Source organism: Catharus ustulatus, chromosome 11 (genome assembly GCF_009819885.2).
Source record: "Catharus ustulatus isolate bCatUst1 chromosome 11, bCatUst1.pri.v2, whole genome shotgun sequence".
Classification (NCBI taxonomy): Eukaryota; Metazoa; Chordata; class Aves; order Passeriformes; family Turdidae; genus Catharus; species Catharus ustulatus.
Genome location: NC_046231.1, coordinates 12,225,936 through 12,286,099, shown reverse-complemented (window position 1 = coordinate 12,286,099; position 60,164 = coordinate 12,225,936). Strand labels below are relative to the sequence as shown.

Genomic DNA, 60,164 nt, shown 5'->3' with positions numbered 1-60,164 from the left:
AAGGATGCAAGAAAAATTAAATGGAGTCTTTAAAGATCATTTGAAGCCAAGTAATAGAAGGGAGGCATTGACAACAGAGAGCAGATGTCTTCCCTCAAAGAGTCAGTAGAGAAGCTCTGGGCCAGCCTGGTCCAAGCATAAATGAGGGAGCTTTGAACTTGACTTTTCTGTATTCTCAGTTTAGCTGAACGTGGCCTTTTCCCTTGGGCTGTTGTTTGTCATATTGTTAGCCAGTGTTGGAGCTGTAAGGAAACAGAAGTGGTTGTTAAATTAAATCATTGATTCAAATGATGCTAACAGATACATTTTTTTGACAAATCTAGAATTACAAAGAAATGTCAAAATAATGGATAGATTATCCAGATTATCCATCCAGTAACTAAATTTCGGTGTAGTCCAGTGTGCAGTGAGAAATACACTGAATTTAAAGGCTACTTAGTCAGATCTCAATTCAGTTTTAAAATTCAGAACTGCCAGACATATGGGAATAAAATATTTGTGTTTGTTTGGTTACAGTAGGCAGTGTTTTGTTTACAGCCTTAAACATTGTGAGCAAAACACTAGATATGCTTTAGCCCTAACAAAGCCATTCCTAGCTGTTCACTGAAGATGGCAGCAAATTAAAATGCTCTCATGTTTGGCATGGATTGAGGTAACTTTAGTAGTTTACTTCTGAAAACAGCATTTTCTAATTTATGTGAAATTAATTTGCTACCTATTTGTCATAGATTTGTGTTCAGAAGACCAGCACTGTGGAATGGCTGTTGGTAGCCCTTTCACACAGGAACATCTGCCTCTGGAAACACTGACTTACAGCAGGAACAGTAAATCATCTGACAACCGAGGGCAGGAACAGGAGAAAGAGAAGGCAGGAAGAGGTGCTGTGCTATTTCATATTCTTGGCACATCAAATAAATTGTGGTCATGAAACAGGAAGCCTATTTGTGCTTTCATTCTGCATCCCATAAATCTACACAGATTATTTCCTTCAAAAGCCAAAATTTACTTCAAACAATATCTTTCAGAATAAGCAAAAGCCAGATTTATTTTTTCAGTATCAACATGCAAACCACCACCATAAAATCTGGGTCACGTTTTGTGGAGGTGTGCCTAATTCTAGTTGCTTTCAACTTTGAAGACAGAAAGTGGTCCAGAATGAATGCTGATAAGTGTAACAAGCTTCACATTTGCATCCTTTTTATCTTCTACATAAAGGAGTTTATTTCAATAAGCTTATTTTATTTGCTAAAAGGAAAGCAGTATTTGGAAACCTATAGCATATTTTGCATGGCTTATGAAGTCTCCAGCAGTGTTTTCAATCAACTCCAGTCCTGTGGGGAAAGCCAATTCCACATAACCTGGTCCATCATATCATGACATTATAGGTAAGCCCTTAACTGGATATTTTTTTACTGTTTACTGTGTGTTGTGGGACATAACTGCAGTTTTGGAGACAGGACTTCAGGGTGCTGTGCAGTAATTCAGTGAGAGCCATGACCTCTGCAAATGCACATGATAGTTTGGAAATTCCTTTGTTCCTTGGTGAGATCTCACTGTATTCAAACACAACCTAAAATACCAGATTCAGGTGATCTGTAAAATTGAGAAAATTGCGAAAATCTGCCTCTCCTCAGTCACAGAAGGTAGGTCCCAAAAGCCTTCCAAAAGGGTTGATGCACTTGGTACTGATCCTCCTGAATCTTGTCATACTGGCAGAAATAAAGAACCACAGACCTGCAGAGGCATCCAGCATGAGGAGATTGGTGCAAACCTGGAGCTGCTGCTAAAGACAGGAGAGGGTTGGTATCAGGGGAAGAAGCATGTGAAAGGTGTACAAACCTTAAACTGCCTGACATTTCCTTGGGCCACGAGTTGGTGCTCATTTTCAGGTGTGATGCAGTAAGCTAGTCTCTAAACCAGACAGGAAGAAGAGGAAAAAGTCAGCCATGTGAAGTGGGATTATGTATGTAATCCCCAATCTATAGTGGGGAAGTAACATGAACTTTATTTAAAATGGTAACTTAAATCTTTAATATCACTGCATCATGTGCCTTTACTCAGTCACTGAGAGAATAAGCCTATTATAAGCCCTTGGGTGTTAGCCTTTAATATAAGAAGCAACAGTAGAAAGTTTATGCAAATACTAAATCCAAATATTTAGCAAGTGCATATAGAAAAGAAGATCGGGAACGAGTTGATATCACAGGCCTTAGATGCCCTAAATTCACATTTTTCTCTTAGTGCTGTAAGAGGGTTGGCCAGCCCCAGAGTGGAGAGGAAGGGGGTACTGGTATTTCCCAGCTCATCTCCCTTGCCTACCCTGTGCTGTGCCCTTTGAGATCACACGTAGATTTTGGTTTATTAGGAACTTTCAACCAATTTAAGGAGCTTCCTTTAGATTATGTTCATACCTTCTCTCATCCTTTTAAGTGCCTCAGTTTGGGGCATCATATCTTAGACTAGTTACTTGGATGTCATATATCAGCCTTTTGCCATGATGCTCATGGAAAAACTGGGGAGCTTTGCAGGGGCAGTGAAAGACAACCCAGAACTTGCTAACAATACAGATGAATGAGAGAATGTGGTTTTGGTCAAAAGCTTCTGCATCCCCATGTCAGTAAACCTAAGCAAGAGGGCAAAAGCCTGATGGGCCAGTAAAAATAATTATTTGAGACTTCAATGTTCCTAGAAAATGTGTTTGTAACCCACCCAGGATGGAACAAAACAAAAGGTTTAGAGAATTGCTGAAAATGAGAGCTAGAAATTGTGCACAACATTGAGATGTGGAAGCTGATGAGACAGGGCAGGTCCAACAGAGGATGAAACAGAGGAGGTCCAACTTTGGGGCACCTTTCTCAGGTTAACATTACATGAAATCACTGTAATGTTTCAGGTGTGAAATCAGTGGGTCTAGATAAGGTTATAAAATTATGATATGATAGCAAAAAAAAATGGTGCTGTATGATGGTGAGGAGGAGGCTTCTGAGCACCATTACAGGTTTTAAGACTAGAGATGATAGTGAGGGTATATAGACAGTGAAAGTAAAGTTAATATGATGGTAAAAATGATATGGGTTAGTGAACCTAAATCATGTGCCATTTTGAACTGATAAATAAAGAAAAGTACAGAACAGATTGAAGACCATACCTCATAGCTGAATATGAAGATGCCATAATTTGTACATTCTTCGTTAATAACAAAAATCTAATCTCATCAATTGGATCAATTACATGCATAAAAAATATTTTTTCACAATGATTATTGTGCTGTCTGAAAAGCTAATTTCTGTCTAGGAGCTCAAACACAATGCTGTAATCCCACCTCAAACCACTGATCCACCTGACAGATGGATTCAAAAGGTCACTCATAAGTAATAAGTTTTGGGAGAGAAATAAACTGCCAACTTATACCCAGCCATTTCATTTCACAGCAACATTTCATGACATTTGATTAGTGTTCCACTTACTTCTTTAAAGGTCCCACGCACATTCATAAATTTATAGATGATATAGGCAGGCACAAGGATCATGGAGGATAATGCTATTCCCCAGCCAATGCGGTTCGCCCACAGAGGGAAGGTGTAGTCATCATAGGTCAGAGGCTTGAAATTTATTATGCTGACTATCACAACAAACTAGAGAAGAAAGGAGAAAATGAACCACAGTTTTCAGATGAAGAACCTTACTGGGACTGACTCCAGGTGTTCTATTAGGCAGCCACCCCAAAGTATATTTGAAGCCAGCTTTATGATTTACCTTCAGCCAGTTTACTTTGTGCCTCTTACTGCTTATGCTGTTGAAGTTTACTAGTATTAACAGTTCATTTTAGCTACTCTGAACATAGACTATTTGAAAATTTGATGGGAAGATCTGCCTTATTTAAACTCGTTTTTCGGATGTAGAAAAGGGATTCTGTAGTCAAGAAAAAACTCTGCAAGATCTATTGTTTTTACATTCTTTGTTTTCCAGGAACATTAGACTTCCTTTAGAAGCTTTGTACACATTTTTCAATGAGAGGCATAATGCAAACTCCAGCCTGATACATACAGAGCAGCCTTATGGCCTGGAAAACAAAGTGGTTTTTTTTTTCCTGTGCTTCCCTGTCCAGTGCTAGATGCAAGAAGGAAAGAGTGGGGTACCACCCTGCTTCTGTCCTGTTGAACCCCTCTGGCTTGTATGACATGCAGATATCCTTGATTTGGTTCTCTGGGGCTATGTTCTGCTCCATATTTCAATTTCCAATTAAAATATTTTGAGCCTAGGGTTTCAAAGACTACACCAGGATAGTGTGGCTTAAAGGAAGATGATAGTGTGGAATCTAGTTAGAAAAATACTAATTCTGTTTTGTGATTTTTCTTGGGATTATGTACATAGCTGCAATCAGTATGGAGAAAGAGCTTCAAGAACTTCCAGATGGAAAAAAAGAAGTGTGCATTCTGTGGCTGAGAGATGCATTATTTACATTATTCTGACCCTTATGTTTTCAGGCTTTTCTGGGAAGGTATTGAGGCTCTTTCACCAAGACATCTTAAACTATCTGAAGGTTAAACTGATGGGCTCTCCACCTTTAGCTCGATTGTCAAAATGCTCATGACAAAATGTAAATTTTCAACTGTCTCCTTGTGTGCAAAACCTAAGGATGCTTGCTCCAGCATTTTCCCATTGTGCTTGAGTCAGCGCTCTGGAAGTGCTGCAGGATATGGTTCCATACAAGTTTCCTTATAGAACTGTGTTTAAAAGGATAATTAAAACAGGCTTGGTAGGTGCTTATGGATTAATTGGGGTCATAGTTTTAATATTTTAAAAAATGTGGACCTGTCCTGAAGCCTATCCAGCACATATTTGCAATACCAGTGCTGCTTTAAGACTGCACAGCTTTAATGCAAATAAGTGTCTCCTAAAATCATAGCAGGGTCAAATTTCTGTATTATTATCCTGACCTTTTGATTTACAAATATGCATAGGAAGAGATTCCAATATAAACTCCAGGTTAGTATTGAATCTAACCTTTACACAAAGCAACCAAATTCACCCTTAGGGATTTTTTTTCCCCTAATGCAATCTTGTTTTTTCCAACAGGCAGTTTGCAAGGTATATTTTATACAATTCTTCAGTGTTTCACACAGGTAATTACAGATGTAGTTTTATATTAATTTTTCTAAGGTGTCATTCCACAATTTGGGGATCTTGGTGTCTTCCAATCAAAAATACATTCTTGCTAACACAATCTCTTATCTCTGGCTAGCTGATTTTCCCAAGGGGATGGATGGTTTGTTTAATAGGTAGAGGTGCTGCAGGGACAGAGAGGACACTGCCTAAGTGTTCCCTAAGGAAAGCTGCCTTCATGAAATCATGCTAAAATGAGGGAACAGAAGAAGACCACAACACCATTAGCTTCTCTTTCACAACTGAAATGTATTATACAAAATATAACCAGCATATAATTTCAAGGAGAAAAAATAATTAAATTGGAGTGTCTTCTACTCATCCCAACAACATCTAGCACAGCAATAGTGTCTTGCTCTTGGTATCTATAGTATGTTCTGGGAAGCAATGCACTAGTATTCTTTCCATGAGGGACTAATTATCAACACTTACCAATAAAAATGCAGGACTAACAAATTTCCAGCACAGTCTCCAGTAGAGGCCTGGTTTGAAGCCCATCATTTTTTGGATGTCTTCACTGAATCTGTCCACACCTAGAATGGATGTGAGCATGAGACTGACTTCAGTCTAAACTGATGAGATGCTGGCATACCCAAAATACCTTTTTCAGAAACCAGAACAAATGGCTTCCAAATCAGAAGACATAAGAAATAACAACATTAATCACCTTTCAATGTCTAGATGTGTCTTTGGCATCACTGTATCTGACTTAAATGCCTGTGAGCACTTAAGGCCTGTTGCAGACAGCAGCATTACCACTGAAAAGAGGCATTTCCACAAATATCTAGAATTTAAGTTGTAAATAGGATGCAGTTTTTAAAATAGTTATGGATTACTGTATGCTAATTCCTCTATGTTATTATAAGTACACTGCAGGAAAGTGCAAACCCTTATTCACACAAACTGTTTGCTGATAATGAGGTAGATTCATATGATTCTTAATTTATCAAAGGAGAGTTCTTTGTTCCATCTAAAGGCATATTTACCTTTCAGTGTTTCATTGAACACCACAGAATGTTCTTTATATCTATTACAAATATAATTTCATATTTATGACTTTTCCAGAAAACTCAGGCAATTCTTCTGTTTATTCTAAATATGGACAAAACTACTTCACTTTAGAATGGGATGATGAACACTGGTATAAAGTGGGGGGAAAAGTATCCTTCTCTGTTTTCTGTAAAAAGAAAACAATCTCTGACTTTACACCTTAGAGACATTGGCTCTGTGCATCCTGTCATGTCAGACAATTTGTTTATAATTTATTTTGCTCTATGTGTTCAGGAAGTTTACTTTTAATCATGAACTCATTAGGTAACCAGCAGAAATGCAGCTGTTTACCATGAATATTTGTTTATTAGAGAGAATGTATAGTTTTCTGTAAAAATTATTTATCTTCATGCGGATCAGTTCAGTACAATTGATTTAATTGATTTAATGTAAATAATTGGGGCAGCTTGAGTTAGTCCATTTTACATAATAGGATGCAAAATATTTTCAGGGTGTGGACATTTCAGTGCAAATATCTCAAAAAAATTGCAACCCCCAATATTATGTCCAGGTGAAGAGAAACAGCCAAGAAGGATCTGCAAATGCTCTTTAAACCTAATCTGATTCTATTTGCAGTGCTTTCTGTGAACTTTAAAGTGACTGAATTTTACCTGCTATGAACACTGACTGAAATTTATCATTGTGTAGAAGGTCAAAGACAAGGTCTAGTTATATCAGAATTTTGTTCATATGTTTCCAGACAGATGCACTTGGAGCTCAGACAGTGCTTGGTGCTCAGTTTCTGCTGTAAATGGGGGATGACTAGGCCATGCTCTCAGACTGCACTTTTCCACAATGTGCTTTCTCAGTACTGCATCTCCTCAAATAATTGTTCTAAGAACCAACCTTTAGGTAAAACACAGCTATAGCTACAGATGATGGTACCTTAGGGCTTGGTTTCAGAGATACTTAAAATTTATTATCAAGACCTGGTTAGATACCCAAAAATAGAATATTCATCAGAAAGATGATATCAGGGTAGCACATGAGGAAAATTGGTAGCAACTTAGCAGTCATAACTAAGGTACATTGCACAGTAAAGCAAACTAGCTCTCCCTTCTCTTACATACACAGTTGGCCTTTGCAACAAAAAAACTTCACAGTAAATTGTCATAGGTATAATTTGAACTAAATTTCCATGCTTTTAGTCTGTGCCAAAATGTCAATGCTTGCCTTTAGGCTGGCTTAATATTCAGCTAGGTCATTAAGGCAAGAGGGGTCTATCAGAAAAAAGAGGCAGACAAGATCATGCCAGATTTAATAAGATTAAATAGCACCTGGGGCTGTAATAAGTTCTTTATAAAGCAACAGGTCATGCTGTGTCAGTAGAAACATCTGTCAGCTGCTCAAAAATGAATAGATATTTTCCCAGTTATGGGGAGGGGGGCTGCAGAAAGAAAGGAAAAAATCATAAAAGACAGAGGGTGTAAAATAAAATTTGACTAACTTTGGCCTGGTTTGTGAACCACACACAAAGCTTAGCTACCGTAAAGTTCAGTAAATCCTGTTTTAATAGTAGTAGAAAGTAACTTGCTCTTAGAAACTGAAGAAGCCTCTGCTTCCAAGCTAAGCTGTGATCACTCGTCCTCATTCAGCTCTTTTACAGGATTAAAGACAGGTGTCTGTGAAATAAAGTGCCTCCATTATTCTGGGAGACAGCAGCCTATGTGCTGCTTGGCCATGCTGATGTTGGGTGACAGAAGCAGTGCATTAAAGCTAGAGACTATTCCTTTGGTAGATTGAACAGCTTTATGCATGAATGCTGTTCTTTCACTACACTTGCTCTTCAACTTGCTCTTTTTTAACTGCAAGATAAAGTTTGATTAGATTTGGTAAGGCAGAATGGATGGATAAATAAGTGACTGAGGTAAATAGCAATAAGAATCATAATGTCTAAGAACCCTCTGAATCATACACTAACTATAAACACTAGGTCTGAATGAAAATGAAGATGGTTTTTAGGGGAAGAACAGGAAGAATGATATTATTGGGAATCAGGGCAAATAATTCAGTATGGACTTAAAGGGAAGAAGATTTGCAGGCTGCTATGTCATTGAAACCTGGTAATAGTGAAAAGAATTGAGATCAGCCAGGGTCTAAGGCATGAGAATCCAGAGCAGATTAGGAAGGAAGAGGACACATATTTTTAGGTGACTATAGCACATCACTACACTCTGATTGGCATAAAGTGATTCTAGCCTAGTGCTGGAATCAACTAAGTACTCCTAAACTTGCCATATTTGTGATAAAGTAAATCACTACTCCCTTTTTGTGGCATAAATTAGTATCAAATACTAGAAATAGAATTGCTGGTATCTAATATGTTGGGTATTTTATACCATTCTATGGAAAAAAGTAAACTGCTATTGTTTTACAATGAAGTAGAATATTGTCTCAAACAGAATGGATTAATGTAGGAATTATTATAACTCTCTAAACACTACCTTTATTTGTACTGTATGGGGAGTGCTTGAGACTGGCCCTGGGGGATCAATGAAAAGTGGGAACAGGTGAGTCTGTATTTAGGCTAATCCACCTGCTTTGAAAGTACCAAGTTTAAACCTGCTACTGCAAGTCATCAGCAACACTGAGAGCTGTAAAATACCAGCAAAAGTAGAAACTTTTCCATCCTATCACAGTCCCTTTCACAAGGCTGTTTGCTTTGGATTTGTGCAGGGTTTCAGAGCTTGGCCCAATGAATGTCTGCATTCCTGTCACTGCTCATAAATCAGGTGAAAATCACTCTATGAAACCTCACTTGTCATGGTTTCATGTATACAAGGCTACGCTGTTTTCCTTTAAAATGATGTGTAAGCTTATCATGAGCGCTTGGAATTTCAGAAAAGCTTGTGCATATGTAAAAGGAAGTGCTTACCATAAAACCAGGACACTCCAATTGCCTCCATTAGAACAGCAAACAATATTGAAGTCCCAGCTGCAAATGTGTCCAGTAGTGTGAGCACATAAATTCCACCCTGCAATAAAGAGTTAAAAGATGCAAGAAAGTAAAGTTACAAACAGAATCATCTCAGTAGTTTAGTACCCACTTAGCAAAAATCTGCTTTACTTGAAGCATTCTCTTAACCCAAGTATTTTAATATGGATCTGATGCTGCAGTCACAATTTCATGTTTGCATACAGAATATTGGAATCAGACTTGCAACTCCTCTTTTCACCCATGTCCTCACTTCACTGGGAAACAGGAACCTCAGCTTAGATTAATGACTTCTCTTGGCACTCCTGTTCAGTGGAAGTTTGGGGAAATGACCAGCAGCTTGTAGGGCAGGGCCTGTCTGCAGCAGTTAATGAAGAACTCCCTAAATTAATGTCAGGAATGGAGCACCCCAAGAGGTTCCACAGACCATTATCAGTTTGTTCCTCAGGCCACTTGTTCTGCAGGCCAGTGGATCTGCCCTGCACTGATTTCCCTTCTCCCTGACTGCCTGCAGCTCTTGCCCACTGTTCCTCCCAGGGCAGGATGATGTTAATTCTATCCCCAGCACAGCAAGAAGCTGCTGTGCCCTGTTCAGGCTCTGGGCTGTGGTATTTGCAAACCTTTGCTCAGTGCACACACCAAACCTTGTCTTCCATCCAACAGCGCATTTTGTGCTTAGTGGTTCATGAGTGAGAATTGGAAATGCATTTACTGAAGTCTTGTTTTACTGATTTTTTAAAAATTATTTTTTAATTTCTTTAGGTGCAATTTGACTGCTTTTTGCTGTGTTTTACAATGTGGTGTGTATTTGTGTAAATTACTGCTCATTTTACCGAGCTTGGACTAAAGAGGAATGGAAAACCATTAGATCCAGATTTGTTCCAAAATGAACCTGGATAAAGTGTGTCAGGAAACTCTTTGTCACACATAAACAACTGAAATGTTTGCAGTTGTAGTAGATTTTTGTTAAAATATCTTTTCACAACCAAACTTAATCTCATTATGCCTGTTCAGAAGGGGAGGAACAAAGGAATTATTTTCTGTGCTTTTACCAACAGTGGTTGAAAAAGCACTTGTATTGTTTAAATCTGTAGGTGATTTCATTCTCTGTAATCAGTTGCCTTTTTTTTTTTTTAAGATGTTTTTTCTGAAACAGCTGTGCCTATTTACAAAAATAGGAAAACCAGTACTTAGGCCTCGTGTAGGTTTTTTATTCTGTGGGGACTTGTCCGGAAATGAAATGAACTTTGGTTGTTGTTAGAAAATGTTGCTTATTGAATGACATTTGAGTTTGACCCCTTGTTTTTGCTCTACACCTGCTCCAAATGAATTTGCAATCAAATTTAGCAAAGTGAATTACTGACATGATTTTGTAAGAAACATGTTTGTTGCAGAAACAGCTACTTTTGAAAATACAGCCTTAAATTTCAGGGGGCAAAATCAAAAAATGATGTGATGATCTCACAAGCGTTTTCCTTTTTGTTTTTCATACATCAGAAATGTTGTTCTTTAGTTACATGAACCAATACATTTGGACTATTCTGGACAGTTTTGTGATTTCCAGCTAGAGGGGTGAGCTTAAGTCTAAACAGGTGCCATTATTTAAAGGCTACAGTTAGGTCTTATCTTGAATATTTAGCTCAGTAGGAGGCAGTGGAATTGCATCCACTGGCACCTGTTCAGGTTCTTAACACTAAGTTTCTTCTGATATTGTACTTCAGGAAATTTTATTCCAGTTGAAACTTTGACTAAAGAGGAGCATGTTCAGTTTTTAGGTAGCAATAGAAATAGTATGGTATTGAAAGGATAGTTATTTTAAATTATATATCTATTTTTAGAGTCTCAAATGTTTCTCAGTTTGAGGAAACTGGAGTGAAAATATTGAGGTATTTTAACGTAAAAAAACACCTTAGTTATTTATAAACTTATGCCATTTCAGTAATCTTAATAATAGATGTGGAAACCATTTCTGGGGATGGAGAGAGGCTCAGCACATCTGCTTTCATGGTGGTTTCCTGCAGTTTCAGTTGTTTTCTGACAGTTTTGGCATCTTTGTTAACAGCTCTCTCTGCTTTTTTTATGGTCAAAAAAGGGGAAAATTCTCTCTTGCCCAGAACACGGTGATTCTCATTCCTTAATTAGCTGTAAAAAGCCAGATGAGGCAAAACATTCAGTCTGATGGTAGTGATAAATACAGGTTACTAAATGTTCAGGATAAGTTTTCTGTGTGCTTTATATGGTCTGAAGAGTAAAAGATGTCAAGACCTAGGTACATGAAGGAGCAATAGGAAACAAGGTGAGGAGAGTAGATCATTGTTCTACACTCCTTCCAATAAGACAAGAATGTCTCTTACTTTCTTTGAGAACAGCCAGATGGTCACTTGAAATTCTTCGTTCCTCACAGAGGAATAAGCACTCCACACAGTTCCATTTAATGTGACTAAAAAATCCAAAACCAAACCAAACAAAAAGACCCAAAAAAAACCCCAAAAAACGAAACCCCAAACAATCACAAAAGAAAGCACACAGAACTAAAGAAACCCAGCAGCAGCACAGACAGTTCTTTGGAACAAAGGCTTGTAGGCTTGGTTGATAGCAAATGATCTTGTACCAAAACCCAGAGAAACTTCATATATGTAAGATTAAAAATGATGCTCTGAATGGAAGTTCTTTAAGAACTAAAATTTATAATAAAAACAGTCATTTCAGCCTATCCATTTTTCACCTGACAAGGTAAATGGCATTTTTAAGGTAACGTTATGATGGAAACTTTTGCTGTACTTACATTGGTAATGCAAAAAAGGGCAAGTAGGAAAGTGCCAAAAGAAACACCAAAGGTGAAGAGCTTTCTGTGCTGTTTCAGAAGGTGGAAATCATCCGCCAGTCCAGTGATGACAGCCTCCATCCCACCCATCTGAGGAAGGGAAAGCAAAAACTTTGGTTAGATGCTGCTGACTGTTGGAAATACAGGCTGCAGAATACAAAGCAGTTTGTGTAATTAATACCCAACCACTCTGATTTCTGACATTTCAGCTGTGAGGCACTGGTGGTACGAGGCTTTGTTTTCTTCTGGTAAAGGACTGGCTCAGGAAACTGGACAAGAAGGGTGGTTGTAGCCTCCATAGCCATCTCGTGTGAGGACTCTTGGCTGACTCAACAGAACAATAAGTAGACAGTACTTAGGGGAAAAGAATACACATTTTAATATACTCTGGGGGAAAAGCTGCTGGCTTAAGTAACTAAGCTTCTTATGATATTTCTTACATAAAGACAAGCATGACAAGTGCCTAAAGGAAATATACTGAACAAAGATTCACTTTAGCCTTTTATTAATGAAATCCAGCTTGACAAAAATCTTTACAGACTTGGAAGAGTTACTACAAAGGAAGCTTGCTGTATTTTTTTTTTTTTTGCTGACAACATGAAAGAATTTTACTTTGCTTTTTAGAAGTTAATGAGGAACATTAGCTATTGTTTTGAAACACAGGAAAGGTACTTTCCAAATTCTCATTTAAATTGTTGGATTATGTAGGTGGTTATGAATTTTAATTTCTTTCCATTGATGAAAACATTCTGCCCCCACTCCAACAAAAAGCTATGAAAATTAATTTCCATCTTTTATCATAGTAAACAAATTTATTTAATATTTTATAAAGGCTTAATTCTATGCTTTTTGTGATGCTAAAAGACCATGGCAAGACCTGAAGTGCTTAGTGCAATATAATAGTTGGCTAGCAGGTGCTGACATAGCCTTTTCCCTTCCTATAAGCCTTTGATTAAAATATTCCTGGTTGAAATCAGTAACAGAGAATTATCACCATAAAAAGTACTGCAGGACCTGAGTTTTCTTTGGGAAATAATAACAAATATTGAACCAGCAAATCCTTCCCCTTTTAGAAGGAAAGAACTAAACTTGGCCATAGTTCACTTAGCTCCAGAAGAAAGTTATTTCTCCATTTGTAGGAAAATTGTGTTCTGCAATCTAAAGTCTCATGTCTCTGTCACTCCTAAGTCTCTTCACGCTGTTCTACATTTACTGCTGTTGCAAAGTTAACTGGTTTGGATCTAGACACTTCTGATCATGAATTCTGTTCTTCATTCATGTCCTTTCACTATCCTTAACCCTTCATATTTGCTTACCGTTGAAAAATGGCCAAACTGCAACCCCAGATATAATCTTCCCTTAAACTTTTGTCTAAGGATGCAGATCTTAGTCTACATAGACAAACCTCATTGGACCTCAGCTGGAATCCAAAAATCCAAACACTTTGGAAATAATTAGACCTGAATCTGACCTTTACAGTTCAGCCCTCACTCCACAAGATCTCGTTCAGCTATTTGCCAATGATTATCAAAACTTCCTGCTGTGACCCCATTTTTTTTTTTAGTTTTGCTCTTTTCCATATCAATTCATTCTTTCCCTTTCTTGTCCTTGAAAAGGAATGAATTTTCCTGAAGTTGTAAGCAATAGAAACACTGTGTTTTACCATTTCAAGCAAAAAATTCCTGGATCAACTTTGTACATTCTGAACCTCAGAAGAGACTTCTGTGCTTTGGAATAATAAGAAACCCCTACTCTACAAAGAGGATGAAAGTTTGTCCATGGTTCACTATTCCTTAAATTTTCCAGAAATTTATCAACCTCTAAGTTAAATATAACAGGATGTCTTGAGGCCTCTTTGGTAGAACAAAGCAGTACAAAAGTTGTTTGGGGACTTGGAATATTTTCTGGGAATATTTTCTTGAAGTTTCTGTGATCTGAATATCATGGTGGTGTAAAACCTATCACATTAAAGAGCAAATACACTAGATTAGAAATTTTACTGTAAGATTATAGGAAAATGCAACCACTATGGAAATATTCGGATGTGTCTTTTAAATTGTGATTAAATTAACAGGAAATTCTGTATCATGGCTTGTAGAAAAACAATGGGAGTACCTTCAGACCTTGTCTGTCTTGAGCAGATTAGTGGATTTCAGCACATATAATAATCCCTTCTACAAACCACTCTACTCAATGTCTTACTTGTGTTTTGCAAACAGGGCTCCAAAATCTTTTTGCAGGTTTATAGTAGTAATAGTAATAGTAGTAATAGTAATAGTTCTTAGTAGTGTTGTTGGGTCATACCTTTAAATAATAATAAATGTTGATGAACAGCCCCTCTGTAAAGTCATAAAAAAGTAGCAGGGAATAAATATTTACTGGCTTGTCAAAGATTGAATATTTTCCCAAACTTCTTAATGATGGAGAGTCTCTACAATCCAGTGAGTAACAGTATTGCTCTGTGTCTATGACTGTGGAAACAGATTTAGGAAATGTACAGAAGGTTTACTTGAAATGTAACCCTCTGCTTAGGGCTGATGCCTCTTTAGTTACAGAATAAGACAGGAAAAGAACAATGTCAAGGCTAGAAGGTAAAAATACTCACAGAACTGTCAATGCCAAGAGTAAGGAGCATGATGAAGAACACCACAGCCCAAAATGTAGATCCTGAAAGAGTTGAAATTGCCTCTGGATACAGGATAAAAACTAAACCAGCTCCTGGAATAGAAAAGGGAGAAAAAAGGCGTCACTACATGATGTTTCTTATCTTCACAAAAGTGTTCATTTTAATAAGATAAATCATGACTCAGTTGACTTCCATGTCAGTCCTTGTCATGCTCTGAGTGTTGTTAAAATTTGCAAGGACTGCAGAGCTGAGCTTAGCAGAACCATCAAAATCAGTCACCTGTGGCACTGAACAGCAATACTTTTGTAAGATACTGTTTAATGGTTAATATCTGTTTGTTCAATGGGCAAAATCTGTGGGGGAAAGATGCTGGGGAACCTCAATTCAGCAGAGGTGAGGTGAATCAATTCCATTTAGAGTTCACATTTCAACGAGGGATTTCAACACGGAGTTCTAGTTCCAAGTAAGTTAAGTAAGTTCACACACTTGTTAGAAACAAATAGAAATACATTTGCAAAGAAATGGTGGGGGGAAAGGGTTAAAATTGATATTGAATTGACTTCCTACCTTCAGTAGCCACGTCCTCAATTTTAACTTTGTGCTCATGAGCCATGTAGCCCAATATGGAGAAAATTGCAAATCCTGAGATGAAGCTTGTGACACAGTTAATGGTGCTAGTCAGCAAAGCATCCCTAAACATGGAGAGAAAATATCCCAGTGGAAGAAAACTTTAAGAACTGGATAGGGATTTTCTTTAACATTTCCCCCATCCTTCTGTTCACAATACATTTTTAATACACGTACTTTCTGAATTTGTATTTCATAGGAAAAGTGATGCTTGTTTTCATTCCAAAATGGAATGTTAACAAAACATCTAAATGTTGGAATTTCTCAGAAGGTGAAGAGTGATTCTGGTTGAATTTCCATGGTGGTGATTCAGCAAAACACTTATAAATTGACTTGATTTAAAGTGCATTCCTAAACTGGAGTGCAATGTAAAAATACCAGAAATATAATCCCAGAGCACAGAAACCCTTCTGGAAGCTGGAATCTTTCTGCTTTTAGTTCCTGCACCAATAAGATTTCATCCTATGCTCACTGTTGCACTTAATGGTACTTTTGAAAGGCAAACACCAGCACAGTTTACACAGCTGTCTAAAGTCCAAACCTAATCCCATCCTGCTTTGGAGAGCAGCAGATATCTTGGCAGGTTCCTGTTACTAAAATTTCAGTGTTTCAAGATTTGGGTTGGTTACTATGCCTACACAAAACTCACCATCATAAATATATGACTGAAAAGAAAAAAGATAGCTTGAAACTTATTCCAGCTGCAGTCAGACTAAAATAAGATAATTTTGCAGCAGTAGTGGAAGAATAGGCTCTTACCTGTAGCAGTTGTTGTCAAACTTATTGTAACTGGCAAATGCAATTAAAACGCCAAACCCAGCTCCTAAGGAGTAAAATATCTGAGTAGCTGCATCAATCCAAACCTGCATAATGACACCAACATTGCCAGGGTCAGTTCAGCCCACGAGGATACAGCAGGAGAAAAGCAAGACAACCAGCTTTGGGGAAACAATTGGCATTCATGCTAACAGGAGTGTGTCACAAGGAGCCTGGAATGGCCTGACCTGAGGGGTGAGGCTGGAGCAGGGCACAAGTCCCCAGAGCACACACACACTGCTGCCCTGCTGGGCTCTGAGACACCTCTGAGATTTACCCAGCACTGAAATGATTGCAGCGTTTTTCTCCCGGTATTTCCCAGAAGAAATACACTTCCAACTGCTCTTGTTCCAAGTTAGTTTGGAATGTACAACCAGAAAACTAAAAATAGTTAATAGGTCAAGAGTTATAGGACATTTTCTTTCCCATACCAGAGCTTCCTTTAGTGACTGTTAGAGCACTCTACACGATATTTTCTTGATTCAGGAGCTGAAGCATGACTGATGTGAACAGAGCCATGCATATTTATCTCTCAGCTTTCTTGCTTAGCTGGAGAAAGAGTTATTTCTGTGATAGTCACTACATTTCAGTTTAGATGCAGCTTGATCATTTTAAGGATTGTCCACCAGGGAAAACATCTTAAAAGTTATAATATTTTCTGAAGGGTCCCTCCTGCCAATATCCATTCATCCAGTCAGGAACAATGCCACAGTCCTGCTTCCCTGAACCAGAAACCTGAAAATAACCCTGGTTAATGAGGGTTTCCCCTTTTCTGTTGTTATGCAGAGATTTTTAAACAAGCATCTTCAACAGAAGTAGTGAAGTCAGTGGTGTGAATAATACTCAACATTTCTCAAAATGAGATCTGCAATGTTTGATTAAATCTGCCAAGAACTCTGAAAGAACTATGAAAAGCACTAGATTTCACCATTCATAAATCTCTACAAAGTCAGATCTAATGTATCTATTCAGCAGTGACTTTCTAACATGTCTAAGCAGCTTATGAGCTCTATCTGCATTGGGACTTTAGTGCTACACTTTTATATTTGGCCTAGTGGAAAGGAAGGGAGTACCTTACCCCATGTTGACATGATATATGAAAGCACATAGGCTGGTGATCTCTTTTTTCTCAATGTACATGATAGATGCTTTCAACTGCTGCCTGCTGGACACCATGAACCACTTATGGTACTCTGGGTTTATAGAAAAACTTAATTTTATGAACTGTGGAGAGTTGATTACTTGAAAGATAATATGAAGAGCAGTCTATGGAGAGTTTATTGCTAGCCAGTGGATGGGAGGATTTGATTTTCTCAAATTGTAGTTCATACAGAGCTTTTAGGTATCATGGATTTCTTTCAATGAATAACAAAACAATTCTGTAACCTTTACTCCTTACCCATTCTTTTTTTATACCAGTTACATCTTAATATTCTATTTTCACGCAAAGGTTGAGATTATACAGGGTTGTACTCACTGAAAAACATTTATGTGGATAAAAATGCAGAAGGAGGGATGCAAAGTCTCCTATGTTTGTTTTGTTTTTTGAAAAATTCAGATAACTTTTGTTGTTAGTAAAATTCCTGAAAATTTTAGCATCATTTTTGTTAAACTCTAACCAGATCTGCATACTGCCACCACAAGACACTTATTTTTAGTGGTTCTGTGTCTCTTTTTGTATCTTGCCAGTGCAGTTCCACTCACTTTTTCTCACTCTTCAAGCACCCTTAAGCACCCTTAAGTCCTGTTGACTCAAGTGAGAGATCAGCACCTGCTGCCTCCCAAAGGAATTAAGCACATGCTGAAGTATCTGTTGAGTAATAGTCTTGGCTCATAGTAGCTGATTAGGAAACAAATTGAGAAGATCAAGGTGAAGGGAAAGAAGAGCAGAAACCAGAAATTCCTTTACAATTAAGATTGAATGCAAAACATTCTCTTTGATCTAACCAAGCAGGATGTAAGACAGCAGGGCTCGTTCTGCAGTTCATGCTTGTGTTTCTCATCTTCACAGCTTCTGATTGATGTGTAATCTAATTTATTTCATGATAGAATATTGGTTTTATATGTATTAAAAATAAACAAATAGGAACTTTTTACAGTAGGTAGTCATCAACCTTTCCAGCCTTCTTCAGTGCTTATGCTATTATAACTTTTGTGCATTTTCAGTGCAGTTTGTGGCTCCACAAAATGGGGCACACCTTGACAGTGGTCAGGGTGCTCTAAGGGCTTTAGGAGAGCATTGGCAGAGCCCCCTCTAGGTCATTACTGCTTATGATTTAGGATTTGTTTTGGTAGATTCTTCATTTGGAAGAAACAAAAAAATCCTGTATCACATCCAGGGATGCATTGACATAGAAATGAAGCAGGATTCTATTCTTTGGAGTCTTTGGAGGCTCCTTTGGAGGACAAAGATAAAACACACAAGGCTGTTGCAGCAGCAGGGATCCCAGCCTCCAAGAGAAGGGCTGACATGACAAAGCAGATAGTGGCACTTCTCAGCATAAGTGATCTTTAGTCTTTTATTATTCTAGTGCAACTTTTTGTTGCTGTCTGAAAAATCTAGTCTTAGAAACAAACAACTTTAAGGTCATCTAAATAGCAGCTGCAGAAATATTAAGCCAAGAAAGAGCAGCACACAGAATGTCCTTCCAGAAGCTGCAGGCAGATTTGGTTCTGAAGGCCTGGTACAGCTAGTACAGCTCCATAGACATCTAGCTGAAATTGTGGTGTTTATCTCCAAACAGCACTTAAAATATATAAGAAAAATATAAGCACCTTCTTTGTTCATCTTTGTATCTTTGTATTTATGCGTATGCATAGATGTGAATTACTGGGGTGGCTACTGCCACCTGACAAAGGTGGAGGAAAATCCAATATCTGAATTGGATTATTCCAAAATAGACATGGGGTCTGGGTCTGCTTTTGAAGAAATGCCTGCTTTCAAATTTAGCATTAAAAAGTCAAGGACATATTTTTTGGCTAAGAATGTAAAAGATATGTCTGTATTGTGATGCTTGAGGTCTTTTCTAATAATTCAGGAAAAATCAAGACAGGATTCATAGGAAAGGTACAGTGCAAATGTGGACAGACTGCAGACACTTCTGAAAGCTGCAATTTTTCAAGATGATGCATTTCCTTCTAGTAAAATGATGTTGTTTCTTTTCAGATTTATAACCACTTGAATGGCCTTGTGACCCATCCATAGACATGCTACTGTCTTATAAATGATTTATGCTATTTTTAGGATGGTAGAGGGGTAAAATATCTCTGTAATCTTTGCTCTTTGTAGATCCAAAATGCTGCTAACTTCATGTATTAGAGACTGTAAGTGTAGATTTGGCTTACAATGTATGAAAGAAACCCTAGTTCCAAGTTACTCCACAAATTGGGTAGGTTTGGATATGTTCAATGATACAGTGAATTTCATATTACTTTCAATAGTAAGACAAGAACATCATACATTTGAAAATCTTATTTGTATAAGGGACCATAGTTTGATTAGGTAAGTTAGTCCTGACTTTTTATGTTTAGCAAGGTTTGCTTAGGCCAGTATTTTTGTTTATAAGGTTAATATTTAAGTTAGCTATTCAGAAAGCAAGATTTTCTTCTAGAGGGAATTCTTAGTCTTTTGAGAATTAAATTTTTGCATGACTCCAACCTCCTGTATAAAGGATATTGCAGTTTACTGGGTGCACAGGAAAAGCAAGGACTTTTTAGTGGTCTGCCATGCCTTCACACAGGTGTTTTGTGATCTGAATTGTTTGGGTTCAGGGTGAGAGAGGACTGTTCTGGAGAGTATTGGAAAGTTAAACTGTCAAAGAAAAGGGAGCAGTGCTTAGGTCGAAGCTATTTAATTTCAGAAGTTAGCTGCAATATTTTCAGTTTCAATAACAAGAGCAACAGGTTTAATAATTAGGGAATTAGGAGAGTGCACTTACTGTGGCTTCTTTTAATCTTCTGAAATCTATATGTAGGTATGCATTTATTCCATTGTATGCACCAGGCAGGGTTATTCCATGTATTAATAAGACAAATAATACAACATAAGGCAAGGTGGCTGTTATCCAAACAACCTGCAGACAACAGAGATCCCAAAGGTTAATCAGAGGTTACAGAAGATTTAAGGATATGTAATAAGTACAGCTGGCATTTTCTTGGTTTAGTCCATTCAGTTTGATGGAGAAGCTCTTTTTAGGACATGAGGGAAAATGCTGTTACATGTCATGAGTATTTTCATATATAAGTTTACAGATACCAGTAGGAGATAGTTTTGACAAACAGAAGACAACGTCAGTGTGTGTCAGACTGCTGATTACTCCTCATCTCTATGTTGTTTACTAAAAAGTGCAGTCATTGCCTGATGTTAAATGATACTTTCATGAAAATGTACAAAAAGCTCTCGGATGTATTCAGCTCTAGAATTTCTGTTGAGATATTTTCTGAGGGATGTCAAAGAGTGATTTCCAATGACTTTGATCAGATATTTCTCTTGAGATGGCATTTTTTATAATAAAACCAAAGCCTCTTATATCATTGAAGTATTAGTACATTTTTCTAAGAAGAAGATGCACATTTAAGACAATTTCGAGTACTTAAAAATATTTTCTGCATTAAACTCCCCATGGTGAATTGAAAAATTATACATGTATAAAATTGGAATATCACACAAGAAATGTGATATTTTAGTCCATGGGGATGCCTCAAAACCAGTGATTTATTTTCTTGCTTTCTAAAACTCGGAGACTTCTTAAAGTAGACAAAGAATGTAGTCAAGATAGAAGGACAATATTAGCTCTACCTTTCCTGAAGTCTTCACGCCTTTCCACAGACTAAAGAAAAGAATGATTACCACCACCAAGAGGCAGAGGGAAAGTTGCCAGCGAGGCAAGCCAAGGTCGTGGATCCCACGGCTCTCGTGCAGGTGCAGAACTCCTCGCCTGCATACCAGATATACAGAAACAAAGCCAAGTCACTGGGGGAAAAAGGCTTTTGCACTTCTCATGCTGTGGGCAGCAGGAATGGGCATTTCCCCGCAGCAGTAGAAGCCTACTGGAATCACTGGCAGTCAATGAAGAAGCTTTGTGAATCCTCTGTTCTCTGTCAACTCCTTGAAATGATGTCCAGAGCATGTCTTAAGAATGTCATAAGTAAAAGTTTATGAAAGCTTCATAAGTAGAGAAATATTTGTCCAATTCTGCTAACAAAATATATTCTCAGAAGCCAAATGAGTCAAAAAGAAAGGAAAAAACATTGGTAGCAAGACAACTGGAATGAGTGTTTTGCTTGTAGATTGCTGTTATTGAGAGGAGAATGAAAGTAGATGAGAAATACATGCAAAAATGAGAAGAGAATGTTATGTGGGGAAAGACTGAGAATAAACATTAACAGATGGAGCTGACAGTGGAACAGGGATCTATTGTATTATGATGGACAATATGCAAGAGAAACAAATAAATAGTTTAAGCTTTCTGATATTCTAGTCAGAGCTCTAGAAATGTTTAATTAAAACAGGACCAAGATTCAAACTACATGCTCTAGAAATCAGGGATTTGTGCTAAAGAGCTTGGCTTGTGCTAAGACTGCATTCCATGTCAGGGAGTGTAAATTACACTTGCAATGACTTTCAGATTGTACATCTGGGTTCCAAGAGTCTGTCCACCTATCTGCAGGAGGGGCAGGAATGTGAAGGGCTTCAGTTTGAAGCTGCAGTCACACGTTGTGGTTCCCCTCAAGGGAAATTTCTTCTCGTTCTCTCCTTCCCTGTGCTCTCTGCTGAGAAGTTTCTCCTGGTCACCCAAGAACTCTGGCACCAGCTCCTGCCTTACTTCCTTACATTCAGCTAAAGGGAAATATTTCACCTCCATTGAAATCTGCAAACAGCGATTTGTTTGTTAGCACCACTGACTCTGTTCAGTCTTTGTCAAGCACTTGGGTCCCCTTGAATTTGGCATCAGACCCTGAACAGCCAACAGGCAGCTCAGCTGCTTGGTACTCACACATAAATCCTACTAAAAACAAATTACTGAGGAGGCAGTGGGGCAGCTGCTCAGTAGGATTCATGAAATGAAGGACCCAGTCAGAGTTTTAATAGCAGGAAATGTTGGAACCAATAAATTCTTCTCTGTGTCTTGGTTTTCCCATCTGTAAAATAAGGATTATTATAAATGTGTGCTTTGTCTCTACTCTGAGCATTTCAGAATGTACTTGTTATGGAAGTGGTGAATATTTGCTCATAAACAGAGAACCAAACCCGGAAAGAAGAAATGCTAAGGACTGTGATCTGAAAATTACTCTGTATCATTTTCACTCCAAAACCTTTAAGCTATAGCCAGTAATCAGGATTTAAGAGTTTTAGGTGTAGAATTCTCTGTAGAATTTTGTCCGACTATCCCTCTCTAGAGAGCTTTATGTATTATTCATCCCTGGACAGATTTATGTGATTGTCTTTTAGAAATTTAGAAATTTTGCATAAATAGATGAAGTTTAAGGTCTTGGAGTAGACTTCAATTTTTCAATGCAAAATCAATAATAATTTTCATTTTTGATCCAAATATGTTTACACAGCTCTATAGGCTCATTCTTTCTCTTTTTATTAGAGGCAAAAGTTACTTGCCTAAATTTGATGTGCTCAATAGAAGGGTGTCATTTATCTAAATTTTAGATGCCTTCTATCAGATTGATTTGAATTCAAAAATGTCATCACTTGTCAGTAAATTAGTGTGTTAACTAACAGATGTATTTGTTAGTTAACATACTAAGTACTTCTAGGAACATCTAAGTACTTCTAAAAGTTAGTGGTCATATTTATGAGATCAAACCCAAATAGCTTGCATAAAGTAAGAATCAGCAAAATGGATAAGGTATAAATAGACATAGTCCTGGTCCAAACTATATTCCCTATTCTGATAGTTAGACTATGTTTTTATGATTTAAAACTTAATGCAAATTGTAGATTGAAGATGCTAAAAGAACTGTCAGTGTATACAATGTGCAATCTATAGAAAGTAAATTGCACACTCAATTTAGAAGGCAATTTGAAGCATGATAATTGTGCTCAATTAGAAAGCTCTTCTACATCATGCATCTTCTGTGTTATATATTTGGGCAACCATAGTTCAGTCATCACTGCTGCCAGTTTCCTTCAGAGCATGAATTGTGGTTTTCCTTTACCTGTGGAAGGTTGGGCTGTCTGCATTAAGCTGATGTGGACAGAGTTTGCCAAGCCCCAGGAATTTCCATTTCACAAACAGCATTAGTGACATTCAGCTGTAGTTTTCATGCAGTTTGTGTCCCCACAGCAGTGTGAGGCAGAGGCTGTGGTACAGATGCTGTAGCTGTAGGTCTGAGCTGGCTCCATGCAGTCCCCAGTAGGGACTCAGCACTGTAACCCTGGGCTGGGGGTGCAGGGCAGGGAGAGCAGAGCGGCTCCACGTGGAGTGTCTGACCCAGCTCTGTCACACCCAGGGCTGCTGTCTGAGCTGCTTGGGTGGCTCGGGATGCTTTGTGAAGAGCTCTGAGTAGGCACAGCTGCAATGCTGAAGGATCTCCTGGCTCTGGGACAGTGCTGCCCTACAGCCCAGAGCACAGGAGAGCAGCTGAGCCATCTGAGGTGCCACTGCCCTCTGTGCCCTGTGTGCCTCACCCCAGCCTGCAGTGCTGGGCACAATCCAGGGGGATGCCAGGGGGATGCAGCAGCATCTGGGTCTTTCTCTAGATATTTCAGCTCCCTCTTGTGTTGGAGAATGGAGCTGTGTAGCAGGCTCCAAGCTAGATTTTGGGAATCACATAATTTACCAGTGCCACCCTGGCTGGCATATAATAAATTATTATTGGTACTTAATCACAGAATCTACTGAGTTGGAAGGGGCCCCCAAGGATCGCTGAGTACAAGTGTTACATCTCCAATAAATGTCCACATCTCCCATGCCTGAGAGCATTATCCAAACACTTCTTGCAGGCTTGAGGCTGTGACCAGCTCCTTGGGGAGCCTGTTCCAGTGGCCAGCTACCCTCTGGGTGAAGAACCTTATCCTGATATCCAGCACAGACCTCCCGTGACACAATTTGAGGCTACTGCCTCAGGTCCTGCCACCACGAAGAGATCAGTGCCTGCCCCTCCTCTTCCCATCGTGGGGAAGTTGTGACTGCAATGAGCTCTCCCCTCAGTCTCCTCTTTTCCAGGCTGAACAGACCAAGTGACCTCAGTTGTTCCTCATACAGCTTCCCCTCAAGGTCCTTCACTATCTTCACAGCCTTCCTTTAGATACTCTATAACATCTAAAACCATCTAATTTTTATATTGTGGTGCCCAGAACTGTCCCCAGCGCTCGAGGTGAGGCCACCCCAGTGCAGAGCAGAGCAGAGCAGAGCAGAGCAGAGCAGAACAGAGCAGAGCAGAGCAGGACAATCCCCTCCCATGCCCAGCTGGCTCCCTGATGGTGTGATGTGCCCCAGGATCTGGATGTCCCTCCTGGCTGCCAGGCTCTGCTCACTCATGTTCAACTTGCCATCAACCAGGACCCTCAGGTCCCTTTCCACATCCTGCTTTCCAGCATCTCCTTCTCTGTCTGTCTGTACATCCAGGGTTGCCCCACTGCAGGTGAAATTTATTTTGAATCACAATAATACAGAGGATGTTTGTCTCAATGCCCTGAAAACTTTATTATCCCACTAACTTAGCAATTCTGACCTCCTCTGCTACTGTGCACACTCAGCACATTCTAGACTCTCCAAACTCTACTGTTTCAGAAGAGCAGAATGGAAATATCCAATATGATTAGCAGAATATAGGGTTATCCATTCTCATTAGTTCTTTTTGCCTGATTCAGTTTTTATACACATTTATAGGCAGAACTGCTTATGCTGATTTTTGAAGTGGTGTCTTCTCTTTTGGGAGAAGTTGCTCCACAATTGTTTGATGGGGATGGGTTCCTGCATCTTTGGGGTCCACAGTGTTGGTCATTTCTGTGATCCATTCCTGGGATATTGAACTATGTGGACCCTTTGCCTGGGGTGGCATTTCCAGTGAAGAGTTGTACCCTAAAGCACAAACCTATTGTTCTATAAAAGTAACCTTTGTTATATAGGGTGAGAGGCTTGTTTTTCAGGATGTTCTTGGTTCATACACTTCTCATAAATTTCATAAACAAGATGTTCATAAATAAGACAAATGTAGACTGCTGTGACTGAATCTTGGTTTCAGTCCTTTTCTTAAGTAGATTTTTGCAATTGCTCACAGCTGGGCAGACTTGTGAATTCTGTGAATTTCCTTTACTGAGTCTGGCATGAAAATTTCCCTGTAAAATTTGTCATGCAGAAAGAATGGATTACAACCCTGAGAAAAAGTACTGTCAGAGGGAAATAACTGTAGCCCAATGTTTGTTGACATTTTCAGTTTTTTCTAAAAAATTGCAAAATTTATTTCTTCAACAGATCGTGATTTTTTGCAGGCACAGTACCTTGTGAGAAGAATAGTGCTTTTGTTCCTCCAAACTGGTGTTTTTTAATTGTCAGCATAAATGAAAGCAAGATGGTAACAGACTTTTCCCAGACACAAGAATGGAGAGAACAAATACAAAGTATGCCTGCCTATGTTCAGCAAAAGTATTTAAATAGGAGCAATATGAAGTAGGTACGGGAACTTTATTGGTGATGTACTTCTGTTCTTCTAAAGGAAAAAAGTTTGTACTAAATTATTTTAACATGTGTGGAAAGGGTAGAAGGTTCCTTTCATTTTCTGTGTTCAATTCCAAACCACTGAAGAGGGAAGGAATTAAAGTAATGTGTGTCCCTAAAGAAATGAGGAGTTGGCATTTTATTCCTAACTGGATTTCTTTTATGTCTGGCTATTACTTAGGAGAAAGGCCCCAGTTGTTATTAGATTTTAGCTTGGTTTGCCAAGTTTACAGTGTACAAATTCTTTATAGTTGATTTTAAGCATCTCTAATGAAGTATTGTAGAGTTCCTTCCTGTCCCCATGACATCAGTGGCACCTTGGCCTGAATTAGGCCTCGACAACTAAAACCAGACTTAGTAAAATGAAGCTCTCTACAAGGCCCCAGTGTAGAGGCACTTCAGCCTTAAGTTCTGCCCAGCTCTTGAGGCTTGAAAACAAAAGCCAGAACTTCAAGGTTCTCCTGTCATTGCCTTGGCATGGAATTCACAACTTGAAATGATTTCTTCCAAGTCTGAGGCTTAGAGGTTTCTCTCTGCTTTTCCTCCCAGACAGATACTGGACAGCTGATAGATTTGGCCTACATTGCAAGTTTTCCTTTTTCTCACTCAATAGAAATAGTGACAACCAGCATATTTCTGCTGGATTTGAGGTACCTTTCTTGCAGTATTTGATGAACTGTCACATCACAACACTCCCACTTCCTCCTACAGTTTATTCTGTGCTGGTGGAGATAGAGACAGTCAGCTCTGGCAGCTACAGGGCTTTAGGAAATAATCAGTTCTAAACTCATGGTCAGGCCAGCTTAGTGTGAGCGAATTATGTCCCAAAAAGAAGTGTCTGTGTCTCTTCAGAGTAATCACACCAGCTCTCTGCTTGAGACCTGTCTTGGGAGTACCTCTTTTCAGTCACTCTCCAACTGCAAAATAAATGTTTGGTGTTTCTGGTCTCCCTGCTTCCCCTCAGCCTGCCCACCAGAGGCCAGAAGTTTGTGTGTGAGTGTTCTGATGTAACTGCACAACCCAGAGAACCAAGTTTAAGCTGTATCCTTTCCCATTTTCTTTTGTGACTCTGGCACAAAATATGGAACTTCATAATCAAAAGATTCAACTCTCCTTATTTTAAGAAGACCATGAGCATGAATGAGGTTATTTGATATAAGAAAAAACTGTTTTCTGATTTAGTTTATTAGGTTGGATCTGAATACACTAGGACTTTGTACAAGTTTGGGTTGACACCTGAGCTGTACAGCTGGACCTGATGAGCTCATCCAAATGCTGGATAAGTGAATATAATGCCCCTTGTGATTCCCTGTTTTTACAGCTGGGAAAACAGATGTTATTGAGTGTTTTAGTTAAGTGGTTACTCTTCTCATTTTTGCAATGTAATCTAGTAGCTGATAAGTACAGGGCCTAGTGACCTAATTACAGCCCCAAAATTCAGGGATCAAAGCATAAAGAAATGTCAACTTCCATTTTTAATCTCACTTTCTGAACACTGCACCTTGAATCTACTTCATGATGAGGAAAGAACCACAATATTTCAAGTTTCAGTGCACAGACAAGCATTAATTGACCTATTCCCCAGATCAGTGGAACTGAACCAAAACATCATGAATCGATTCTACCACTACCTCACTCACTACAAAGTCAAAATCATTACCCAAGCATGGTGCGATAGCAGAAGTTGCACAGAACCACTTTAAATAATAAAAAGGCAAAGCAAGAGTGTAGGGATTGCATTTTCCTTTACTAAGACTTAAGCCTTTTATTGTAAGGGCAGGAGATTTCACAGCTGTCATTATTTGCCATTTCAGTGAGCTCCTTTGAACTCAAGCCCCCATCTTGTTTTCAAAGCAGTGAGTTTCATTTACCCAAACCCCTGCCAGCAGTTTGTGTATCACCACTGATCTCTCACTGTGCTGTCTTCAGAGAAGAGACAGCGGTCACAAATGTTAAAGAGCTATAAACAGAGATACCTACTGGTTATTTATGGTAACAGTGTTTGTTTCTCCAGGGTTGGACTAACTGCTTAGCAGGTGTGTGCCCTGATATCCTTCTATTCCCAACTCAAAAATATTAATTAATTCATTACTCAGATTAATTCACCATCTGATTCATTAGCTTGATGCTCATCCCCTTTCTTTCTCCTGATCAAATCCCATTTTCCCCTGTTAAGTCCATAATGAAAATATTTATACAGAGATTGGTATCTTTGTTCTGTAGTTCAGTTGTTAATTTATATACCTTTAAGGATTGATTCCAGCTGTTTGATTTGAGTGTGCTTTTGCCTGTCTCAGCCCATGTTGTAGAACACTCTTTGGCTTAGGCTTTGGTAAAAATCTGTCTTTCTATAACCTGGCTCTTTCCTCCTGCTCAGTGTTTCATGTCACTTCACTGAACTATTGAAGCAGTGGAACAGAGGCCTGCTGTTGCTCTGAAATATTTTGTGAGTAGAGAAACAGTCCAAATCTGTGAACAAAAGGTTATTTTAAAGCCTTAAACTCGGCTCAGTTTGGCATGGAATCACCTCTGTCAGAGTATTGCTGTGTTTCCTTTCCCTAGCAAAGCTGGTGCAAACAAAAGTGGCACATAGAGAAGACTTGTGTCTTGTCCAATTCTATTTTGCTCAGTATCAAGCACTGCATTACTACAGGAGAAACCAAAGATCACAGAAGCAAAAGTCTTAGTCACCCAGGAATACAGACCAACGTTACAGCTCCATTTTAGCCTTAATTTTCTGATTCTTATTCTAGAGACTGGATACAAATTATTTTACCTTCAAGAGGAAACTCCCTTAGACATAAAATTTTGAGTAAATAGCAAAGTCAGGTCAACACTTACTCATAAAATTCAGCTGCAGGAGTGAGCTTGTACTTCGAGTATTTAGTACCATTGCCAAGCACTGATGCATTGAAGAGTTTGGGATCTGTACAGTTTGGGCTGTTCCAGCTGTTGTGGCAGTTTGTCCAGGGAAGCTCGAATGTGAATGATGAAAATAGATAATACAGAGACCAAGCTATGATAACGTTGTAGTAGAAACCCACGTAAAGAGCTATGAGTATCACTGCATAGCCTACACCTAAAGACAAAGGAAAACTAGATTATACATTGCATTTGACATGCAACAGTATGCACAAACACTGGAGTTAAACTCAACCACACATGATTACAAATTAATTTTAGGTCTTCACACCAATAAAAAGGAATTTTTGACATTTACATACACATAGGCGGACACAATGTACTTGACCTCTAAACAAAAAATTACAGAAATGGTTCTGGAAAATGACTGGCTTTTATCAAATCCAGTTGTTTGTCAGAAAAAGAAATTAAGCAGTGCAATGTCAAAATTTGTCCTTGTACAACTCCATTGCTGATTTGCTTCCAATACAGAAGATTGCAAGCCCATGTTAGGAGTGAAACTCACTTCATCTTCATGACGTCAGGGACCTTGGCAACTTCTCTTGGAAAAGTAAAGCTTGACACTTAAATGAAGTGTCCCTATGCCTCATGTTCCCACCCTGAACTAGTTTAGAGCAAACACTGATCCCTCTCTTGTTTCTTTCCCATTATTACTCTATAGATTGGCTTCCATCAGTAACTGGCTCCAAACCATGCAGGAAAGTCTGTGCTGCTCTGCTGAGGTCTCCAGGTGGTTTTGGGGCATGCCTGTAAAACTTGGATATCAGGCTGGGGCTAAACTGTGTATGACTTTCAACCCTTTTTATTATCTCTCCAGGATTACAGAATTCAGACTGTAAGCATTCTCTTTTGACTTTGAACACTTGCTTTGTATTTTAGCATATCATGAAGTGTGGCTGGAGGGTCTCTTTAGCAAGAGCACCCCAGAAAGTTGCACGTTCTCCTCATGAAAATGGAAATCTTCCAACACTTTGAGAGGAAATTTTGACACTAATGTTGGAGCGCAATAAAAGTTTTTTGGCAGAATTTCTCAGGAATCCTGCTTTGCCTTGACTTCAATCATTCTTTCTTTACTGTGTGTGCAGCTCTGTTCTCTGAATTCTCCCTCAAAGCTGTATGTACTGCATATAAAAGATAGGGACTACAGCTATTTTATGAATGTCATCCCTGTCACATTGGATACTGTCACAGCAACTACGTGCAAACCTTTACTTCTAGTTTTCTTCAGTTGCATTTTTTGTATTGGAGCAGTTGGAGATTATTATACTTTCTTATTTCTTTATAAAGAAAGGAAGTAGCAAGCACTGTGAGTATTAATCCTGGTTTAAAATTTGCATAAGGAACAGATGCTGACCCTGAAGGAATCGGCAACTCAAAGACTGCTGCATGTACAAAAGTTATTCTTTGCTCTGCAGGAGGCTTTTAATCCATAAAGCAGTTTGCTCATCCCTAACAATGGGGAAATAATTGCAAAAGTAAAAATGAAACAGTATTTTCAAACCCTTGGCGCTTAAATGAATCTAGTACTTGAACACTCAAACTCTGGTGATACACCATGATCAATGGAATGGAGAGCAGGGAGGAATCCCCCAAAAGGATAATTCTTAAGTATTTGGTGAATGCTAAAACACTAAGTATACATTAAATACTAAAATTAGATTATTGTTTTTTTAAAAAACGTTCCTGAAATTCATCCAATCCAGGAAAGCAATGAGAGGTGTTTAATATCAAGATTTTAAAATACTGCATCAAATATGTTTTAAACAGCTGTTCTCTGTGATTTTACGAATGTTCAGGAATGAATTTGCTCTTATGTTTCTAGGTTTTCTTAAAAGTAATGCTGCACCACCCACAGTCTAAAATAGACCCTGGAAAAAAATGCAGGGATGAAAACAGACTGTGTTACAAAGGTTACAGGGTATATTTGTAATTGCATGTGTTATGATAGCATCTCATTAGAAGTAGAGTGCTTAGAGTTCATGGCAATAATATTCATAGCTAAAATTAGAACTATAGTGCTGTTCATTTAGAGAAGCTGTTATAAATTTGTGTAGACTGTGTACTTTTCTTTTGAGTGAGAGATTTGAGTTGTCCCAGAAACAACTCCAAAGCATTAGCAGTAAAATGTGTTTGCGTGTTATCAGAGGTTTTAGTCAAAACTTTAAAAGTACTGAGTTTATACTGAGGTGCAAATGTCTCTCAATGCTTATTACTTTTTGAGAATCAAATAACTTATGCTATTCTATATTCTTGTAATAAGAAACCCTAAAAATCAACAGTAATGTATGTTTAGTCCACATTGAAAATGTCAGCTTAAAAACATAGCTGGAATGTCAACAAGAATATACATGAAATAAGTTCTATTTTCCTTTCTCATAATCTTTTCAATCCTGAAGTCAACACAGAATACCTCTGAGCACACTGGTATTTGGCTCAAATGCTTTGAGATCCTGAAGGTCTAATTTTTGCATTTAGGTTTTCAAAATCCTCATTGTCATCCAAAGGTATATAAATAATACCAACAGGATTTTTTATAAAACAAGGATATTTTTTATTGAGCAGGGGTATTGAGGTTCCTGGGTGCTGAGATGAATTTTGTCTCCCATGATGGGATTATAGGAGGGCTAGGCAAATCTATATTAATTAATTTTAAAAATTTGAGGCACATTATTTTATTAGCTCACATACTTTTTTTTTTGTTATATCACTGATTTTGCTGTGACTTTTGGGTTTGAGTGGTGAGAAAAAAAACCCTTCACTTTTCTTGTTGTGTGGCACTAGACTGCTTGAAGAGGAAAGCTGTATTTTGAGAAGGAAGACTAACATTTACTCAGTGTAACCTATATCCAAGCAGCGGATCTATCAAGTTTGGATTGCTATTGTTAAGCTCCTCAGCTTTTGTCAGTCCCAGGATGAACATGATCTGAATTTTAAGGTTCTAAGGTCAGCTGAGCTTGCCTGGTTTAATTTCAGATATCTCTGTGTTTTAAAGGCTTTTGCGTAAGATTTTAGATACAGTCTGGTATACATACAAAGGAACTTACATTTTTTGATGGCAAGCAATGCTTAAAAAAAATCTTGGGGTTCCTTAACAAATACTTCTTTCACGTACAGAACACATATGGCTTCTTTCACACATTGATCATCTCCTGATCAAAGCCAAACACCCTGAAGCATCTAACCTATATTTTCCTTGCAGAATGATACAGTGCACAAACAACACTCCACAGCCCATTATTCAGTGATGCTGGAGAGTTTATCCTCGTGGAAAACACTCAATAGTAATAATGTTCAGATTTTAATAAGTGTTTTTCATTGGTAAATCTGAAAAACACTTTACAAAGACTATCAGAATCATTGCTCCCATTCCACAGGCAGAAAAACTGAGGCACAGAGATACCACAGAAAACTCCTGTGATGTTACAAGTCTACAGAACCTGCAGTCTTCACAACTCCATTGCAGTGGTGGACTGTGGTATGTTGGCTTCTGCAGAGAAAGCTGCCTGCCCTGAGTGGAGCAGGATTACCCCAGTCAGTGGGGAGGACAGGGCTGAACTAACCTGGGTGGGATTTGGCATTTCCAAGGTTTGGATTGGCAAACCCCTCCCTCCACCTAGAGACACCCAGTTCCTCCCACTCCCCAGAGCACAGGGGAAAGGGAGGGCAGGGCTGAAATGCTCCTGTTACACTCAGACAGCAATCACCCCAAAGATGATTTCTGTGGCTTTTCCCATTTTGTGCTTCACCTGTGATGACATAAAGGCTTCTGACTTCAGGGGTTGGGGAAAGGTCACCGAATATCACATTGTCTGTGAAAGATCTTTACATTGTTTGTGAGCACAGGTGTGTGGCACCAGGGCTGTTCAAGGCAGCAGAGGAACACTCACCTTTGAATACTGGACAGATTTTCCACACAGTGGCAGCCCCTTCTCGGTTATATTGTCCCAGTGCTAGTTCCATATAGAACAGGGGCATTCCAGCAATGATTAAGAAGAGGATGTAGGGAATAAGAAAAGCACCTGAAAAGACAGTAAAGAGACATTGTAGTCTTTGTATTGGTTGCATTTTTCTTTTTCTGTTGCTTACTTTTACCAGCTACAGACAAAACTACTGCTTTTGGGAAACAGAAAGGAAATACCAGGAAGGAAGAACCCATATATTCTTATCCCTTCTCTGTATTTTTTAAAGGTCTGAGAGACAGAAACCCTGAAATAGGCTATAGACATAACTCCTATTTCCCCTTAATACTTCCCCTCTGTTTTTTGGTGTGTCCCTGAAAATTAGTCCCTAACTGAAGAAGAAAAAAAACTGAACACACTTGCACAGCTGAATGGGAAAGGGACTATGAAAAATTTTGTTTAATTTTTTTTTAGTGTAGTATTTTCAGAAGGGAGCACAGAACGAGCAACAGAAGCGAAAAATGTGAAATCCTGTAAGGGCAGCTTAAACCACTGTGTGAAGTGTCTGCAGGAACCTCTGGCTTGAAAATTAATAACTACTGGTTAATTATATAGAATTTATGCTTCCATGACATATTTTGGATTTTGCTGTAATACATTCCCTTTTTCTTATTAAATGGGTTAGACAACACATTCCTTTCCCACCTAGGGAAGCTCATGGCCTTTGCTGTGGAGGATGTGGAGGTTACTGCTAGGCACCCTAGAGCATCTTGATATTGCAGCAGGGCAGTGCTGGGGCTGCTGGCACCTTCACAATGCTGAGCATTCTCATTTGAGTTTGTACTGCCACTGAGAAACTGGAAAAATCCTGGTGTGTCCACTACTACAGCAAAAAAAAGTATTGTCAGTCGAAACACAAAAGGATCACCTAATGTAGATAAATACCTGAAAATTTCTTAGCTATTTTATATGATCCATGTCACAGAGAGAAGATGCATGGCTACATGTGATACTATAAAGCAATTATAGCTGGTGTCATGTTTAATAACTGTGAGCTCTGACACTTCTCTGCTTTGTGGTACATGCAAAGGGAGGCTTTTATTATATTGCTCAGCTTGCTTGGTCAAGAACAGTTCAATTAATATTAAACTTGCCTGCATTAAAAATGTTATTGGATTGGTTTAACAACTAGAGAGATGACAGAGTAATTAGATGCACTGAATAACTGACTAATGTTCTTAGGAGTTATCTGTGAAAAGGAAATTAGATTGTGAATATTATGGTTCAATTTTTCAGCAAAAGAAGAAACAACAGTAGCTTGACTATTTCCCCTAACAGCAAGTAGTACAAGTTTTTGCAAACCTTTAAAATCTGTTGTGCTGGCTTAGTAATTTGAAAACTTCCTTTGCAAAAGGAAGAAAGTTTGCATTGCTCCTAAATTTACACACTTACAGAGGGTAAAAAGCTGAAAGCATGACTGTGGCTTTTTAAAACTTGCCAGTAGGCAGAATGGATTTCCTGTTTAAAAAGTATGTTTGAAACTAATGTTACGCTTCTTAAAGACTGAATAGTTGTTTCTTTACCTTTTGAGCTTGCTTTTCACAGATATTACTGGTGTAAGCTGCCTTGCATGACTGCTCAGAAGGGGAATTTTGACTATATGCTGGAGAATGGGATGGAAAACAAACTCTGCTCTCTTAGTCATACCACCAATCTACTTCTAAAAGTAACGTGCTGTAACATAATGGTAAGGACAATGTATTCAGCATTCAGTCATAAGTTTAGTCATTTGAAATTTGAAACCTTGCAATGAACAGAGACAAGATGTATCAACAGAAAGGAAAAACAGCTTAAACCTTTGAGAATGTATATTAAAAACTGAAATATATTGGTTGTATCATTTTGGCAAGAATCTTCTTCATGATGAAGTGTAATGTAAATGCAACTAGCATTTGCATAAGCTACTACAGTATCAATGATACATGTTTTGGTAATATTTTAGTGTTGTTTTTAATCTGTTTTCTATGATTGCCATGTTGAAATGTTGTATGTTTGAATACTGTACAGAAAAATATTTTTTATTCAACATACTTAATATCCTGCAGTTCTGAGCTCTGTTCAGTGTAGAAACATACTCAGCAAAATCAGTCAGGGATACTAAATATTGCTTTCACTATATCTAGTATCTGGAAAAATTATTTTAAGTGGTTTTACAGTCAGATTTCCTGCAAGTGAGCTTTTGAAGTGCCATACTTGTCTTTATTGCAGTGTGTGGAGCTGACTCACAAACCTGGCTTGTATTTGCAGGTATGGAGTTTGCAGGGAGTGATGTCTGATCAATGTCACGAGACTGTGGAAAACATGATGCCTATTCAGGGAAATTTGTATTTGAGAAGATGAATCCTGGAGCTGTGTAGTGGACATAAGTATGAAATGCCAGTTTGGAATACGCAGTTTTCAAGTGTGACTAATGCCAGGATGAACTGTGAAGTGTGCTGCACTGAGGCACTCTTGCTGAAGTGTCATCTGTTTGGCTGCGAGTCATTCCAGCCTTTAGTTAAAGGAGGTTTCTTTCTTTTTTTTCTTCCCCCGCCCTGCCCCCGCAAGGGATTAATAAGGTGTGGTGTAATTTTCATCAAAGAGCAGTTACACAGTGTGGCAGGGTTTCATAGCTGGGTTACTTTTCAGGTGCTAAGTGATTGAAGTATTTTGAAATTGAGATAAATACCAAAGTAAGGGTGCTTAGTCATATTAGTTTGACTTAACGTTTTGGAGTCTTCTGGAAACTTCTTGTTTAGCAGCTTCTGGTTAGGTAAAAAAACCTAAAAAAGTCAGGTACTTTTGTAAGTATCTTTATATTTGCTCTTATTTTCCTCATCAATATCCAGAATCTATTTTCATGGTGTTCGCTCAACCCTTTCTGGGGTCAAGTTGCCTTTGAATTAAAATAAATAATGGTCAAAAGATCATTCAAATCTCTGCATGAAATGGATTTAGGATGGAATTGTCTGCAAATGCTGTAAACAGGCTATGTGTGAGAGCTGACCAGCGTCACTCAGGGCTTGCCCAGGGGCTCTGTCTTGGGCTGTTCAGGAGCAGTGTCCTGTGAACAAGAGGTGTTGTTTGGAACGCTTCTTGCAGTCCTGTTTGTGTGAACATCCTGTGTGCCAGGGGACAGGCCAAGCAGTCCTGGGGAGCTTTGCTTTAGACCCACTGGTGTGAATTGAAGCATGAGCCCTGGGCTGTCTGCAGCAGCGCCTGCTGTCAGTGCCTGCCCTGCCGGGGAACCCAGTGTCAGCAAGGGTGGCACAGGGTGCCACTGCTGCCACTGCCCACAGAAAGTGCCTTAACTGCACCCAGTGTCACACTGGGATAGGCCAGACAGCTGAGCCTGAGGAAGCAGGGCTTGGCTAACACTCGAACCAGGCTTGCCAAGCCCCAGCTCAGGAGCTGGGGGAGCGCAGTCTGGGATTCGCTGCTTTGGCAGTGACACTGGGAGCACTCGGGGATCCCATCCCTGGGTGGGAGCACACAGCTGCATCCCACAGCCAGCACGGTCTCAGCAGTCCCTGATGGCTCCCCATTTACAGCTACAAGGCTGAAGTCATTAACATCTGGAGCACAAGGGCCACCCATGACTCTGCTGAGGCACACGCAGCTCTAAAGCCACAGGCTGGCCCTAGGCTGTTGTGAGCTGCTGCATTTCCTGACACATCTCACAGGATCCATACACGTCCCTTTTAGGTACCAGTGCACATGTGGGGTTAAGACAGCCTCATACCCTATGCAAAATTAAGTTAGGTCAGATCCTCAGCTTCTACAAGAGCCATCTGTGTGTAACTTCAAGTGAAAACTTACATAGATTTTTTTTTTAACTATTACATTTAATTAATGAAGGACAAAATACAAGACAGACTTTGCATTCCTATGTTCAGTGCCAGAACAACTTCTGAATTTTGGTATATCAGAATCCACAGAGTGTTTCCTCTCTTCATCAGCATTCCCAGCATCCTAAGGGGTGGAAAGCAAAAGTTCTAAATATTCTTCTCAGTCCTACCAGGAGGTCTCATCTCACTTTTAAATCCCAGAAAGAAAGAAGAATTAATTTACTAATGGCTGAAAAAAGATAATCTAAACAGCTTTGGTTATCTTAAAAGGATTTTTGATGCACATACAAGAAGTAGGCTAGGACAGGGGTAGTTGAAATAATTTTGAACTCTTTGTGCTTGTTAGCCTTCTGCATTTGTTACCATGGTTATTTCTAGTCAAAATGTTATACTGGCAGGGGTGCCTGCTAAAACAACAAACTTTGAGCAAATGTTGCCGTATATTTTCCAATAGGAGTGTTTCCAGTATTTGTGCAGGAAAAGTCTAAAAGCAGAGTTCTCCCAACTGGTGAACTGAAATACAAGTTAATATCTCTATTAACATCGATCAACACTGATTCTTTTTCATTCAGAATAAATAGTACTATAAACAATATCATCAAATAGTTGATAGAACATAGTACATTTCCTTGGACAACGAGGAAAATGGGTGGAAACTGATCTGTGCACACACTTGTGAATGAAAAACAAAGTCACTGATGCAGAGTTCCTGAAATTCAGATTGTACAAGATCACCACAGGTAGAAAAGTGGGTAATGGGAAGGGCAGGTGTTCCTGGTACATGGATGCTATCTGGCTGCTCAGCAGAGAGCCCAGCAGGTTTGCACAGCCCCCAAGGGCACCTCTGAAGGAAGGAGCTGGAGCCTGCTGCTGACAGCTGGGGAGAAGGGGTGGGACACCAGGACCTCACTGACCTGAGATGAGAAGCAATGAGGGGCTGTGTGGTACAGCAAAGAGAAGTCAGAGCTACAGAGGAGCTGATGGAACCTCAGGTCAAAGACAAGATGATGATAACAGCAGCTGTAGGATGATGTTGACAGCAGCTAGCAAGAGATTCTAGCTGTAAAAAATAACATTTTTCTGCAAAACAGACTGCATGACATACTATAAAAACTTCAGCAGCACTTCACACATGTAAAATTCTCCAAGTATACAATAAAATCTTCCAAGTATGCAACTTTTTAGTGGAAAGTATTTCTGAATCATAAAAGCAGTGCATCTATACCATGGTGAGTGGCATGTTTCTTGTTAAGCCTTTACATTTAGCTACCCCCTCTAACAAATTGTTGCTGGATTTGAACTTATTTATATTACTACTCTCAGTTTGGGCTTAGAGCCTTCAGTTTTTTCAGAATTGCAATTTTAACAGCATTCCTTTCACTCAAAAGAAAGTGAAAACAAATAGTTTCCAGAAATGGTTCAGTGCTGTTGGCTGAGGCCAACTGCATTTTTTGTCGTGAGCTGTTAACCTGCTACTGCCTTAAAATCACTTGGAGTGACTTGAAGTGCAGTGTATTTAGAAGATGGTCACTGATCAGTAACAGAAAGGGTTACCTAGGCCCTCCCCACGCAAATCCAATCATCCTTTTCCTTTTGTTACAAGAGTCATGAGCTAAAGAAACCCATTAGTAGCTATTTGGAACAAATTAATGAGAGTTAAATATATCCAGCCACTCAGAGCAGCATGATTCATTCATAAGTAACAGCCAAGTCATTGGCCAAGGTCCTATTTACATAAATTAATGAAAGGAGCACATTTACAACAATGTGTAGTTTAAAGATAATTGCAGGCACATACAAGAACAGAACTCTGGCCTGTGTTGTTTGGTAGGAAATTAAAGAATAAATGAAGAGACATGGTGGATATGAGAGAGTATAAACCAGGTTGAGCCAAGATGGGCAGTGTGGCTGTGGGAGCTCTGGTGACTTTTGGGGCTTTCTGCTGCTGACCTTGACAACACTCACTGTGGTTGGCTTAGGAAATGAACAATTCCCATCATTTGCCATGAGTGTGACCATAGAAAGTCCAAAGATCTGCTTTATGGGCTGCAGTGACAGCTTCTAACACTGTGCCTCTATGGCAGAGGTACTCTTGCAATTGGATCTTTTGTTTCTAGATCAATGCAATAAGGTGAGTTTTATCTGTAGTTTGGTAAGGAAATACTTCGAATTTGAAGCAACATGAAAGCCTAGGTACTAACATTCCTGCCCAAATCTACCATTTCAATTTTGTCCTTTTTTAATTACCTGGCTGATTTAAAGAAGAAATGAGAGAGTAAGTGAGCTGGACTGAGGAACCAGCTTGTAGATTGTTCTGTTATTTATGCCATCCCTATTGCTAATGCTCAGTAGGACAGGGGTTGTAGGAGTGGTGGTATCCTTTCCTGCACAGATAACACTGTTGGGAACAAAACAGCAAACTTTATAGTTCACAGACTCTTCAGAAGGTCCTAGGCAGGGGAGATGTGTAGTACTGGACTACTGGCTCAGCATGCAGACACCTCCCTGCAGAACTTTGCTGCTTCACAACAGACATGACTGGAAGCTTAAGAGATATTAAATTAAGAGGGGAAAATACTATTCTAGCATTTGGTAATAGGAATGTTCTATTTGTGTTTTTTCTCCAACTTTGCAATTATTAGGGGTGACATGAGGATAGATTCACCTGCAATTCCATATCAGCAAAACCACCCAGTAAGGTGTAGGCTGTACTTCAGATGTACAAGAGCAAGGTGCCTGTCAAAATGTACTCTGATCTATTGGTGGCAGAACATCCATGGCTAAAAATATTTTTGAATGAAGATGTCAGAAGGTATTTTCTGTGAGCTTGTGAATCAAGATAAGCAGATTTTCCTAGATTCCAGTGCTAGATCCATAACAGCATAACCTCATGTGATAAGTTTTCCTTGAACTGTTAAGTAGTGAAAAGATATTTTCTGTGATATGTGGAACCCTGTCATGTACACGAAAGGAAATACTATTTCATCAGCTTAGCTGTCTCTTAAATGTAGGGAGAGTGGGAGCCAGGGAGATTTTGGCAACTACAGTTCTACTTTGGTTCAGATATAGACTGTTAGTCATAGTTTTCTCATCTTTCCAGAGAACTTGTATGTTCATTTGTGCTGGGTTTTCTTTCCCTCAGTCAGCTGTAAACTAAAATAAATGTTTTCAAAATTCATGGATTAATCTGACTTTGATGTCAGAATATCTTGTGAGATAATTTGATCTAACTTGCTGTCTAGCATAGACCAGAGTTTCAGACAGAAAAACCTACAAACCCAATTGGAAGATGCTAGACATATCCTTTGCTGTTTGGTCGTTTTGTTTTGGAGTTTTTAAATGTTCTTTTGTTTTGGGGTTTTTTGTTTGTGTTTTGTTTTTTAATGAAGTGTTTCAGCCTTTTTATAATCTATAGAGACTGAGTGAACTAAACTAATTAATTCAGTGAGATAGTGATACCTGCTTTTCTGTCTGAAATTGCCACCCTACAGGTATTTCTTGGTGGGGTCTGTTCATGCATTGGCAGGTTGAAGAGCTGTGTAGACACTTTTGGTACCTACATTAAGTTATGATAGCCACTTTCTGAGCTGTGCTTTGAACACATCAGGAATGCCAAGTTTATATCCCTGGAGTGTTTTTCCACCTTAATAAAAGAGCCTGGAATGAGTCCTCTGGAGCTGAGCCCCTCATTTAGGGAGGTCCTTGCATTCTCCTCTCTCTAACATTCCCAGGAGTGCCCCTGTGGGATTGCTCACTGTCCTTTTACACTGCAGCACCGTGCAGGAGCAGATTCCCCTGTGCTGGGGGTGGCAGGCTGCCCTGCAGGGCTGCTCAGAGTCCCAGCAGCAGCAAGGCAAGGTGTGTGAAATGAGCTTTGTGCTGTGCACGTAGCAGGGCAATTCCTGGTTCTCAGCAATCTGGGATGGAGGGTGTTGCTCTTAAAGATTGCTTTTCTTTTGCACATTGTCAAAATAAAAACCAGCCTGCAGCCTCCAAGCTAAGCACCCTCTGGGGAGGATGCAGTACCCATTTTAGGCAGCATGAGATTCATTTCTGTGCCAGGGTAAAACAAAGTGCCCAAGACATCTTAAATCATCTCCAGACAAGTGCCAAGCAGCTTTCAAGAGGATTAATGTACAAACCAATAGGAGGTAACTGCCTTGAAATTCTGCTAAAGAAGAATCAAGCACAACAATCTGTGGTACTCTTAAATCCCTTACACCGTTTAGTGATTAATCCAAATCCAAGCTGTAACTTCAATTTTTTGACTCAAAGACTAAAGCAAAACATTCGTTTTCCTTCCAGTCTTTATTAGAGATTTATTTTTATTAGTGTAATACTTTCTGTGTTATCTTAATCTTTACAAACTCTTGCCTAACAGAATCTCCTAAATTCTTTCTCTCAGTAAAGGGTTATTTCTATTGCAGAAGTGTGAGACAGTCAAAGTTGCTGTCTATAGAAACTCTAGAAAACCAGCCTTTACTCTTGGTCATCTGAGACGAAGCCTTCAGGATAAATGTTCTTTCTGATGCCACTTAAGGAAGCAGAGTAACTGTGCTGTAAACTACATATAATGCAGGCTTAAACAGGGCTTTAAAGCAGAAGGCAAAAAGTTGCATACCTTATAAAGTCATTCTCCATGTTTTCATAAATCCCACTGTGTGCAGTTTTCTGATATTTTTTAGACATGCTTTCTAAATGATGAAGTAGAGATATCAGATATACTTGAAATGAATATTATGTTGTCTAGCCGTAAAGATAGAAGACAAATGCTGCATATTTTTAATTTATTTGTGAACTTCAATGGCTGTGTGTGGTGCTATTGACAATGATATTGGCAAATTTACCATTACAGTATGGCTACTATTTGCATAACTGCCTAGAAAAATTGAAAATCCTGTACTCTTATCAAAGATTATAGTTACTCAGGCTCTACAGTTACTATAGTTATATAGTTGTGCTAATATTTTGGAAGACCTGGGCAATGTGATTTCCAAGTGGGTGTGGCTTCTTTACTTTGTACCTTTCTGTTAGCACTGAACACAGGAATTTCACAAAAACTGTCACAGAAAACTTTTCATTTTTGGAAAATTCTGTATTTGGCACAGGGTAGTGCTGGTAATACTCTGTGTGCCAGCCATTAAGTGGGGTCTCTGAGAATTTGGGCATTGTGAGCACCAAGTGAAACTTTTCAGTATCATCCCTCCTGCAGCAGGATTTAGGAATTACTTCTCTTTACATCAGCCTGCTTGAAAGGGTAAAGTGAGTCTTGCTTAGACCACTGTGAAATCACAAAGATGCTGCATAAATCTTGCTGTACTGGCTACCAGCACCCTTCTTTCATTTTCCATCCTCCAACTACTCAGCTTCTTCAGTGGGAATTAATAAAACAAAAGCTTTTCTTTAAGTTTGCAACTTGAGCCTCATGTTTGTCATAGTGGACTGTTTTCCTAGTGGGCTTCAAGCAATGCAATTTTCCCCTCAGTCCAAGCTGTCCAGTACGTGTTTGTCACTGCCATTCTGCAGGGCCTCCTAGCTTGAAATGCCATGGGGGAATGTGGAAATTACCCCAGGGCCCATCATAGCTCCCTGCCAAGATGAGGCAGAGGCCTATTAACAGTTTGAAGTAAAATCCTTCTTGTTTCATCACAGTGCAAAGTTTTGCTTGGTCAGATTGTGGGGCAGTTTTGTTCACTGATGACTCAGACTTTATGATAAATCAGTGGCTGAGTCTGGTGTTTTCAACTTGTCACACAGCGGGGTGGGGTTTTTTTGTTTGTCTTTTTTTGTATTTCTAAACATATAATACATCACAACTGTAAAATGGTATTTAGAAAGAGAAATATAGGTGATCTTGGATATCTCAAAATCTCTTAATTTAGGGTCAAACACAGAGATTTTGCCATCAGTTTCTGTATGAGTCAATGAAGGATTAACTGGCTGTTTAGGAAGAGCCTGGTACTGGTTTCTGCCTCTTTCTTTTATGGTAGAGCCAAGAGAGTAATTTATGCCAGAGACTAACTGTATTCTTACAGCTACCAATTTCAAAAGTTCAAAACCCACAAAGTAGGCCCCAGAATATTTCAAAATGTATGATCTTCTACTACAGTCCTTTTATTTCCCTGCTTACTTTTAGTTATGAATTTACTTTGTACTTTCCCAGCTTTTCTTTTCAACCTTGAAAGCTAGAAAGAGATTCTTGCCTACATTTGTCCCTATGAAACTGTGAGAGTAAAAGGCATGTCTTAAAATAGTACTTTTTTTCAGCCCAACATAGGAGAGTGCTGAGGTCATAGTCTAACTCTCACAGAGTAAATCTATTTTGTATAATAATCACCATCATCTATGTAATCCTGAGAGTTTTCAGGTAAAGTACTGAGCTATTGTACTGAGTGAAGATCAGCTACTACTCAATGGAAGTCTTCTGTATCAGTTTAGTCTGAATAGTTTTTTATTACTTTGTTTTTCTTCTCACATAATTCTTAGTCTGGAAATTCTGTCTACTTAGGAGTCCTTAAGAGAGAGACGTCTGTTATTTGGGTTTAGATCCTGGCTCTGGTGACGTCAATGGAAAAAAATCACCCATTGACTTCAGCTGGGTCAGGATTTCTCCCATGTGGTTTACAAATCTATTGATTTTAACTGAGGCTGTAGAGCCATACATACATGAGAAACAAACTGCAGAAAAGAGGCAAATGATCAAACTCTTTCCCCAAACAAAGTCCTGGACTGTCTTTGATCTCAGCAACACCTGTTTCATAATCCCATTTACAGATCTGAATTTCTCTTCTGAAAGGAGACAAAGCACTGCATGGCACAAACGATTCCTTAATTTTGTGATGAATTGCAGAACTGAGATGCCTGTGTACAGCTTTCATCTCCCCTCAGTTTGAAGGTGTGAGCTTGGGAGCTTTCTTCAAGCATCAGTCTTCCTGCAGCTCAGTAGGCAGACACATGCATGCTGATGAGCAGTCATGTACCAAACATACTCTGGAGAGTGGCTTCTAAGCTGTAACTTGGTGTTTTGGTAACATTTGGCCTTGAACTTCTAAATATCATAGTAAGCCCAATATACTTAATTGTGAAATTACTGTCTTGTGAAATAACAATTCCTCTGCCAAGAAGGAAAGATGCTGAGACCTCCTGAAATGTGGGTTACATTAACATAGAGAAAGCAAAAAGAGATCTTTCAATTGTACCATGCAGACCCCTGAAAGTCTGTGTGGAGCTTGTGGGGTTTTTTTTCCAAAGGCAAATATTTTGAGGGTATTTGGAGCATCTTCTAAATTTAGGATTTGAGAAATTGTTTCTTCCTGTATCAATTTTTGGGAGGAAGAGACTGTATCTCCATTTTATTCTTGCACTATCTTTAAAAAAGGTTCAGGGCTAACCTCTTGTTATCAATGGATTGTGTCCTTGCTTCATTGTGGCCAAGCTGACAAGTCAGGTCCTACTGCTAGAAGCTGCCACTCCTGTAGTATCCTAATAAATAAAATTAAGTGGAAAATCCAAGAATGGTCTGCTTGGGAACAGTCTTTGTTATTACTGGGCAGCTCTGTATTTAAAAGTAATGAGCCACCATGAAATTCTCTTTTCCTATAAATGTTGTGCCATTCATTATCAGGTTGGGATCTCCCAAGACCTGTGAGGATCTACTGCTCCACCTTGTGGTCTGAAAAGCGCTTCCATTATTGTACCGAGCGCTGTGCCAGGAAAAGTCCAGCCTCTTCCCCATTTTTTATTTAACTGGGATTTGACTGGAATCAGTATCATACTTTCCCTTGAGATATGGATCTTAAGGACAAGTAACATGCTGTCACCTTTGGCATGCTCCAGGATGGACATTGCAAGAGGTCTTTCATTACAGAAGAGAAAAACAGAAATGAAAATATCAGTGAAGAGTGCTGTACACACATACCCACATGGTACAGGAGGTACAGAATAAATTAAAAATAGCTTTCAAAGGCCAAGATGCACAGTACTCAGCTGCTTTTCTCAGTACATACACTGGGCTCAAGGAAACAGTGATTTGGATGGTCAATGAGGCAATTGCAGAGGGTTCATTCTTCCATGCTGCTGCTGGGGCAGACAATCAGCTCATTCCCACAGTCCTGCAGTCTTCAGTAAAGAAGAATGCTGTGCAATTGCCCAGCCACAGTCCTTCCTCTACATCAATGCCACAAAAGCTGTTTCAGAAGTGTGCTGTAGCAGGACAGGAAATCATGCAATAACTTTCTCCAGCTCTGAAATAAAGACTGCAAAGGAGTAATATTCTGCTGTTGAATTCACAATTCCTGTGTACTTCACTGGGGTGGGATCAAACCAGCACTGCTCTTCTGATGCTGGGCTTTTTCTAGGGAAGCAGTTTAAACAAAGCATTCCAAGAAAGACTTGAGGTCTGTCTGGTCCAACACCACCAGTCTGGGAGGGTTGGATCCTATTTTGGACACCCAGCATATACTTAGACAATTATAATAGCCAAACTCTAGCAATCAGTTAATACCTACATTAAGAACACAGCTTCTGCAATCACTTGTGCTTTTGGAAGTGAGTGGTTGTGTTCATAAAGCCTTAAGGAGTAGGAGCACTGGAAAAATTACCATCTTCTATAAAAAGACATTGTATAATAAGGGCAGCTTGTCTTACTCCATACCAGCAGTCAGAATGCTTGTCATAAAAAAAATTTATGGACTGGCAACAGACAAGTGCCTGCCCAATCCTGCCTGAATTTTGCTTAGCAATATGTTATCACAGAATTCTGTTCACTGGAAAGCTGGTAGTGTACTTTAGATGAATGTGAGTGCAGGGAAGGATGTGGCTTATGCAGCCAGACCTCCCTGCTGGCAGTTTCTGCTTCTGAATGGTAGACCTGGTTCCCAAAGTGCTGTTCTGTGCTGTCACCTTTGTCATGCTTCAGGAAAGATTGCAAAACTTGTTTGAATAGAGAATAGGGGAAAGGAGGAGTGAAAATAAAACAAAGGATAGTTTTGGTAACTAGTTTAGAGGTCCTTTCCTATGGTTTTCTTGAAGAATATGTCATAAGGCAAGGAAATCAACTGTTTTCTTTCCATGCCTCTCACCTCCTTTTCCTTCTTTATGGATTAAAGGTTTCAAAAACTCTGTGGCTAAGATTAAGTATGTTGAATCTATACAGAAGTTATGATGCTGAATTACACTACAGTTACCCAGAATTTCCATGAGAAAAGGAATTATTCAACAGGCACTTTTGGTGCTGATTTCCTGAAGGACTCAGATATCCATATTTAGGAAATCAAATTTTGAATGTCAATAAAGCCTTGCATTTGAAACTATTCTAATACACAGCAAGAGGTTCAGTGATTTATGGACTGATTTTAATCTATCATACCCCTCACAGCATATCTAAACTCTTACTAAAGCTGTATGTTCCTCCTGATCTTATGTGTAAGTAGTTGTAATTAACATTCTGTTTCATGTTGAAGTATCTGCCTGGAAATAATATTTTTAGACTACTGGAGGTTCATTCATCTATTCACTGAACTGACAGACAGGTTTGTGGTATTTTGCCTAAAAATGAAAGTGAAAATCTGCCCCCAAATCATATAGCCCATGTCTTGGTCTCTTCAGAGATATTTTGGTTTCTTCAGCAAAGAAAGGCTGAAGAAGCTCCCACATGAAGCTCATATGCCTGCTGTTTCAGCTTGAATGAGTATCCAAACCCAGGACCTCACATCAAACTGGAAAGCCTTGTGTTTGTTTCAGAAGGAGTTAACATGAGCTTTGAAGGCTCCCTAATGTGACTTGCAGAATTTACTGTGCAGGAATGGTTTACTAGGAATAATTCAGTATTTCCATTCCTTGGCAGAATTGAGAAGAGTGTACAGGAAGGAATAGGACTTGGGAGGGAGGCAGGGGATGGAAAGACCTTAAGCAGAGATTTTAAATTTTGTAAAACAGAAGTGAGTTTATTTCTTGAAGTCTTTTCTGCTTCTTAGTTTAGAACAAACTACTTCAAGTGGGAATCAAAATGTGCATCCACTATACTTGGAAAGATGTATCTGCTTTTGTCTGCTAGTCCACACCAGCTCTTTTATTGTCAATAAAGCTGGAAAAATCAGTTTTAGTAATTGATTGGAGTACCCTTCAGATCAGTTCTCAATACTTGCCCTGCATCAGTCACAGGATGGTCCTCTTAAGGAGTAACATCAAGCTAAATGTTATGGATCTCATCTAGAACCTTTCTATGCTGGTGTATTTCTAGACCTTTGTAAATTCATTAAGCTAAGAGTTGCTAGAATTTTTGGGGACAAATAACATGTGTGCACAGGCAGGTATTTAGCTGACAGTCTATATAGTGTGCCACTTATACACCATTTCATGGTGTCATACCTCAGAGTCAGAAGCAAGAAGTTTACAATTGATGAAAGATTTGGGTGAGAGATTCAGTTCTTCTCTCTTAGCTATTCTTAATACTTCATATGTAGTAGGTCTATGATGCAGTAGCTTTTAATCCTGCAGAAATTCCTGTTCTGAAGATTTATTTTGTGGGGCCAACAAGACATGTGGAGCAGAACAGGGAATTTCAGAGAAGCAGCTGTGAGCTCCAGCACAGAAGAGCCTGGGTGAATCCATGCCCTGCATGCACCAGGTGATTAGTGGGTGATCAAGGAAGGGAAAGAGAAGAGATGGAGCAGGAAAGGGAACAGAGCATGTGTGAGCTGGACACTGACTCTGGACCTGGGAAAGGAGGTACTGCCACAGCACACAGCTGAGCACTGTCCCTAGTGTCACACTATGGCTGAGAACCCAGAGCTCATGAGCACAGTGAGGAGATCAGAGTAACAGCTCAACCTATCTGAGGTCAGTGGTTTGATGTGCTAATGGGAACTGAAAACCCCTTTTTAGGAAACCAGAATCACTCAATTTGCATCTGAGCTTTGATTGACTGATGAGTCAAACTCTTGGCGTAGGCTTTGCAGTGAGATTACTTCAAAGTTGATTTATTATTATAATCATCATCAATGCTATTTTGAAATATAAACCCTGATATTGTAAGGCAAAGGTCATCCACCTTTGAACTGGGAAGTGCCCGGCTATATTCTTCCCCAAAACAGTGATTAAATTTGGTGGCAGACACTTTGCAAAACTGAGGAGGCAGAGTGTGGTAGAAGGACAAGGTGGTGCTGTCTGCCCCAGTTTGCTCTCAGTGAAGTGGTGCAGTGTCCAGGCTCCCAACTCTGGGGGAGGTGACAGCTCAGTGTGTGACAGCTCTGTGCTCCTGACTCTGCTGGGCCTGCTCAGGGATATTTGGGTCTGGTTTATGCTGTCTTTGGTACCTGTGCTGTGGATTGCTCAGTCCTGCATCACAGCTTACAGAGCTGTGACTAGGACAGGGAGCATTAGGATAATTGTAAGATGCTTCTGAAGTGTATTGATTGCTGCAAACTGCTTGTTGAAACAAACAATTTCTTCTGGAAATACTGTGGTCTAAAAACGCTTTAAAATAATGCTGCAGGGGAGATTTAAAGTGTGCATTATGATAGCTTAGAGTAACGTTAAAATATTTATCTGCCGCTATTCTTAAATTCATTAAAAACTTAATCTGATTCTTATGATACAGTAAGTCTCCAGTGACTAATCCAACAATTACATGCTTCCTAATGAGTAGTCTGAACATGACTGACCTTGCAAATGCTTTGGCTCACAAAAGAAGTACTTTATGTTGGTAAATTCCTTTTCCCCAAATTTCAGAGAGAAATATTAATTCTGCCTATGACTATGCAGGAACAGGAAACAAAAATGAACATTAATACTGAAAGTGTCTTGTACAAAAACTACAATAGCTTGTTAACTAAGACTGAGCATCATCCTCCCCCACTGTGAGCACATCAGTTAATCATAGTAGGCATTACTCAACTTCATTTGGCATCAGTAAAATTTCAGATGTTATCCAAATATCAGGGTAAATCTTTCTCTAATTTGATGAGAGTGTTGTAATTTTAATAGTAGCCTTCTTTAATTCACCATAGCCTCTTGCAGAGCTGGGGAGCAATTAAAATGTTGGTTGTCTTATAAAGAATTCTTTAGACTACATTGATGTTGACCACTTACAGAGAGAGTAATACAGCTAGGGAATCTTTTTCTTAAAAATAGTTTTAAAAAATAGTGTTCTTGCCAGAGAGGTTATAATGAGGATATAGCTCTTGTAAGATTATCCAGTAGAAATGACCATCGCTGATTTCTCCATGACAAGCCCTGCTCCTTTGCAGCTCTCACAAATGCACTGCAGAAAAAGTATTCCATCTGCTGCAAACAGTGCTTTTCCTTTGTGCTGTGAGCAGCTGTCAAATACATGTAAATTGTGTCTTTTTTGATCAGCTGGACTGGCAAGGTGTTGTTTGAAAATTTCCCCTTTTGGAGTGTTTGCCATATGTACTTAAGTGGGAGCTTGCAGATTTTCCCCATCTGTTCAGAGCCTACCCTATCACCTGATAAATACCTCAGAGCACACAGTGGACATATCCTGCTTCCAAGAAGTCAGTGAGGGCACGAGATCCTCCAGTCTGTTCACACTAAAGTGTCCTGTAAGCTTTCTGTGGCACGTTTCATATTACCATACTGCATCTGTCTCTGCCCTTGTAAGGCAGGCAAGTCCTATCAAAGGAGGTACCTGATATAGAAAAATAAATGCTCTCGATTTTTAGATCTTACTAAAGACTGGGGATTTTTTAAAATAGCAGAATGATTCCGAAAATTACAGTTGTTTACAGAAAGGTTACATTCTGCCATCTATCTTTGTGCAGAAGTCCCATTGGGGTCTCTCAGCAGGCTACTCCCAAAAACACAGATGTTTCTGGCTATTCATTCAGTGTTTTAGTTCTGCTGGATGCTTCTTATTCTCTAGCTTTTTGTTACTGGGAGCTTGTTAAAATATAAATGTTTCTTTTTTTGTTACCACCACCAGTGCTGTCTCCCAAGTTACCTAACAAAAAAAGTCTGTATAGCTGCCACTGGGTGGTGTATGCCTTGTGTAAGTAAAACACACTAAAGTAAACTATCAGAGTTTTGTATAAATGGAACTTCCACATCTAACCCAAAAGCCTCCATGCCTGGTTTTTTTTTTTTTTCCTAGAAAATTTGTCAGGAGTTTATCAAAGAAAGAAACTCCAGGACTTGGCTAGTAAAAAGAAGGGGGTGTATATATACATCCACGTCCTTGTAAAATTCAACTTTGAATGGGGGAATACTGTGTGTGTTTATATTTTCCTTCTCAGTTCTTGTATGTTTCCATGCTTTCTTGAGAGCCACCTACTTTTACAAGCATGGAAAGGCCCTTAGTGTGTCTGCAGGCATCTTGAATTAATCATAGTTAGCTTTAGGACACAGTCCATATGCCAACCACCTAAATTTTTTAATAAATGTAAAGAAAGATGCCATTTTCTACCACCTCTGTGTAATTGATGTTGTTGTTCAACTTCTAAGAACATTTGTAGAACCTTTGTGGGTGTAGCTTTTGGTAGGATAGCAGATTTTTTTTTTGTTATGTAGCACAAACTATGCTGACCCAGGAGTTATCCATTGGTTGATAACATGTTCATAACCCACATGTCTGACTGTCCAAAGTCAGTTCTAATTAAATCACTGAGGCTGAGTAATTGTTGAGGCTTTCAGAATAAAGAGAAACTACAGGAGGAAGAGGAAGGGAAATCTTTTATCTTCCACTGCTTTACTTTATGCATACCATCCAATTCAAGTTAATCTATTCTGTTGGTTTTTTTTTACCTAGCACCTATTTACTCAAAAATATCAAAAGGCAAACTGTAATCCCAGTATGAGCATCCTGTAATTTATTTTCTCTTCTAGGTTAAGTCTGAACATACTAGACAAGTATAAAAACAACTTCTGATTTCATCCCTTTAATTTGCTCAGCATTCCAGAAAAACTACTAAGATACTGAAATTAAGTTTTCCCCACGTCTATTATACATACCAACTTCTGCATGGGGAAACACAGCAATTATATGAAACCCATTGTGTTATCCTTTTGAGGCAGCAAAAGTTAAATTAGTGCTAGAAAGGTTCCCTCATGCAATAGGAGTGTATGTGTGGGAGGTGATATTTAGGAATATCTGTGATTTATGACTGGAAAGATCTCAACAGAATCCAACGATATCCCACAGCTCTGCCTGTTGCCTTATGTTTTTTTGGGCTTGTAGGAAAATTTACACATAAAGCAAACAAGCTCCCAAACACGGTTTGAAAGAAAGAAGGGACTGATTTGGCTTGAAACGCAGTAAAGTATTTTTAGAGCCTGAAACTCTTACAAGAGTTTCTGCTGACTAAAACTGATATGCATGTCCAGCATAAGAGGCAACGGATGGAAAAGTTGTAGGATACCAGAGTGTTTGGTCTCTGTATCAGTAAAGAGTTCTCAGTCATTCTAAAGACTTTGGTAGCAAAGGACCTCTCTACTTTTGCTCTAAAGGTCTGATTTTACTTTAATGATATGGAAGAATTACTGCAAACTTTTCACTGAAATGTGCCTCTTGTAGCTGTTGGCTTTCTCTTCACTGCCATTTAGAAGGATTAGAATCAGAAGATGCTAATGAAGACCCCGTTTTTTCTAGATGAACTGACATAAGATAATACATGGTGGCTAAGCAAAATGCAAGAGTTGCAGACTGTTACCTTCTGTGCCTGAGCTGGCAGTAAATTATGAAGGAAGCAGGTTAGGAAATTAAGTGACCCAAATTACAATGGAAAAGAGTTCAGGCACTCTGGATGTCACCTTGTGCAATGTCAGATAGGGGAATATATCTGTTTTCCTGAGAATTGCCAGATGAGGTGGAGATGTAGCAATGGTGCATCTGTCCTGAGTGCTGTGAATGATGCTGCTGCCACACCTGCACCTGACACGGCGGGAGCCTGCTGCGTTCCTGATGCATTGTGCTGCTCTGGTGGGAACGGCTGGGACTATTTTTGGACATAACGAAATAAGGATGGAGGTTATTGTTCAATACTAACTATTTTCTTCAGTCTGTCTGGGTGGTGAGCAGAGAGGTTTTCTGACTGCTCTCAGAAGTTTTGGAGGTACCAAGCCCGACCGAGTGTTTCATTAACACCAGTATCCTATAAAGTTCCAAGGACAGGTATAATTCCATGTCATTTGATAGGGGTTTTCCCATGCATCCTGCATTCCTGTTTTCACAGGAAGCAATTATTTTATGCTAAAAGTGTATGAACTGTTAGCCTTTATCACCAGGCAACCACACCATCCCTATATACATAGATAACTACCTTTCAGAACATGCTTTCTCTCTGTCGGTTCTCCCTGTGTGGCTCACCGTTCACACACAGTTCTCCATCTGCCAGGCAGGGTCTGTTCTTTCTGTGTGCGATTTGAAAGCACCCCAGGCACCTGCCCGGCTTGCAGATGGTGTTACTCCATCACAGCCTGGAGTCATCACTGACAACACAGCGTACTCAGGGAGATGAAAGAGGATGATGGAGTTAAAGTCTTACTGAAGACAAGCCAGACAATCTGAGCCAACTATAGTTGCTGTCTGTAATTTTTTGTTGCTGTCATTGCCAAACTGTGCAGGAGGTGAGGTTTTGTTTGTAACAAGTCTCCTACCTACTTCAGAGGAAGGGAGAACCCCCACAGCGCGGAACCGAGGGCAGAAATCATGATCCTACAATAAAACTGCCCCCAGGAAACCTTTCAGTGGACTGGCGCTAGCTCTTCTGGATGCTGTTTTTCTGCTTGAGTGTTTTTGGCTTGGCCTTTCTCTCCCCCCTCCACCCCCTTCCCTTTGGTGCTATTTTTTGCGAACGAAAAAAAAAAAAAAAAAAAGTGTTAAGCAGCCTGGAGCGGCAGCAGAAGGCAAATACTCCTGTACTCAAAAACTAAGTTAAACTTGGAGGAGTGTGCGAGCAGCACTCCCGGGAAGGGGCCGAGCGGTGTCCGGGTGCCCCGGGAGGAGCGGGGGAGCGGAGCGCTGCGGTGCCGCCGCTCCTCCCTTGGCTCTCCGGCACGGCGGGGCGAGCCCCGCTCCCGCTGCGCCCCAGGAGCTCCGCCAAAACAGCGGGACGTGCTCGCGGCGGGGCGGCTCGGGGGTGCGGCACCGGGGAAAAAAAGCGATTCTCTTACCCCCTCCATTTTTGTAGCAGAGGTATGGAAATCGCCAGACGTTGGCCAGGTCCACGGCGAAGCCGATGACGGAGAGGAGGAAGTCGATCTTCTTGCCCCAGGTCTCCCTGTCCTGGGTGCCGTAGCGCGGCGCGGGGCCGGCGGGCAGCAGGCTGCTGCTGGTGTACTGCACCCCGTTGTGTTCCTTCACCAGGATCAGCTCCACGTCCTTCTTGGGCGGCGGCGGCGGCCCCGCGCGGTCCGGCAAGGGGGCCACCACCGACACTTTGCGCTCGGGCTGGACCTGTTTGTTCATCCTCGCCTTAAACATCCAGAGAGAGCGAGCTGAGGAGGGGGCGCGGGCGCGCAGATAACGGAAGCGCGCTCCCCGCTGGAGGCGACTCCGCGCTCAGCCCGGCGGTGTCAGCGCGGCGGGAGCGAGGCACGGCCGTAATAAGAGCCATGCAAATGAGGCGGGAGAGGGGGGACCGCGGCGCCCGCGCCCGCCGGGGCGCCCCCGGGGAGCGGGGCTGCCCGCGCCTTCTTCCGCGGGGAGCGGCCGCACCTGGGACCGCCGCCCGGCCCCGCCAGCTCCGACCCGCGCCCCGCACCGCCCGGAGCTCCCGCTGTCTGGAGCCCCGCACTGCCCGGAGCCCCGCACTGCCCGGAGCTCCGCACTGCCCAGAGCCCCGCACTGCCCAGTGCCCGCACTGCCCGGAGCCTGCACTGCCTGGGGTCCGCGCGGCCCGGAGTCCCGCACTGCCCGGAGCCCGAACTGCCCGGAGCCTGCACTATCTGGGGTCCGCACTGCCCGGGGCTCCCGCTGTCTGAAGTCCCGCACCGCCCGGAGCCCGCACTGCCCGGAGCAGTGCCCCGCACTGCGCGGTGTCCCACACTGCCCGGAGCCTGCACTGCCCAGAGCCCGCACGGCCCGGAGCAGTGCCCCGCACTGCGCGGTGCCCGCACTGCCCAGAGCCCGCCCTGCCCGGTGTCCCTCCCTGCCCGGTGTCCCGCACTGCCAGGAGCAGTGTCCGCACCGCCCGGAGCCCGCACTGCCCGGAGCAGTGCCCCGCACGGCCCGGTGCCCGCATTGCCCGGAGCACTGCCCCGCACACTACCCGGTGCCCCGCACTGCCCCTGGTTCCCCGCCGAGTTGCTCAGGTCGGCTCCGTCCCTCCGCACACTGCGGCGCGCTCGGAGCGGCTGCTTCCCGCCAGGCAAAACACGCATCCCTAGTCCAGCCAGCTGAAATTGCCGCTTGCAGGCAACAGGTAGAGCCTGCTGGATTGCCCACTTCCCTTCTTTCTCGGTTGATCTCCCCTGTCCGCTAGTGTGGCTTTAGTTAAACAGCAGAATTTTTGGCTTTTGACATCAGAACCCAGTGGGATGCCGGCTGCACGGCAGAGCTGGACACTGCTAATGCTGCTATGCCAGGGCTGATGTATGACCAGCTTCTTATTTCATGGCAAGCGTGAGGCTGGTAAAATTCAGCTGTGAGGTTGAGGCATTCATGGGACATTAACTATTTGCTGCTATTCCAAATGGAACCTGAGTGTTTTACACGTAAAATGGGCAAAGAACTATCTGGCAGAACAGTGATTGGTGCCAGAAGCTGGCTAAATACAGCTGCAGAAAGGGGTTATCAGGGACTCTTCTTGTTACAGCTGTGAAGAGTAAGTCTACATTCCGTGTCAGTCAAGGGAATAAAATTTGTCCACAAAAGGCAGAAAACACCTCTCCCTCCCCGGTATTAAATAGCTTCCCTTCTGCCTGGCATCAGCGAGAGCAGGTCAGGTCACAGAGGATTCTCGAAGGTGTTACAGCCTACCATGCTTATTTACTCTGCTCAGGCTGATTAAACACTATTACATATATTGTAATACATAAAGAGGTGCTAGGCAGAGTTCATAAAGAATTCCACATTTCTCTGCAAACTTGGAATGCAAAAAAGAATATCACCTCAGAGTTAAAGTTCACTTATTGGCATCCTCCCCATCTCTCTTCAGGCCACAGACTAAAAAGATGCCACCAAGACAGTTGGTGACAATACACAGATTTTATGTCTTCACAAAAAACGCTTGGTTCAACCTCCAACATCCAAGCACTGGATCTTAAAGCCTTCATTTGGGTGAAGTACTTGATCAGTGGCTACACTGCTCCAGAACATTTAGGTGCTCAGACCATGCAGCTCATACCTTCTCTTTTGGTTACTCTGTGATTTCCTGTCCTCATCTCGTTCCAATACACCACACAAGACCTTTTTTTCTTTGTGACCCTCCAAGCCATACGTGCTGTAATTCTGTATGGTACCCCATAGTGCCCTAGGAGCAGTTGCTGTTTTCCTGTGCAGTGCAGCCCATGGGATCATGCTCGTGCTCAGCTGCACTGCTGCCTTCTCCTGGTACCACCCTCAGTCACTGCCCCACATGCACCAAACACACCAAATGTGTTCCATGCACTGCCCCCAAATATGCCTGGCTTGCCTGAGTTTTAGTGAGTCTGCACCCGATTTTCCCACAGCAAATAAAGGACACATTCTGTTTTGGACATAAAGGTAGCCCTGAAGGAATCTCATTGACAAACTCACCAGACAGCACTGGGGATGTCTCTGTCCCATTCTCTATGGGGAGGGGGAAGATGGCTGAAGGGAGATTGCTCCTTCTTGGTTCCACCACTCAGGGACTGCAGTCTCTCTGGGAGCTGAAGATGTAGCCTAGCCAGTAAGGAGCTTTTTAAACCTGGTTCCTCTCTCTCCACGTGACCATCACTGCCTTAATGGTCTGCACAGACTTCCTACGCTAGACAGCGGCACTCCCATATTGCTTCTGGAAAAATAAGACCTTGCTAAGGAACACCCTTTTCCCCACAAGGTCTCAATTAGCTCAGCTTGATCATGATGTCTGTGGCGGGAGGAATCTAGAAAACCCCTGCTTATTTCCTAAGAGAATTAAGTCACTCTGCATATGTGTGTGTGTGTGTGTGTGTGTATATATATATATGTATATGTATATATATGCCTCTAGCTCTTGCATGGAAAGTGTGCACAATCTGGTTAATGTAATATCCGTTGCACCCTTAAGGTAAGAAAGTCCTCAATTGAATTTTATGAAAAAGTTGCTTAATCTTGAATCTGTCTGGATCTTGTTACGCCTAATGTAGCCTGACAGTGGGTAGAGTTGAAGCCAGAGAAGAGAATATTGTATTTAGAAGCTTCAATGGGGCCAGGCAAGATGGCAGGGTGTTAGTGATATGCCACTGTTGGCTGGGAAATACGTTGTAATTTACTTCAGAAAATAGTCAGGTATTATAGTGAGGTTAGTCCTCAGTTATTCAAATTCTTGTCTGTCATTGCTTGTGATGTATGGGAGAATATACCATGTGCTGTGACACTAAACTGAGGCTGCCACTCACATTAGTGTCTAGGAAGGAAAAAACCCCAATGAACAACAACAATTCTCGGTGTGCTGTCAGAGCTCCCTTTGCTGGTGGTGTGAAGGCTCACTGTGCTTGCTGGCAGCAGGGTTTGAATTCTCCAGTGCTGTCAGCACAGCCCTTTGCCACTGACACTACAGAACTACAGGAGCTGCCTACAGTCCTTCCTGTGAACCTAGGAACATCTTCTGAGAAGGGTGCTATCAAACAGTGCTCAAATATGCCGGAAGTTGCACTTTACAGTTGGTGCATTTGTAAGAGTCTTGCTTCATGGAGTGTCTGATACGCTTGGTGCAAGAGCTTGGCAGCTGAGCCAGACAAAACAGTAACTGAACAAGGAGATAATTATTTTATGAGTAAATCGAGGTAAACGTCACTGAGAAAAAAAAACCTCACCATTATTTAAACCAAAGGAATCACAATAAAATGAGAAGAGTTCTAACTATCCAAACAGTGAATGCAATGGGAGCTAAACAATTGGGGTTTGGGATATCTTTTATGAATAGATTTGTATGACAAAGTTGTTTCAGACTTAAAGACTTGGGACATCAGTTTCTTCTTATAATCTGAGATACAATGAAAAGAGTAAAAGAGCAATGAATATATACACCAAGTATTTAATTTCGTGTCCTGGTACATCCACAGAAATTAATTCTGGCCTTAAGGCTCACCAGCACTGAAAGACAAAACATTTTTCAAACAAAGTGCATAAGTTGAATGAAGTTAGGTTTGGATATTGTGTAACAGATGAAACTTGAGGAGTAGCCAGTTGCTGGGGGAACTGGGAACAAAGCCTTCTGACTAAATCAATGTTAAAAGGATTTCACAGTGATAGGAACATGGCATTGGCAGGGGTGCCCATCTTTCTAGGTTAGCAGGTAAAGGATGCCATGCCATGGACTACACTGGGCATCTTTTAATGACAGCAGATATATCAGCCCCAACTTCTTGGAATTTTAAGAGTGGGTTGGGCAGGTTTGCTTCACAGTGTCTCTAAAATCGCAATGCCATTCCAAATGTAATGTTTACTTAGTATTTAAAACTTCTGTGTTTTATTGTTAGCAGGCTGCTGTCATAGTATCTCTTCCTCAGAGCTAGAGATATGCATCTCTTCCACTGAGAAGAGCTTGTTTGGGTTGATCCAACCCTGCATTTTGACAGTGTCTGTCATGTTACAAACTGTCTTCAGACTGAAAATAAATATTACAGAAACACTTTACAGTATTTTGGTATTCTGTTCATGTAAGAATGCCAAGTTCTAGGGGAAGACAAGGCTTCTCCCTGTTTCTTGTGATAGCAGCTTTTGTAACTTCCTTATCAAATTGCTTGAGATTTTCACAAATACACACCTTCGAAGCTTGTTTTACTTGGGATCTGCTACCTCTGGCATCAGATGGTGTTCATGAGACCATCAGTATCACCCAAGCAAGTTATCCTATGGCCTCTTTATCACTTTATGATGTATGGAATATGTGTGTGTGGAGAGGATGTTGTTAAAGTCCAGGTGTTTTATCCCTGATAATTACACCACTTGCCCCTTCTCTATAGGCATATGTTTTTCACCTCCCTTTGACCTCTTTGCAGTTTACTAGCACTTAGTGTCTTTTCAAGATTTAAATCTTCTTTGGAACATTTCTCACAGTAGTTAAATTTCAGCTTCAGCATATTCTCTCTTGCTACCTGTTTTGGATCACTAGCTCCTGCTGCTGCTTTGGCATCAGGCTTATTCTGTACCAGAGACAGTTGTATGAGTGTGGTTTGCAAAGCTGCATATGGGTGGGGTGGAACTGGTGGCACTCCCAGTTTCAATCTGAGTGTGCATGAGGTGCACTCCATCCTCCTCCCTTATCTTGCTTCGTGCAAGAGACAAGTGGGTGCAGGGTCCAAAGGGTGCAAGGGTCCAGAAGGTCCAAACGGGAGCAAGGGCACACACTGAGCTCACCTCTGCTTTGAACAGTAGCAGAACCAGTGCAGTTGGCTCTGCTGTAGTCCTTCCTCTGGGTTCACCACGTTATAGATCTGCGTAATCTTTCTCTTTTCTGGCTGGAATAAACCTTTCTTGAGCAAAACTGGCCTAGATTTTTGATGAAGCCTTACCAACCTTTAGTGAAATGGTAATAATTCCCAAGACTATCAGCCAAGATTTTAATGACAAGGGGATCTCACTTGCCTTTTTCACATCTGCACTGAATGTTTGTCCACAGACAGGCTATAAACACCCAAGTCATTCTTCTCTGTCACTTCTGTAATTCTTCAAGACCAGGTTTGGCATTTTATTCTGTTCACTTCCAGCCCATCTTTGTTACACTAGGTTTCCTTTTTTTCCCCTGTGTGAGTCCCATTCTTCACTGATTAAATGTTGCCTGCCAACTTCATCATCTCCAAATTTCATTAGCAAACACAAACTTTTGGGTGCATATTATTAATGCAAATATTTAATAAGATCATTCTCACTGACAGATCTTTCAAGATGGGTAATCTCACTCCAAGCCTGTAATTATCCTTACAGCACAACATAGTATTGTATCCTCTTTAGTCAGTTCCTTTCCTGTCTTAACAATTCTATTTATCTCCATGTCTTCTGCTCAGACTAACAATTACAAATGTCATTGTAACAGCTACTTTTGTAAAGTCGTGATAGATTAATATCTACCTCATTTTCCTTGCTTTTATATAAGGCAGTTATGAGAAAAAGGTACCCAATTAATCTGCCTTCCTTTGGGAAGCTGGGTTCACATGTAGGAGTTTTCTGTGCTTCTACACCTGGGGGTAGAATTCATGAGAAGTGTTTGAGCTTGGGAACTCCGTGTGGTCATAGCATTATTTGCATCTGCCTACATCAAGGTTTTTGTATTCATCATTTCTGTCATCTGCAGACCTCAAACAAGACACCTTGCTTGATGTCCAAAGCTAGACTGAGAGATGACTCGAAATATCTAGTGTTTAAAAATTTGTTGAATTTTATATGATCCTAAGATCATTTTTTCACTGCACTGCTGATGGCAAAGTGCTGGGTATTATTTTCCTCCTGTTGAAAAGACTAAACAAGAAGCCAGAAGCAATATTTTCTTACTTGCTGGGAGGACCTGTCTTATTTTTGCTGCCAGTCTCTTGCTGATATCGCTGCTTGTACAGTAAATAAAATATGTCCAATTATGCAGACTGCAAAAAAAGACTGAGAATGAGCTTGATATCTTGCTTAACTAATAAAAAGTATCTTAATACAGGCTGCTGATCTTCAGCTTATTGTGTACTATACTGATCACTGAACATTAAGTAGCCTCATTCGGTTTAAGAGGGATCATGCACCTGTATCTGAAGGCACAATAGGATGAATTTTTTTTCCAAATGCAAAACAGCTGGTTTCACTGATTGCAATAAAGTCCAAACAAAGAGTGAAAACCTTTAAATTATGAATGGTTGGTACTTTCTTTCTATTGGGCCTAATATTTGGGATCAAATTTCCTGCTTTGGTACAGAAACAGATCTCCCTGTGGCCAGTGAGAATGATATGTGGAAAGGAGGTGACAAAATGAAAGCCTCATTTCTGTCTCTCTTTTTTGAGAATTCTCGTTTTCTGAAAGTACTCAGAAACAATCAAATTATGCTAAATAAAGTTGTTTTTCACTAAGAGAAGATGTGCAAGCAGAGGTTCACACTACAGTTGTCCAAGTTTTACACTGTGGCTATATCCAAATCAGAATTCTGTTGTGCTAGGTGCTGGACATCCACAAGGACAGAAAAAAGTCAGATTCATCTTACCTACCTAGAAGCAATGAGCTTTCCATTGCTGTTACTTGAGAGAAAGGATCATTGTGGCTGTTAGAGGCCCTAAGGTATTTCTTTAAGCTTTTGATACTGTGGTTCCATGTCTTTGAGAAAGAAAGACAAAAATCAATCCAGTAGCTAATTAAAAATCAGTTCATCCTCAAAAAAATCTACTGAAAAAAGACCAATTTTATACTTCTCTTAAAGAGAAAGTGAACCTCTAAAAATATAAACTTTTGAAACTATTCAAGTCTCATACTAGGTATTAGTTGAAGAGCGAATAATAGTTTCGCCACAAAGCTTAAAAGCTTTTTGTATGTTTTGCCTTATGGAAGTTTACACATTCATCTCACAGGTGTCTTCACCTCACATATAGGTTTGAGTGGGCTTTACTCTCTTTTACTGTCCAAAACCTTTGCAGTTCTATAGCA

The 60,164-nt window shown here is 40.3% G+C and overlaps 1 protein-coding gene across 1 annotated transcript; it reads right to left on the bottom strand.

The window, feature by feature from the left end:
* Positions 1–201: 201 nt before the first annotated feature.
* SLC6A2 (solute carrier family 6 member 2) lies at positions 202–52,997 on the bottom strand. The gene is given in 16 exon segments (XM_033069671.2): positions 202–242; positions 1,840–1,911; positions 3,468–3,635; positions 5,599–5,699; positions 9,092–9,191; positions 11,937–12,065; positions 14,581–14,693; positions 15,169–15,293; positions 15,988–16,091; positions 19,983–20,117; positions 20,843–20,981; positions 28,560–28,797; positions 32,528–32,659; positions 52,555–52,882; positions 52,885–52,946; positions 52,949–52,997. Coding segments are annotated over 16 exon segments (2,019 nt in total). The 3' UTR covers positions 202–218.
* Between the last annotated feature and the right edge of the window lie 7,167 nt (positions 52,998–60,164).